Here is a 60948-nt window from a genome sequence, read left to right on the forward strand (position 1 = left end):
CGGAGGTATCAGGAAGACCCTCAGGGGCTGGTGGAACAAGATAAGGCGGAAGGTAAGCAGAAAGGATGCTCTAGAGGGAGGGAGTGTTTGGGTACATGAAAGGGAGCGAGAGAGAGAGAGAGAGAAGGAGCACCCGGAAGGGTGGTCGAACCACCGCTGTGTAACGTGTGAGCTCGGGAAACCAGGCTGTTCTATGTCCACAGAACGGATGGGGTCAAAGCTAGAGACGGGAGAGGCACGCTGCACCCTGAAAGTTGTCTGTGAACATTGGGGACTCGGCTGTACAAAGTGGGGAGCAGCCCCGAGACCCACAGGGCAGCGGGAGGCTAGGGCTGGGCAGAAGGCGCTGAGGGAAGGAGACACACAAAATGGGGAACTCCGTGGCCACCGTTCTCGCACACGGAGAGAGTTGAGAAGCCAGACATCCTGGCTTTGCTAACTTAGTGCCTAACCAAAATGGTGGGAAAGGCTGCCCACCAGGGGATCTGTCTGGCCGGCAGCCTCCTTCTGCCCTTACCCATATGGGAAGTGATGGGGGAGGGTGCTGGGCAAATCCCTTCCTGCAGATTGGAGGGGACACCTGCCAGTCCAGGAAGACTGGCTTCCTTCTTTCCTGTTGCAAAGACAATTCTCTGAAGGTTTCTCCATGCCTTTTGGGCTTCATCCAAAGCAGCCTTGGGGGGAGGGGGCCTCTTTCCAGCCCGTTTGATAAGCTCCAGCCCTGAACCAGACTTCACTCCAGATGGGGTCCGGACGGGCCCAAAAGTGCTCTAATTCATTTGGGCTTAAACAGGTTTGGGGGGCACAAAAAACAGAGGCACTGGGTTGGTCTGGACATTGGAAAGATCCAGCTGTTTGAACTCACATTTCTCCTTCCTTCACTCGCAGGGGATAGCAAAATACAAAAAATTCAAAAAATTGGGGGCAGAAATACTAGAAGACATTTTGAAGAAAGCGACAGATTATATGGATGAAAAAGAGCAAACGCGCAGCATTGAGAAGCGGGCACCGTGAGGGAGAAACAGCAAGAGCTTCACATCTGGCCAGCCTGGATTTGCTTCGCCCACACCCCTCAACCTCCAGACCTGGACGACAGATGTTCAGCCAGACCTACAGACCCCTCTTCGGCCACATGGGAATTCTCACCCTCTCAAGCGGCCTTTCCCAAAATGGGTTTCCCCAGATGTTGTTAGACAACCGTCCCCATCATCCCCAATAAAGGGCTGGGGTTGATGGGGATGATAACCCAACAACACCTGGTGAACTCCAGATTGGTGCGAGGCATGCCAGAAGGACCTCCCGGTGCTTTGACCCTGTCACTTATGGAGCAATTCGTTCTCAGGTTATTTCCGGTAGGGATGATGTGGTTGGTTCTTCTTAACCTTTTAGATGTTACTCTGTCTGGGGATGATGGGAGCTGTAGCTAGACAACACCACTAAACAATCCTATCCCACCACCCCTCTTCAAACTATATTTTCTCGTTCTATTCTTAAATGCTTTCGTTTGGTTCAATGGGGCTGCGTAGTTTTGCATCTAAAGAATACCCAAAAATTGGAAAACCGATTCGGAGGTGGAGAAAATTACTTGTCAATGTGAGGATGATTGTGATAACGGTGGTGAGATAAGCAGGAGCTTCTGATGAGTTTTTTTTTCTCAATGTGCTAAACACACCTGCATGATCATATAAAGAGTTCTATTAATGCACATCAATCTTGCTTGAGGAGTCTGTTTTAAACGTTTCTTTAAGAGAATCAGCATGATTCACACTTCCTGGAACAATACGAGGACTGGCACATAAGAAGCACAGATGTAGGGATACATTTTCCCGCTCAAGCACACGTTGCAAGACCCCAGAAAGAACGGCACATTTAGGTTAAAATGTAAACAAAAACATGCAGTTTGTGATCAAACTCATTCAAAAACAGAGCTAGTTTTCACACTTAAAAAAAAAAAAGGATTTGTTAGTATGGAAACAGGCTTAAGAATGAATGTAGGTGAAACTGACATCACATTAAAATCTCCTGATTTCCAGTCTGATCATCACCATCATCTTAGAACTGCAGAGATGGAAGGGACCCTATGGATCATCGGGTCCAGCCCCTCTCAAGGACCTCCAGCCCAGGGTGGAATCGAACTCCCAAACTCTGGCTCCGTAGCCAGATGCCTCAACCGTTAAGCTATCCGGCAGTTATGTATCATCGGATAATCACACAAAGAGGATTGGGTCCAGATTTATTCTGTTGAATGTAGTCAAAGAAGACTTTGCTCATAACTTATTTACATAACAATCATATACTCAACTTCTTCTCTGCTTTCCTTTTGCTTACCTTATAATTTAAAACAAAGTTTACAAGGCAATTCAGAAAACAAAACAGGCCCTTTGCCAGTCGGGGGGGGGGGGAAATGAATGAATGAAAAACCTCAGACGTCAGCAGAAGAATTTAATTTCTTTGCCTCTTCCTGAAAAGAATCCGTTGTGGGTGCCATGTGAGGTTTCTCAGAGATGTTATCATGTCAGGACACAAGGGGCGTCCCTCTTAACACTCTGCCTAGAAGCCTCACCTTGTCCCATTCACTTCTATGGGATTCTAGTGAATAACCCGCTGATCTAGATCCCATCCATCAGGATGGGGGACTCAAGACTCCCATGCCATCCGTCCCGCTCATCCTTCCAGACTTTTATCAGGGCACGTGCAAAGTGAGAAAGGAGCTCCAAAATGGAAGAGTTGGGAGTCATCTTGTGGAATTGAAATCAATGGGGGGCTCACGCAGGACTAACTTGATCTGAAGGGGGCCTTAACAGCGTCTGCTCTGAGCCATCCCATCAGGGCATTTCCAACAGCAGCCGAGCAGCTGCGGAAGCCTCCCCCCCCAAGAAGAGGTTGACCAAAAAGCTACCCCAGCTACATCCCAGCCCCCTTGCTCCATCTAGTTTCAGTGGCGGAAAGAGCCAAGTGTCATCGTGTGTACATAAAATTGTGTGTGCAGGTAAACATTTATGGAAGTTATATTTTTGCACACTGGTCCCAAGATTCCAAGATCATGTTGGATTAAATTTTCTGGAGTCCTAGTCCTCAACGGCAAATGTTTACTTGCTTTTATGTGTGTGTCTCAACACCTATATGTGCCTAATACATACATACACGGTCCTTTCACCCTCTTCTCTAGCAACAGTGGCTGAAAGCCAAAATCCTGTTGCTTAGCATAGCAAATTACTCTAGAGCAGCCCCATTGGATATGTAGCGATGGATATGTAGTGAGTCAACTCCTCCATATGTTCCATTGATTCAAATGGACCTACTCTAACTATGACTTACTAGGCTAAGAACTTACTAAATCCCCTTTGATTCAATGGGCTTATCCTAGTATGATTTACTACACTTAGTAACAGGATTTGGACAATCATGTCGGCCATATTCTCCACCCCAATCTAAACACTTCTTTTTATTCGCCTCTTCCCCCCCCCCCAATTTTACAAACAGGGTGCAATGATTTTGATGCCTTGGTACCAGTGTCAAGTTACTTATGGACCCCATTGTACGGCCGACATCCCTTCTGAGATGGCCACCAGGCCCCTGGGTTGTGTTGCATGGACACAGTTGCTTGGGTTCCTTGTGCAACAGTAGTTCCCTCAGCGCATGCACAGGAGTATGCTTTGCTGGGGCTTCAGTTCCCTAAATAACAAGCTACAGGCTTGAAGGAGGCCAAGATTTATTTGCAATCGGACACATCTGGAACTGATCCTGATGCCTTTGAAGTGGGGTCTTGCGGTCAGGGGTGGAGTGACCAGAAAATCTGAATTTAGGGATACAGGAATGAAAATATGGAATAGTCAGGCCACCAGGCAGTTAAATTGCAGGTCTTCCTTGGGTTCTGGTGAGCATCTCATTTGCTTTCAAGAAAATCTGGATTTTCAAGGTCTTCTCTCCCTCTAAGCTATTAGGGAAAAGAAGAAGAGAAGTAATGTACTGTACGCTGGAAAAATGAAGTTTTTCAAACACTATTCCTCTAGTGACCAGTTCTGGTAACGTTATCTTTAGAAATACGTATTTCTAGCATTTTTATTTTAATGTTTTAAATATTTTCAGGACATGGATCAGTGAATCAGTGGATACCGATCCCACAGATAAAGGGGTCCTACTGTAATTTCTCTCCAATTACCCATCCAGGATGATAAGGTCTTTCTATGAGTGGAGTCCCATCCATCCATCCATCCATCCATCCATCCATCCATCCATCCATCCATCCATCCATCCATCCATCCATCCATCCATCCATCCAACCAAACAACCAAGCAAGCAAGCAAGCAAGCAAGCAAGCAAGCAAGCAACCAACCAACCAACCAACCAACCAACCAACTAACTAACTAACTAACTAACTAACTAACTAAACTCCAGAAAAAGGAGGAAAGAGGGAAAACCATTCCAACCCTACCCAAATGATTGGGACAACATTCCACCCCAGATTTCAGATAAAGACTGATCTCACCACCCTTTTGTTGAAAGAGTAAACTGCAGTTCTGGGACTTTTAATGAAGCAGAGGCAAAGGGGTAACATTTCAGAGTAACTGGCCCCACAATTTGGTTTTATGGGAAGCTGTCATGAAAGGACCCTTCCCTCTCCGCCTCACACCCTCACAACTTAGAGTGGGCCCAATCTCTTTTAGCAGCCTCCGTCAGAACCTGCTGCCCTTCTTGACCGACCACCCAGGTCTTCCCCTCCTTCAGCCGTTGATCTGCGCATGGTGCCAAAAGGGCAACCCTGTAAGGAGAAAAAATAAAATCATAGAGTCTGTTCTCCTCGTTCACATTTCAGAACAGCTTTCATTCCTCTCCCCACCCACGAAATTGTAGAAATTTCACCTTGAATGGAGTCCCCACCACCACCACCATCTCTGTGTAGCTTCTCTGGCCCTTTACCAGCCTAGCTGGCCTCTCAATTCTTTCGGTCCGAGAAGGAGCGGGACTACATCTCCCATCATCCTTAACCACAGGCTATGCTGGGAAGAACAAGGGCCACAGACATCCATAGGGATCTGGAAGGCCACCCCTTCCCTATCCCAATTTTAGGGAAAGACACGATTGTTGAACTAGCAGCAAACCTATAAAGGTGAACAGTCAATAATCAGTCAATAATCTACGGATCCCTGGGACTGTGCAGCTGGCCCAAGGCCACCTAGGCTGGCTCTACTCACAGGCGGCACAGTGAGGAATTGAACTCCTAACCTCTGGCTCTGCATCCAGAGACCTAAACCACTCACACCAGTCTTCATATATCTTTCTTCTTTTATACCACTTCTGCTTCCACTGCTGCTATAATTGGACCTGGCCTATTGTCACTTGATGAGCTGACAATGACTCTTAGCCATTATTATAACAACAATCTTAGAATGGCAGAAGGGGATCCTATAGATCATCTAGTCCAGCCTCTCTCAAGGAGGCCCGGGGGGGGGAGGAATCAAACTCCCAACCTCTGGCTCTGCAGCCAGATGCCTAAACCACCGAGCTATCCAGCTGTTGCTGACACTGCTATTATTTTAGGGTGACTTCTGGAATATTGTGTGCCTACATTATCACCAGGGTTGTTCTTAATGGCTGTTGTGCCTATTATTGCTATCGTTAGCAGCACAAGTGGTATCTATGTCATTTGCCCGCCTTCCCACCTTCCATGCCTCTCTAGAAAAAGGAGTTCCCCAGCAAAGTCTCAAAAACTAGCTCTTTTTTCAGACTTACCTTTTGCACCTTCTTTAGAGTCACCTCTTGAGCAACGATAGTGCAAAGGAGTGGAAGCACAATAAGCAAGATCAACAACAGCTTCATGGTGGGTGGAAAGAACTCCAGCTTTGGATTGAAAGGGAAGGAAGGGTTAGAAAAATACACTTTTTTTCCCCTTGACACATCATCCTCTGTGGTGGCGCCACCAAGGCAGGAAAGTCCACGGCCCACTCAGCAGAATGAACCCAATCTGAAGCCAACCTGGGAGAGGTTGAACAAAGGACCCTCAAGATGCTAACGAGTGATGCCCAGTGTGATGCAGTGATAGAGTGATGGACTAGGACTCTGGAAGACCCAGGTTCGAATCTTCCCCTCCCCTCAGCCAGGAAAACTTGCAGGGGGAGTGGAACGGGAAAAACCCCTCCTTCAAGATCTCACTTCCCTTGAAAACCCTGTTAGGATAGGTATAGAGTAAGTCTGTTCTGACTTCAGGGCACCCACCATGAATAACAACAGATGCAAAGTCAGCCCTTCAGAAATTGGAAAACAGCAGAGGCTCAAAGCATGGCACTGCTAAGGGGGGAGAATTGATGAGCTTTTGTGGCCAGGGGGTGCCTCTGTGTTTAGGAGCGGAGCACCATTCACGGTACAATCATAAATGATGGGATCCCTAAGTCTCTCTTCTCCAGGTGGTTCTTCACTCTATGGCTGCAGAAAGAATCGCAGACCCCCTTCCATCTACCCCTGCCAAGGTGGAAGAGCCAGGATCCTTACCAAGTGCCCCTCTCGGTCTCCTGTCTCAGCCGGTGAGGAGGCGAAGCCAACACGGACTGCCCAACCGCCCCTGGCTTTTTATGGCCTCCTCTATCACTTCAGGAAATCAAACCCACAGTGGCCTTTGGCAGAGCGGGGAAGAGGAAAAAGCTGGCGTGTCTCAACCCGCACACACACACACACATCTATCTGCGCACGCGCGCACACACACACACACAAAAAATAACTCATCGCTTCTCTGCCCCGAGGGGCTGCAGGAGTAACAACATGTGCCCATGTATCGGTAGGAAACGGACACACTGTTTTTGGCGTGCACAGATGAAATGGTCTAATCCCCCCCCCGAGAGGCTTTCAAGAAAAACCAAACAGAAAAAAAAACCCAGTCATCCTCCCCCCCCCCCCTTAAGCCATTACGGACTGAATTATATCACAAAAAAACCTCCAAGCACATTTGAACAAAAATAAGATGTTCGTCCCAGAAGCTTAAAGGTCAGGTCAGATGCCTCTGAAACTGTTGGAATGAACAGCAAATTGTCGAGAATTCCTGCCTTCTGCTTACTGTAGACCTCATCCCAAAAGGTCAGAGGGCTGTCCCATCTTTTTCTTGAAAACCTCTGTGCGTTCCGTTGTCATACTGCTCTAACATTTATCATTCCCTGTGTCCAAATCAACAAGTTGGATGATATTGGCAAATGCTGACCAATCTGATTTCTTTTTTTAAAAAAATGAATTGAAATTAAATTCTCACCACCTGTGTTATTGACTAGGGATCATCGTATGCATCTGGGCCATTTCCTCTATTTCATCCCTTTATCCCCTAAACTGAGATCCATCACATATTCTGACCTTGTTCAGCCACTGGAAACATCCTCCTGCTCCTCCTCCTTCTCCTTCATCATCTCAATGCTGACTTGATTTTGCTTCACCCGTCGAATCTATGTTTTAGGATTGTATTGTTTTCTTTTGCTTTTGTTATGCCCTGTTGGGTTTTATACTGTTAACCGGCCAGAAACAGTGCTCTGCACTAATGGGGTGTATACAAATAAAATAAAATGAAATAAAATAAGGAAGGTTGGGAGTCCTCTTGTCCCATTACTAGGACTTCAATTTCTTTACTTTTTTGCATCGCTACCAGATAGGGTTGCATGCGACCTATATATATATATAAGGAATTTATATTAGGAATAATCTCTGTAGTTTTCAGTTCTGTCTGCTCATGTGTTGCTGCACTGAGATCTCGGATCTCTCCTTGGCGAGATATACAGAGATATTAAACGGCTTACCAAGCTTATCTGGAAGGCATGCTTACCAATGACAGCAGCACACCATCCCCCTGATGTTTACTCAAATGATAAGCTGATTCTGAGCCTGGCACTTAATTAAATATGCAAATTAACCAGCCGCCCTCGGCCCCACGCTTAGAAGAGGATCGTGCTGTGCCGTGCGGAGCAAAACGGCTGAGCCAAAATATTCTGCCAGTTTGGTCTTGGGAGATCTCTACTAGCAGTAACCCGGGTCGTTGTAGGATGGCCAAATGGGCTGTGGCTTAAGTCAACATTTTCATGACGGCTCTGACCAGGAAGGAAAGCTAGAGGACACCTGACTAGATTCCCCCCCCCCCTCAAAGAGAGAAGGAATCTGTTCGGGGGTTTATGGGTCAAATCACACCTTAAGGAGAAGGTCTTTTAGCTTCTCCCTCTGGGCACCCAGATCTTCCCAGCTCCACGACTAAGAAACCAGGATTGCAAATGAAGCCTGTGTTTGCCTCCCGATAACCAATGGTTACAAGATCCAGACCGAAGCAAGCTTATGCCAGCAGAAAGAGAGGCCTTTTGACTGGGAATGCGGCTGACAGGTTTGTGTGGGTCCATGCGGCCTATGGCTGCCCCTCTCCTGCTCTAGGAATTCAACCGGCACCCCGTGCAGGCTTCCGCTTTGTAATGAGTGGTCAGGGCAGTAGCCAAGCCAGTGGATGATCTGTCCTGGACGGGACCCACATTATGCCCCCCCATAAACCTGTCCCACACAACAGAGACAAGAAAGAGGTTCCTATTCTCCTTCTCTCCTGAAATAATTTAAAATTCCTCTCTTGTGCTCTGCAGAGACTCTTACATAACTTAATCTCCTTTCAAGGCCCCCCGGTTACGGATTGCTTATGATTTCAACACGAGGAACAATATTAGTTAACAACGCTATTTCCAGACAAGCATAATCTGCCTTGTGGTTTGAATGGCAATTAAAAACGACAACAACCAACTCTCAAACTCAACCTGATGGTCCGGTTTATCAATTTAACAATATTCAGAATGGGGAAACCAGGAACAGTTTAAAAAAGATGCCACCCTGGTTCCAGATATAATTTGTCACCATATAAAGTGTCTGCTCCCAAAATTACTCAATCCAAAGGGAATAATACAGGAAGTCACAAAGCCTTGCTTGCTTTTTAAAAGAAAGATGGAATCTAGGGAGGGATGTAAAACCTGCCACTCTGTAGATTAATCAACTTAAACCTTAACCTAAGTTGATTAACCTAGAAAAGTTTTTGTGATAAAGCTGAGAGTAGTGGATGCTCTTGTGAACTTCCTAGAACATAACATATATATTCAACCTTAAATTCCACATTTTCCTTCCAGAAGACTGCCAATGTCCTTTTCTTGTTCATTAATTTAAAAAAAACACCCTAAGATTTCTTCTATCAAACTTAGAAAGAACAGTCCCTGATCAAACGACAAAACAAATGAAATTCCCAGTAACAAATTCTGGGGGGAAAAAAACACTCATCACAAGAGTCTCCTGAGCCACATCACGTCCCCTGCAGAGAATCTCCCTCAAAAATGCAGCCAGCATTAGTGATCAACAAACTGGGAATCATCATTTTCATCACCCCGGGAGCAGGTCTTTTGCAAGCATGACAGATCTGAATCGCCAGCTCACAACTCAAGGACCAGGTACTTGGCATTATCAACAGTACCACAAGGCTACTGCTGCTGGAAAAATCTGTATTGGCCTGCAGTTAGTGTGGGAATTGCAGCTCACCACTAGGGGGAAAGGAAGCCTGGTTGTGACCTCCCTCTGCCACCAATTTGAAGTTTAGCCTTGGTTTTGTCTCTTTCTTGAATCCTTCATTTCCTCCCACTCCCCCCAAAACAGGCTGGTGTTTACCCTCCCCTGAAATGCCATTGGCTCCTCTACCAGATTTTTCTTGCTTGCATCACCGGGTGGCTCAAGGAAGGAGGGGGGGTTATTTTAAAAAAGGATGCTCCAGCCCCCCCCCCGCCCACTTCTCCTTTTAAGACAAGGATCCAAGGACACCCTAGAAGCTTTCTGCCTCTTAGCCTCATCCAAGGAGTTCCTCGTTCCCTCGAAACATGCAGCTGATGGCTCGGCTCGTAGCACTGCTGTTGCTGCTGTGGACTGTCAGAGCCTCAGTTCTGCCGGGAGAGGAGAAGTTTTCGGTACAGAGCAGCCGGGTAAGTCCACCAGGATGATCTTCTTTGGGGATTTGGGACTTTTAAAGTCTCTTTTTCCTCCTCTCCCCCCCCCCAGTTTTTTCCTATGTCTCTCTCTCTCTCTCTCTCTCTCTCTCTCTCTTAATACATTCGGAGCTGCTAGTTCTGGGGACAAAGGTTTGGTGGTGGCGGCTGTTATTCCAAAACGAAAAATACATGGAAGAGAAGAGATTAGACACGAGGCATCCACAGCATCTATGGATCAAAAAAGAAGTTAAACAAAGAAAGGGGGGGGGAGGTTCTTTTCCTGAATGGGGTTTGAGAGAGTGAATATTGATGGGGAGTACTGGGCGGGGGGGGGTGGTAGGGAGAAAATCAGGGACCCAAAGATCAATGGTGTAAACCTCTGTTTTATTGCCCAGAAGTGAGAGGGAAGCATGAGGATTATTCAGTTCTCAGGTCGGTGGAAAATTTATTGCAGCCTCAGAAAAAGAAGGAGAAGGGGAGAGAGGGAATTTAGGAAGGGATGAAAGGAAAAAAATAGAAGAGGCTCAGGTTGTTAAAAAGAGAGAATTCTTTTCTTAAAAGGATGTCCTTAATTTTGGAAACAATGCACCTTGTTTCAGCATCCATTCCTTAATTTCGGAATGGTTGCTGCTCCCAGGTATTTTTTCTGCTCCCGGGTATTTTTCGTATGGAAGGGTTTGATCTGGAAACTAAACGGTGTTTGTACTTCTTAGTTTGGGTTTTTATCAAAATCTGCTCCTGGAGTTTGAATTCTGGATGCCGAGGGTCCTTCTCTTGATGACTGTCTTTCTGCCCAGACGAATAGGGAATAATTTTAGCCTACCCCCTTGATAGCAGTTCAGAATAATTACCCCTAAAGGTGTTTGTTTGTTTTTTAAAGTAGCAGGTCTTGCGTGCCCCTTTGGTGTTAACAGGCAGAAATCAGTCAGGTCATGCTTCCCCATCAAAGTATCTGGTGTTATCAGAGCTGTACCTGTTGAGTCTTTCTTTCTTACTTACTTATATTACACCACCCTCTTTCTCTCGTATTTTCTCCTTGAATGCAGGAGCAAACCAAAGCCCGCAAAGGCCTGATCCTGAAAATGCTGGCAGATCTACTAGATGGGGCAGAGGCTGGTCAGGATGCGACACCTTTCTCAGACTCAGAAGACCTTCCCGAAAGCAAGCTGGAAGAGGAGCCGTCGGCGCTGGGGCGGTTCTCCCAGATCACCCAGCGAGATCGCAAGGCCCCGTGTAAAAACTTCTTCTGGAAGACCTTCACCGCCTGCTAACAGCCCCCTATGCCCCCCACCTCCTCCTCCTCCACCAACAACCCCCAGCCCCCTTTTGCCTCTGGGTCTGGGGCTCCTCTCACCCCCATCCCACTATGTAACATGGGTCAAGAAGGGAAACATATCCACAGAGCAGATCCCCCTCCCTTCCTTTAACCTAGAGTTCACCCTCCAGGAACCAGTACCTTGTTTCCCCGAAAATCAGACCTAACCTGAAAACAAGCCCTAGTCGGATTTTTCAGGATGCTCGTCATTTAAATCCTTCCCCAATAATAAGCCCTAGTTAAGTAAAACTCTGCCCTCCACCCTTGTGCAGCAACCAGAAACAGATGACGTGATTGTATTTGAATCAATGTAGTTTGTTGTATTGGGGGAGGGGAATCCCCTGAAAATAAGCCCTAATGCTTTTTTTAAAAAGCAAAAAATTAGTATAAGACCCTGTCTTATTTTCGTGGAAACAGGGTCGATGAGGCTTTTCATGGCACAGAGCAGAAAAAAAAATAAAGGATCGTGCACTGCCGGGAAGAACTGGTTGATGTGTTGGAAGCTCTTCTCATTCCTGCTCTCATGCCCATGTCAGGAGCTATTCCCGCCCCTATAAAATAGCACTCGCCCCTCCGGAGTTCTGCATTTGTCTCTTCTCTTGTTAGTCCTCTTGCCAAACGGTACAAACTTCGGCTCTTACGGTGGTTCCATCCGCAAATAAAGCATGGCCTCAGGAGATTTGGGACTCAGCAGTGTATTCCTTGTTGTCTTCTTTCCTCTTGGTGGCTCTTTTCGGGGCTGAGTGATGGAGAGGGGGTGCTGAGGACGTCCGGGCTTTCATCTGGGGCAGAAGGAGGTGGAAACAGAATTCAAGGTTGCAGAAAGACAGCTGCTGGCCATCTCAGTGGTTCCCCACCTTGGGTCTCCGGAGGTTTTTGGACTGCAGAAACTCCCAGAAATCCTGCCCAGCACAGCTCTTGCTGAAGTCTTTTGGGAGTTGCAGTTCAAGAACCTCCAGAGACCCAAGGTGGGGAACCCTTGATGTAGACGTTGCTGGATGCCAGCTCTGACAAGCCCCGGCCGGTGGGGTCAAAAAAAGCAGGGATGACGGGAGATGAGGTCCGGAGACATTTGGAGTAGAACCCCACTGACCCAGGCTTGGAAAAGTGGCCGTGGTGGCTGGATCCTGGAAGACGTGGCTGGAGAAGACAGATAATTTGGGGAGCTCTGCACCCAACAGAAGAAGAGCATTGGCCACAGATTTTTGGGGGAGGAAGTCCCAATGGAAGATGTTCTTCCCAGGCAACCTTTGCTAAAATTCCTTGCTTCCCCCCAATTCTTTCTCACCCTTTTTCTCCCACTGATTAGCCACTTGGCGAGTTCATCTGCAGCCCCAGACCGTGGTGCCTCCCAGGGAAAAAGAGGGAAGGCCAAACAAAGAGCCGGGACTACTCGTTAAGAGGAAGCATCTGTGCTGCAAGTGAAGGAAAACCCACCAAGTTCATTTTGGAAAAGGGACGGCAGCCCCATGAAATTGACCTCTGCCCTACCGGCTCTTTTCGAAGGTCCTGTCGTTCTTGATTAAATTCCTGCAGATCGCCACAGGTGGGATCCCAGTAGCTTAAGGACAGACAAAAATAATCACACAAGCCAGAGTCTGGCCTTACCTTCAAAATCAAAAAGGGGGGGGGGGGACAACAAGCAAACTGCAAAGGAGGAGTGTTTGGGGGGGGGGGACACACACGCCGGCCAGGTTAGGGGAAGCGATCATGTTTGCAGGATTGCTCTTGAAACCGGGTGGAAGGAGGGCGGGAGGGAGCCAGGAGGCGATGTGCGAGGCCAGCCCATGGATTTCCTGCTAGGTGGAACGGCTCTGGTGGCCGTAGAAGCCTTCCTGTTCATCCCCAACACCTCCCATCACACAGGGGCATGTTGGCTTTTGCACAGTTTGACAGAAAGATAAGACGCCGGAGAAATTTTTGCGGGGGTGGCCCAGGGCACGGAGGGTCTGTTTGTTTACCGATAGGCAGCTGAAGAACAGATTCTCAGGGCACAGCAGCTCAGACGCAGGCAGCGCTCGCTGGAGGGCAGAATCAACACCGGCGTCTGACTCAGTCAATTTTTAAAGCACTTCGGGATGTTTCCTCTGCTTTGCTCCAAAGACGCCGGGATTCGGTGCCAATGTGCAGATTAGAGATTAAGAAGGAGAACCTCCACCGGTATGGTCAGCACAGACGTGTCTGCCTGCAGAGGATCCTGCCCCAAGATCCCATGCAAAGATTTTCCTGTCCCAGTAGCCAAACTGAACTTTCAGTTGCTTCACTTAGGCTGCTCAGGAAGAGAGGATTTGGGAGAAGACACCTCTCTCCTTGAACAGTTGGGATGTTGACTGACATTCCGTGACACCACGTTGGAGGGCAGAGACCGGCAAGCAAGCAACCAGCAGCCGATTGACCTATTGTTGTTGTTGCCTTGTACAAGACTACCCCTTTTAAATATAAATAAATGCCCATATAGAGATGCATAGTTGCACCTAAAGCAGGGGTTGGCAATTAATTTCTATAGGGGGGGGGCCACATGAAAAATCTGAACTGTGTTTGGGGGCCGAACCAACTTTACTTAAAAATAAAATGAAACAGTGATGTTATGATTGTTTTTATTTTAAACTTGTTAATCCTCACAAATACTAAAGAGTTTTTTTGCGGTATGTTAAAGATAAGCAACTGATCAACTTTAGACAAAAAGCTATAAATAGTTTTGATGTTCAAAACTGTCCGCGGGCCGGACAGGAGCTGCTCGCGGGCCGCACTTTGCCCAGGTCTGACCTCAAGGCATGGCTTTACTCTGATTGTCAACATTCCTGCCACTTTTAACACATCCGGTCTCATCTAATCATGAAAGTGACACAGAGATGGACTGGTGGGACTACCAAGGATTTCCACCTAGGATTAGAAAAAACCCTAGCTGGAAAAAAAGGACAGGCATTGTTACCACTTGCCAGTCTGGGCGAGAAGCTAAGCTACTTCCTGTGTTCCCAGTTTCCCAAATCTAATTACAGGGCCAGGTGAGCAAATTAATTACCAAGCACTCCAGGGCTGAGACTCCACTCTGAAATCAGCTGAAGGCCTGTGAGGAGAGGATCCGGCCCATCATGGTGAGTGGGAGATGCAGCGCCTGCACCTGGCCTATGCTGCCAGAATGGGAGACCCCAGCCAAAGGATCTGAGCCGGGGTGGGGGGGGTGGAGTGAGGGGCTGGCCCTGTCGGTTCTTGTTGCCGGTGCTCAAGGAGGAGCCGCGCGTTAGAAACCCCAGGTGTGGGGCTCGCACCAGAGGGAGGCATTGGAAGGGGGCATCTCTGACTCATTGTGTCAGGCTCTGTGGCTGATGAGCCCAGCAGGGTAGAGAGTGGGAGGGAGGGGGTGGGCGGAATGGCGCCCCCTTAATTTTCTCCAGTCACATCCAGCCAAGAATGAAGAGGCGGAAGAGCAAAGAAGAACGGTCCTTAAAAATCAGGAAGAGAGAGAGCAACAGAGAGAGGAGCGATGCCACACACAGGGGGAGGGGGGGGAAAAGAATCTGGCTCCCTTCCGTATCCAGAACATGGCCTCATCCGGTCCTTCTGTGAAATAATTCATTACTGTTCCAACACCTACCAGCTTTCTCCCTCGCCACTGGAAAAAAATAGTTACCATTGTATTTAAAATCTATAAATGAACTACTTGAGCTTCCATTTTTCAAAGGCAACAACATTAGTTACCTTTAGTTACTTTGAGGATGGGAATTCTGGATACTAGATATGGGATGAAAAAGGGAACAAGGGTTTTATGTCTCTGATAGTTGGTTAATACAAGAAATTTCAACAGATGCATCTTACATTATAATTAGATCAAATCATCCTAGAACGGCAGAGCTGGAAGGGGATCCTCTAGATCCGTGGTCCCCAACCTTGGACCTCCAGATGTTCATGGACTTCAACTCCCAGAAACTCTGGCCAGCAGAGGTGGTGGTGAAGGCTTCTGGGAGTTGTAGTCCAAGAACATCTGGAGGCCCAAGGTTGGAGACCACTGCTCTAGATCATCCAGTCCAGCCTCCATCTGGAGGGAATCAGACTCCCAACCTCTGGCTCCGCAGCCAGAGACTGAAACCACTGAGCTATCCAGTCATTCTATAATAACAATCATCTTAGAACTGCAGAGCTAGAAGGGATCCTATGGATCATCCGGTCCAGCCCCTGTCAAGGAGGCCCAGCAACATGAATTCTGGACAGTTTCACAGCCCAAGGTTTAAACCAGTGAGCTATCCAGAAGTTCCCCAAGCTCTGGGCAATTCATGAAAAGGACAGGACCCCCTGACCTCTTTTTCATTTGAACACCCAAGTCCCAGAGGACCAAAGGTGTTCCTTGGCCCCCTCAATGAAGTCAGTCTCTGCTGCAGATGAATGGGAGAACCCATCCAGATGTGCTGGTACTCCATCTCCCTTTGCCATCAGCTATGGCTCAGGGGAGCTACCACTCAACCACATCTGGAAGACACTGCATTCTTCTCCTCCACTGCTCTGGAGTAACAACAACAACAACAACAACAACAAAACAGAACAAAAAACGGGAGCAAGGGGGGAGTAGGCGGGTGGGATATATTCCATTTGCTTCCAGAGATGAGAGGAAGGGAAGATGGAGAAGCCGAGATAAGAAGGGAGAAGCCAGGCCATCGCTCTTGTTGACGTCGGATTAATCTCCCCCACTTTTCTGCTGGGTTCTACTTAACAGCCTCATAATGACCTGAAATTGCCTCTGATAAATCGCAGCTGAAGTTTGCTTCATCGCGGCTGCCATGCTGAGGGACAAGCCATTCTTCTTCCAATTTAGGGCTCTGATGCCTGTTAACATGGATTAGGGCTCTCCATATGGTGCTCCTTAGCCCAGCGTGCCCAGGTCTGGCCCCCCTCCGCCCACGCCCTGGAGGTCTGCCTAACGAGGACGGATGGGGAGCCCTTTTCTCAGCAAATGGGACGCAGATGGTCCGAGACAGTTTTTGCTTGCTCGCTCTGAAACCTAATTTCGTTCTAGATATTGCTTATCATATCCCCCTTCAGCACAGAAATGGGAGAGGATTTGTCTACAAAGATCCTGACCAGCTGAAGTCTTTGGGAGAGAAGAAATTTTGGAGGGAGACGCAAGACGATGGTCTAGAACTGGAATCTGGTTTTGGAAAGCCGGGGTAAGGGGTGACATTTTTGGATTTCTTGGACTATAACAGCCCCAGGGATCCCACCCCTCCACCCCCCGCAAGAGAAGGGGAAGGGTAACACACTTCCGAGTACTCTCTATCTGGGAAACCCTGAAAATAGGGTCACAGTGAGTCAGAATGGACTTGATGCACATGGCAATTATTTGTTTGAGATAGAATGGGGGGGGGAGAGAAGAAAAACACACACATAATAAACAAATGGATACCCTTCCCGAAATCTAACCCTTATGATATGGAAAGCCCCAGGGCAGGGGATCAGACCCATTCTTCTGAGAATTCACAGATTTGCTCAGGCAGCACCCATCTGCTCTCTGATGCTTCAAAGGGCCCACCAATTCCACCGGCTTTGACAGTGTGGGATTCCCACTTCATGGCTGGATGCACCAGTTTTACTTGGCGCTTGCCCATGAAATGCCATCCACCCACTTGGCCCCGAGATCTTTTGTCCTGGATGTGTGAAATTGCCATTATACACTTCAGAGATTGTTCTGAGGAACAAGAGCGGCGGAGCGTATGTGGGGTGGAGGGAAAAGAAGCAAAGGTTCTCCATCTTTCTGAGTCTATGACAGCCCTGTACTTTGGTGAAAAGATGTCAAGTTCTTTTACTGGGCTGCCACTCACATGCCAGGCCTCCGCTTCAGGAGAAAAAAACGTGAGAAGGAGGGAAGAAAACTGGAATGTGCAAAGCATGGGCAAATAATACACTTTTCTCCTTCAATCTGCCCAGATTTTCTCAACCTTCTAAGCTGGAGGGTTGGGTGAAATGTCTCTGGAAGGATGCTCACAAATATTTTCCACGATGGGCTCTACTTCCACGATGCTGTAACCCAGGGATGGCCTTCTGAATGTCTTGAATCTTTGACACTCTGGATGTCTGGAACTTCTAATCCCAGAATCCCCAGCCTATGTGGCCAGTGATGAAGGATCGTGGGAGTGGTAGTCCAAAACATCTGGACTAAGCCAACCACCTGCTGTAAGCCAACACTGGATAAGCTATGGCCTCCAGAAGTTGAACTATTTACATTCCAGGACCCTGGACAGCTCCCTTTGGGCTTGTTCCGGATATTTCAGCAAAAGGGGAATGTGGAACATGGGGTTGCCCAGATGTTACTAATGCTTCTCATACTTCATCAACAGCTAAGCTGGCTGCACTGATGGGAGGTTAGCTCAATAACATCTGGACAGCTGTATGATTCCCAACCTTGTGTGACAAATGTAGCAGAACATTTCATACATCCTTGGTATCCCATGATAGTCTCCCATCCAACCATTAACCAGGCCTAATCCTGCTTAACCTCTGAAATCAGCATGTGTCCAGGGTAGCACTGTTGATATAGCTCGTGCACTGCAGTGTGCCAACACTGGCTCCCACACAGCATGGACTGAGCATCAAGCATGGATGTACCATCAACATCTCAGGCCCCCTTCCAAATTCCTAAGGACCGGTCTTTGCTGTTGGGACTGTCCAGCTGTTGAAGATCAGGATGTGGGAGCCAACACATCCCTTGCCAGCATGCTTCATTTGGTCCCAATCCAAGCTGGCCTTGGGCTCGGCTAGATTTCACAACAGCAAGCGTGGTTCAAATGCTAGCCAAGTTGGATGTCACCTCTTTTTGATAAGGTTAGGGTTTTTCTAATCCATTTTTTCATCAGCTCAGCCCTGGAAGGGAAAGGAATCCATCCAGCTCCTCTCTGTTCTCATGGCATGCTACAAGGGCCATCATCCACATAATGTCCAATCCATGCTTGGAGATGGTATTTGTTCTTCTCAAAATTCAGTGTGGGTGTGTTTGATTTTCACGGGCAATATAGTTAGGGATTAAAGATTTAAATCACCTTTCCCTCCACCTCCCTCCCTCCCTCCCCTGCACATGAAAAGTTAGACGAGTCCTACACTCGGATCTGGCCAAAGGTCTGCTATTCTATAAACACAGGTCCTGATGGGATGGCCGCCACCATACCAGGATAGCAAACTCTGCTGTTTGCCAGCCAATGGAAATGGAAGGCAGGCAGCTTCAAGCACAGGTATTAGCATTTGGCTTTCATACTTTTTTCCTCCATGGATTTATCCTAATTCTCTTTTATATCCATTCAAATGGGTGACCAGCCTGTGACAGTAAGTTCCACAGTTTAACACAACATTAAAGAAGGACGCTGAGTCAGACTCTTGGTCTATTTAGCTCTGTAGGATCAGTTGAGTGCAGCTGATTATAATGCCAATGGCTCTTCCCATTTTGAGGTGGGATTACCTCCCTCCTCCCAAGTCTGGAGAAGCCGAGGGTTTCACCTGAATACCTGCACAGAAAGCAGGTGCTTAATCTTGAATGGCCCATCAAGAGCTGCTGCTTTTACAAAAGATCTGTTCCTGGAATGTTTTTAATTCCTCCGGGTCAATGAAACGAGCTGTGTTTTTGCACTCATCTCAGTTTCCTGGCTAGGAGGACAATCGTGATTACAGCCTAGCACTGCACTAGTGACTAGAGCTATTTAAAAGAGAGACGGAGAAAGAGAAAGCTGTTTCCTTTCCAAGTGACCAGAGTCCCTCCAGGTTTAAAAGCCACCCGTATCTTCTACCCACCCCTTCTAGGGAACAACAGCCACACTCTCCTCCATCAGAGAAGAAAACATGACCTGGCTTCCATCAACAGAGACCCCATTAAGAGGCATGGTGCATCTCTGGGTGCCCTCTTTGACTTAAAAGTGTTCGCTCACCCTCTTTTGCTGTGTCGTTTAGCACAAAGTCATTCCACCCGCCACCGCCCCCCCAGCACCACCACGTTACAGCTTATTTTCTCATCTCTCAACAACCTGACCTCCTGACACCTCCCACTTCTCTGGCTCACATATAAAAAACCCAGCAGTTCGGTTGCTTGCTCTGAGTGGCTGTCTCGCCCATGTCAGAAAATCCTTTTGATTTGAAACCATGCCTTCCTCTTCCTTTGCCCTCTTCTCCTTTTTCACCACCTCTTCTGAGTTGAAAGCAAAATATCTCTCTCTCTCTCTCTCTCTCTCTCTCTCTCTCTCTCTCTCTCTCTCACACACACACACACACACACACACACACACACACACACACAGAGGGAGCACTAAATTGCCTTGCTGAGATACCCATAGAGGCTCCTGGCTTTGAGCTTCTCCCCAGATGTCTTTTCATCACCATTCAGGCAGACCTTTGTTCCATAAATGGGACTATGGAGAAAGGGGATTTCTAGCTCCCCATTTTTGGAGAGAGGGGGCTTCTCCTTGGGGCCATTGTGGGAACAGGACGTTGGACCAGATGGGGCTTTGCTTTGAGCTTGCTGGACTCTTCCAAGTCCCCAGTGTACATCATCTTGTTTTTAAATCCTATCCTTAGAGTCCCTTTCCAGAAGGAAAAGGTGGCAGAGTCCGCCCTCCTTAGCAGATGGGTGGACCAAGGACGAAGAGGAAAAAGTCAAGTCTGCTAGCCAGATTCCTGGAACGGGAAGGCAGAGGTGGCCAGCTCAAAGTTATGGTCAACTAACAAGGCAAACCGATTGGGCTTTCAGGACCCTGGACAGATTCCACAGCCCTTCTCCCCTCTGTTCCTTCCTTCTTCACCATCCACCGTAAAATATGATTTTTAGGCTCACCCACCCACTCCTTTGCTACACAACAGTGAGGAGAGCAAATTCTCTTTGGAAATATAGAAATTCCCTGAAGTGGAGAGTGTCGCCTCTGGATGGTGCACATGGGGGTAGGAGCTGCTGAATGTGCCAAGCATCGCCCAAGTACAAGTGTAAGAAGGGGAGAGACACTCCACTGAACATATTTCACAGACCTGAGAAAGAGGATGTTTCAGAGGCTATATAGACATGCAGAGCAATCCTGTGGTTGGCGTAAGGATCTCCCAAACTTGGGTCCCTATTGCTGTTGAACTACAGCCCCCATCATCCCTGGCCAGTAAGCACTGAGATACATCAGCCACACTGTTGGGAAGAACGAGACTAGGAGGGGGGAGACTTGAATTCAGATCTTTGTTCTGCCATGTGGTTTTGTCAACGACAGGCAGCTTCTGCTGCCTCATCAGAAAGACACCTCCGATAACGCAGGCTGACTGTGATAAGCTGGCAGGGTAATTACATGATCGTTTGATAAAGTTCATCTCCTGAGTAAGAGACCAGGAGCTGGCAGCCGTCACAGGTTGGAATTCCTTCTTCCATTAGATTTCCTGGACATGGGGGAGTAAGGATCATGGTATATATTTAAACTGCTGTCTGTCAAAAAAATCTGGGAACCTCTGTAGCATTTGAATCAGACAGGAGTCTGTCTGTCTGTCTGTCTGTCCATCCGTCCATCCATCCTTATATTTATATTTATTTAAAATTAAAAGGACCTAAGGCAGCTTACAACAATTAAAAGACAATATTTAAAAGCTAAAAACAGTAAGGATACAAATATTTTAAAAAGGAATTAAAGAAGTATTATATTTTATATTTATATATAACTATGTTGGCAAGTGCTGGTTTATGCCTCTCAGTAAAACCCAGTGCATGACCTCGGTGGCCCTCATATACCCTCTGCCTGTCCTACCTCACAGGATTATTGTGAGGATAATGTCAAGAGGAAAAGAGGCGGATATCTCCCTTGGAGCTGACCAGCAGAAAGGCCCAACACAAATACAGTGAATACATAAATAAATGGAAAAGTGGCAATGACTGCAAGAAGATGACATTGACATCCCCAACGTTGACGGAACTGAGTAATATTGAGGCCTCGGTCCCATTGGGAGTCCCCAAAAGAGAAGACCCATTGAATCAAAAGGACTTACACATAAGTGTTGGGCCAGCCTTCAGCTACCGCTTCAATAGATCTGCTCTAGTGTTGATTAAATTCAGGCGCCATTGATTTATTTAGATACAGGCACCATTCATAATTGCTAGCATGATGCATATTTTGGAACAGAAGTGGGAATTGCCTGCCTGCCTGCCTTCCGCAAAACCGGGGAGGCTGGGAGGCTGTCCTCGTGTTTACTTACCCACATTGCACAAGAACGGGAAAGGCCCAACTGACAAAACAGACCTGACGTTGCCAAATACCTCTCCAGCCCCTCGCCTGCCTCGTCTTCCAGAAAAAGAGAGAAATCCTGTGCTTCCCGGTACCTCCCCCACCCCTTTTATCTCCCTGACTCTGATTTCGATGCCAACACAAACACAGAGTCAGTTGCTCAACCCGGCCTTTCTGTGAAGGTTTCAGAATTCAATGCAACAGACAGCAAAGGTGTGTTTTTCCCGTCTCCCTCGGCCCTCGCTTTCTTTCTCGGGAACAAGAGAGTAAGAAACAGAGGGTGACAGAAAAGGAAGGAAGGAAGGAATGGACTGAAGGGAGAACCACACGCTCGCTCCTGCTGATCCGTTGGGTTTCTCACAAAACGGTTTCGGCTTTCCTGGACCCAGAGGGACAGAACAAGATTAAACTTGGGAGATCAAAATTTGGACACACACTCGCACACCTCGACAAACCAACAGGAGGACAGCTTTTCCTGGTTGCCTTCCTATGCTAAGGACAGCGATGGGTCACAGAAACGTGGTGAAAAATGGCAAGGATGTTTTCTCAGGAATGAGGTAGGTTGAATTCAGAGATGTTCTTGGACTACAACTCCCAGCAGCCCTGACCAGCACAGCTCATGGGGAAGGCTTCTGGGAGTTGCAGTCATCTGAAACCTATGGGGACCCAACGTTGGGAGCCACTGGTCTACAGGGCTGGGTGTTGGGGTTGCTGCCAATTTTCTGGAGTGGAAAGATCGGCCATGATTTGCCCCGAGGGTGCCCCGAGTGTTCCCATGCTCCGTCCCCATGTTGTTGTCTTTTGTGAACTTGGAGAAGAACAAGGCAATACCATAACTATGTCAGGGCACATGGGAAGAATGACCACTGCAGCCACTCTAATGCTGGCTGGTGTGGTTTCCCCCCCCCCCCAGTAAAAAATAAGTAACGTTTCCAAGCTCTGCCCTGAAGTGTGGCTTGCATGGGCTGCTCAGGCAAGGTGAGAGGTTGGCTTTAACCATTTCAAGAAAGGGAGGGGGTCTATGGAATCAATGGCTCCCAACCTTGGGTCCCTGGAGGTTCTCGGACGACCAGTCCTGGAAATCCTGGCCAGCCCAGCTCGTGGGGGAAGGCTTCCAGGAGTGGTCATCCAAGAACTTCCGGGGACCCCAAGGTTGGGGATCACTGGCTCCGATGGCGCATTGCTTTGCCACTCCAAGATGCCTGACGGCTCCTTCTGCTGAGGGCAGCCTTAAGCCTTTGCCCCCCCAAACCATGCACGGTTGTGGGGGCCCCACAGGGCTGGTCTATGGGGCACTGTCAGTCAGTTTGCCCAAGCCTAGAGAGAAGAGCTCAGTCCGCTGGGTTTCTGCTTCTATCGGAGCTCTTATCGGCCACTGTTAATCATTGCTGGACACAGAATCTGTACGTTTGGAGGGGCGATTGGCTTCTATCGTGAAAGGCAGAGCACAGCCCATATCTGCCAAGAACTTTTAAGCAGACCTTGCCCCTTCCTGTTTCCATTCAGAGATGAAGGTGGGAGGGATAACTTCCCAGCATGGGGCCCTTTTCGAAAGGGCTGACCTGTTTACAGAAAGCAAAGGCTTCTGGGAGTTTCAGTCCAAGAACATGTAGGTTATCCAAGGTTGGGGACCACAGTCATAGGGAGAAGATCAAGCATGCTCTTTGCTACTTTCCCCCACTTTTTTTCTTCCCACAGACTTTGCTGCTTCTTCATCATCCTCTTTTGCAACGGGGTGCTTGGAGATGTTCTTCAGCTAGAAAGACTGTATGGGAGAATTGCATCCCCTGATTTCCCGAACGTCTATCCCAACAGCAAAGAGAGGACATGGAATATTACAGTGACCCCTGGCTATGCCATCCGGATATACTTCACACATTTCAACATGGAGCTCTCCCACCAGTGCGAATACGACTACGTGAAAGTATGTGGAACGGCAGGCGCAGCAAGCAATTTGACCTTGTTCCATAATTAGGTTTAGGGTTTGGTTGCCTTTTGGGGAGGGGGCATTTCTGCAGCAACTGTGAAAAATAATTTTTTAAAAAAACTCTGCTAAAACAAGGTGCTCAGTGAGTACACAGCTTGTTTTAAAGAAGGATCGTGTTCCTGGAGGCTTTAAAACAAGGCGTGTATTCCTCGTGCAGCTTGTTTTAAAGTGGAAGTGTGGCTACCAAGATGTGAATGAAATGACCTTCCAGAAGTTGCTGATTTCAGAGCAGGCCACACTGAACAAGATGGGCGAAAAGTCATGTTTTGAGGAGCTGGGGAAGGTGATAATTCCAGAGTTTGCAATAGATATCCCAGGCCATTCTGCCCATCCTCTAAATGCATGCCTCACTTTGAGGGAAGCAGAAATAAAACACAGATCTCCAGAGGATTGAGGGCAGCTAAAGATGCCATTTTTTATAGACAGATCAGTCTCTTTAGGTATAATCTGGGGCTCACTCTGGCAGCAGTGCGGAGTCCACTGAAAATGAGGGAAGACCTCCACCAGCTCCTGATACCTTTTTTTCTTTTCCGCCGGCCACTTCCTCCACAGCTGCGCTCAGGTGGGAAAATCCTGGCTACCCTGTGTGGGCATCAGAGCACCGATACTGAGGAAGCCCCAGGGGACAAGACGTACTATTCGGTCGACAACAATTTAGCGGTGACCTTCCGATCCGATTACTCCAACGAGAAAGAGTTCACTGGCTTTGAAGCCTTCTTCGCTGCTGAAGGTGAGGGGTGGTGGGGGGTGGAAGGTGGCTTTCCTTGCTCACATCCAGTGAGAGACCATGATGTTCTGTAAGAGGCACCGAATGTCTGCAACAAGCCAGTCTCCCCACAGCAATGACTTTATCAAAACGTACACAAGAGAGATGGACACCCAGTCAGACATCAAGAGGTTTAGTCTTACAGGGACCTGGTTGAATAGATCACTGGTTTAGGTCTCTGGCTGCAGAGGTTGTGAGTTCGATTCCCTGCTGAGGCTCCCAGAAGAGCCAGCCTGAACAGCCTTGGGCAAGCTGCACTGTCCCAGGGATCCCCCTCTCCAGAAGAAGGGAATGGGAAACCATTTTGGGACATTGGCTACCTAGAAAACCCTTAAAAGGGTCGCTGTCTGAACTGACTTTGACGGCACTTGATGTATCTTACTCGTACATAAAGCCCATCTGATAAATCAGGGGCTTGTAAATAGCCAAGACCATTATTAAGAACAGGGTCTTCTGAATACCATCGTCGGCACTTCTGCTTATGCCTCTCGTTCTATGGAAAATTTAATTAGACTTCACAGTGCATTTCAGATTCCAGGTTCCAAGATTTTCCGGCCAGGGTTTGCAGGCTTCTACGTGTCACTGAATAGGAGATAAAGGGCTGAACCTGCCACTGGGATACTTAAGCAGACACACTGGTACGTCACAACAGTGACTGCTATGGGTGCGAATTATTCCTTCATCCACCCATGCTCAATGAGTGGGGAGCAGCCTGGCTGCAGATCCAAGGTCCATCAGTTTGATTCTTCTCTGTGTCTTCTGAGATAGGGGCTAGCCAAGATCCTGTGAAGCACGCACACACGCTGCAGATGGAGGTTTTGTGTGCCCTGTCTCCTGTGCAGCCTTGCGCAAGTGGCAGGGTGGTTCCAGAGCGACCCCAGGAGGAGGAACTGGTAAAATAATCCTCCAAATACTTTAGAGGTGGAAAACCCTGGCAGGGTTTTGGGATGGACTTGATAGTACAGGAGGAACCCTCTTATCTGCACGATTAGTAGCCAGGTCTGAAAATATTGTAAGAAAAATCCTCGAAATATATATTTCTACAGATGAGCTTACCAGAACTGGCCACTGGAGTATGCCAGAGAACATTTTATGTATACCGTTCACTACTATCCGCCTTCTACAGCATCCACAGAAGGGCTTGGAATTCATCCCATGCGGATACGAGGGTCCTACTGTACACCATTATGATTTTGCATCTTTGTCCCCAAGTTTGAGCAAAGGTTTTTCTTTTTCTTTTCTTTTCCTTCCTTCCCTCTGCATCAGACATCAACGAATGTGAACAGGAGGTCGACGGGGAGCCGCTCTGTGACCATCGCTGCCATAATTACCTGGGCGGGTATTACTGCAGCTGCCAGATCGGTTACCAGCTGCACAAGGACAAGAGAACGTGCACAGGTGAGTGGGGGCAGAAGGTAGGGAGACCCGTATGCCTTCCAGAGCCCAGGGGTCTGACTTTGGAAGAGGCGCTTAGCTTAGCCCACAGCGGGGAGACCAGCCGGGAAAACCCAGGGGCCTCCAGGCAAGGAAAGAATCAGTGAAGAATAACTGCTACCAGTGCGGTACCGAACGGAGCAAAAGTCTGACTCAATTTCCTAAGACAGTTTCCAAGTATCAGAGAGCACAAAACTTGAAAGGAGCAGATTTGGAAGAATCAGCCGTTCTGTCCATTTCACTTTCTCCTGATGTCTATAGTTTTGCCCCCAAACCTCCTATTCTTTCCACATTCTGGGTGGCGGCGGGGGGTCAAATTGTATAGGTATAGCTCTTCTCAGCAATGACTGTGTTCTACATGGATTGAATACACAGAGGTTCATCTGCAGAGTGCAGCATTCAAAGCCACAGGCCTAGATAAGAATCCGTCAGTTTTGCTTTCTCCCCAAAAATTAAAAACAAAAAGCAAAACTCAAATTCTTTCCACACCACTTGCGAAGATTTCGCTAAATTCTTTGGGAAAACAAATGGAAACAAAACCCTCCCTCTTCTTAGTTATGGGTTCCCCTTCTTGCCAAATAATTACCTGCCCTATATTATAATTAAGGCTGCATGATCTTTAGGTCATTTACTACTTAAATTAGATTAGATTGATTAGATGCAAGACACTTGCCACTCTTCATTGATATTTCTGGGGGCATTTTATAAAAGCAAGATTTAAAAATTAATAAGTAAAATATAAGAACAATAAATAAAAAAGAGAAAAAACATTAAAAACACTTTCTGCTTCAAGCCTATAAATTTTATTCACCAGCTTCTTTTCGCTCTCTTTTCTTTTCTTTTCTGCCCCCTCCTTTATCCCTCCTTTATTTTGCAGCACGAACTAAATAAATTCGCTTCTTCGTGACTTAAGCAGAGATGGAGACAGACGTATCAGCTCCCCCATCCTAGCTTGACACCACCATGCCAAGGAGCTTTATGCTCATTAATTCATGCTTGTAGGTCTTCTTTTTCCCTTCTCACCTCGGTCTGCCTCCGGCAGTCAATAAAAATGGCTTTCCCTATGCTCCCCAAGCTTTCTGCAACCCTTAACTTTGCACACACACATATACTGTAAATATATAAAGCAGTACACGCCATTCTATTTTATGGATCCTGGTGTTGGAAATGAACTCATTTTCTAGTCTGGCTGAGAGATCTTGGACATTGGCCATTAGCCATTTTGGCTGAGGTTTATAGGAACTCCAGTCCAAAACATCTGGAGGGTCCATCAGATAGGCTGGTCTAAAGTCTCAAGTCCACTGGTCTGGACTATCTTGTCCTGGACTGGGAAAAAGGTGGGATATACCCACCCGCCAATGCTGGGTTCTCCAAAGGGCTTGGTGATGTCAGGAATTGAACCATGGGACATCTAAGGCAACCGTTTGAACTCCAAGCTATGGCTTTTTCCTCCTTCTTGCCATTTAGTCAGAATGGACTAAACCCATCAAGCTCAACCCCAATGTTGTCCGTGCTCAAGTAATTAATGGAGGAACATGTGATTGGCAGGGCAGGGAACTCATCCTCCCTGGTGACGTGGACCGTATTCTTGAATTGGGACAAATATACCTGATCCCAAGGATGGGGAACGGGTGGCCCTCCAGATGTCACTGGGATACCATTAACTGTTGCCCACGCGGGCCGGAGCTCATGGGAGCCAGAGTCCAATCATTTCTGAAGGATTATTCTTCCCCCACCCCTGCCTGTATCAGGTGAACAGGATAACATGGCTCTTGCTGAATGGGGAAAGATCACAAGGTTGGGGTTCTCTCTTTAAATGCTGTCTGACAAAGGAACCCACTTCAAAGAAACTCACTATGAACAGAATGTTAATGAGTCGTGGAGAAGGGTTCTCAGTACACTAGCTTTCTGCATGCAAGGCACGTAGGCTGTATAATATCTGGATGTACAGTATGTTTTTCTTTGATCTGCCATCTGAAACACTCTAGGCGAGGAATAAGGTCATCATGTGATGTCCACACACAAACACACACATACCCACAGGTCATTCCCACAACCTGTCCACCCCCTCCTTTCTTTTCCTCTTGGAGATATCCTTATCGAGGTGTGCCGTAACAGTTTACGACCCGCTGTTAATCTCAGACCTAATGATCCAGTCTTCATAAGTTCACAAGTTGAGACAGGCTCATTTCTCAGAGTTCAAGTCCCTAGTGGGCTGTGTGGCATATCTCTAATAAAAATATAGGCCTAAGTATAATTGAACGCTCTCTTGACACTCCTAAAACCCAGCTGGAGTTTATGGGCAAAGGCTGCATAAAAAATGGCACCATTCTTTCTTTCTTTTTCATTTTTTGCAAGCCTTCATATGGATGGAGACAGATAGATGTTTTTACCATTGCAGATCTGTGAAATAATAAAAATACAGCCTTTAATAAAGGCAGTTCCCTGCAGTCACATATAAGGAAGGATAAAACCCAAATGGAGAATCCGTTCTAAAAATGTCCATGGTCAAGATGTTCCCTGGAAGATATCTGATCTATTTAAAAGACAATTCTTCCCTCTTTGTCCAACTAAATTGTGAAGGGTTGAGTATAGGACAGGCAGGAATTTGCCAAGGTTTGCGGTAAACTGTCACAGATACATAATGGGATAACAGTACCACTGATGCTGACTGAATTGTGTCTGTGACACTACTGGCCTTAATCAGATAATGCCTATGCTGTCTTCTTGATGGACTAATATTTGCAATGCCGTTGGTGCTGAGTGGCTAATGCCGGTAACACCATCAACCCTGACTGGTGTCCTTTTCTTCCTTATCCTATTTTTCAAAAAGGGTTCTTTCTGTGCCTTGTAAAAGTTGTAGACTTCTCCTGCCTCCTCAAAACTGTTCTCTCAAAATTTAGACAGGAGTGGAAAATAGAGAGAAGGAAAGGGGGAGGCTTGAGAAATCAAATGTTTTTCTGATGCTGCGTCATCTTGAGAGCTTCACCACTGTGCAGGCGACGACAAGCCAAGTGTACATGTCAAGCCTGGCTCCATCCATCCACCTCCATAAATCAGTTAGCAGGGAAGCCTCGCCAGCGGTTAAGCATTGCCCGACCCCTGGAAGCACCGAGCACTGCTCACAAGCAGAGTTCCTTCGGGCGCTTGCTAACTCATCGGCCCTGCCTCCCCTAGCCAGCAGGAGACATGGTGGCTCAGAGCATGCCAGCATGGGTTACTGCTGGCTTTTTCCCAGCTGCAATGATCTCTGCTCGTACATGCCTGGCAACAGAGAGCAGCCAAAAGGTGGCTTTTAGTTTCGTATTCCTGGAGAAGGGGAGGGAGAGTGAATCAGCCGACAGCTGCAATCCAAAGTGGGTCACAGCATATATGTGTGAACACTTGTTTTACTGGGAGCAAGCGGAGCAGAGAAGAAGCCAGTGGTGGGTGGAAAGTGGACAGAACCTGCTTCTTCTTTCTCTCTTCCTTTCTCTAATTTGACCATCCTTTCGCTCCCCACCTATGCCCCCTTTTCTTTCCCCCCTTTTTCTCCTTCTGCTTTCTCGTTCCACCACTCCTCTCTTTTCTTGCTCCTGATCGGTCTTCCTTTTTCTGCCATCCCATTTTCAATGTCTCTCTGTGTCATCCTTCTTCCTGTCCTTCTCTCTCCCTCCCCTTGTTTCCACCAGACTGTGATTCTCTTGTCTCCAAAAATAAACAAGCAAAAAGGAGGTAATGGAGCCCACCCCGCAAAAAAGACAGGAGTGGTCAAGGATCTACCTGTGCTACTTTAGACATATAGGTGGACTTTTAGGAATATAGACTATAATTTTAAAAAGAAATACAGCACGGGAGATCATAGAGTACAAAAGACCATGGCTAGGTGACCCAGGTGGTTGCCAGCTCATCTGGCCAAGACTTCTTCAGATAAAGGTGCAGAAAAGAGCAATTAAACTGACTGAAGGAATCAGAGAACCTTCCTCACAAGGAAGCATGACAGAGATTAAGCAAAAGTCAATAGTTCTCTGCCCAAGACCCTGGAGAATAGTGACCAATCAATGCAGACGGATGTAAGCAAGAGAGACCAACGATCTAGCATGATATAACACGGTCTCCATTCTTCCTACATGCAAAAAAAAAAAAAACTATGGCAGCTCAAGGGCGGAACACACGCTTTAAATGCACAAGGTCCCAAGGTCAATGAGGAGATTACAAAGATTTCTCCTTGCGTGAGAGCCTAGGAAACCAGAGTGCATGATATTGAATTACAGAAGAAAACGACTCTGACTTGGTGAAAGCAACTTCTGATGTTAAAACGATGGCTGGTCCCTCTTTGAAAAATGGAAACAACAGGTTCGCCACTGCCCCTCTCCATTGCTACCACCCTCACCATGAACAACCGGAAAGATTTCTATTTGGCCCTTCTTTCTCTTCAAGATCTCCTTTTGGCTTAGAACAAACTGGAACTCTCTGGATAGGGGAAATGTCTAATTCCCCCTAGAAATGACGATTTCTCCTTTACAAAAAGATCATGCGCACAGATATTTGATCCCATGAGGAAAACTTTGTTCTCCTGTTCTCTTTCTTTCAGCTTACTGTCCCAAAACGGTGCTGACAGCAAGATCTGGAGAAATCACCAGTCCGAATTATCCCAACCCATACCCCAAGCTTTCCCAGTGCAATTATGGCATCCAGGTAGAAGAGGGATTTATGGTCATCCTAGAATTCGTGGAGTCCTTTGATGTAGAAACCCACCCAGACGTCCCATGCCCTTATGACATCCTTAAGGTCAGTTGGGCGTCCTCTCTGTGTTCTCAAAGCATCACTACTCTTTGGTAAGCTTATTCCTCTCTGCATTTGTTTAAAATTGCTTTCAGGCTGCAAATGCTCATGCTGAACGTTTCAACGATTTGTAGGTGACGCAGGGTGCAATCAGAGGCAGATGGGGATGACTTGTCGCATAGTTCAGAATCAGCTATTTCCCAAGTGGTCATGGCAAACCAGCCCAGTCTTGATCCATGCTCATGCTGGATTTTTCTGGTCAATGAAGGGGCAGGGCTATATTCTTTCTGAGGACTGGGCTAGAGCAATTTCCATACAGATGGAAGAGTCGCTTTAAAGGAGATCACTTGCCATGAAGTGATCCCCTCCAGAGCAAATGGATGAGATTCTTTCTCTGTCTGAGTGCACCACCAACTTTTCTCTCTCCCTAAAGTTTTTCTGTTCTAAAGAGGTGACTATGAAGTTAGTAAGAGAGAGTCCTAGGAAACTGATAATGTTCCCCCCCATCACCTCCACCACCTTTCTGAATATTTTCAGGTGGCGCATAACCTTGAATACATTACCCTGATGAAGATCTTTATGGATATTCATCAGAATACGGTTGCTATGGCACACTGATCTATGGCTTCATACCAATGGCAAAGCTCTGTCTTGCACAATTCACATTTAAAATCAATTTTTATTTATTTTCATTTTTTTTAATTAAAAAAATCCACATGGAAGCAAAATTAAGTGGACAAGGACCGAGGGAGAAGGAAGAGACAGCGTCTTCATCATGCAGACACAGACACACGGGCTGTAACTACGAATGTCAAGATTTTCCTTTCTTTGTTCCAGATTAAAACACCCAAGCAAGAGTTCGGCCCGTTCTGTGGGAACACCCTTCCTCCCAAAATTGAGACACGCAGCCATAACGTGGAAATCCAGTTCACCACCGACCCCTCCGGCATTCACACCGGATGGAAGCTCAGATACAACACAACAGGTAGAGGGTCTGTCTGAGAAAAGAGTGGGCAACCATGGCATATGTTGGCCATTGTCTACGTTGCCATGTCCCGTCTGTGAGCATCTGGTTGGCCACGGTGGGGAACGAGGATGCTGGGTGAGGTGGGCCTCAGGTCTCATCCGGCAGGGCTCTTCTGAACATTCTGATGAGACTTAGGGAGGCCTTCCAGATGGACGGCTCCTAGCGCTACCAGTCAAAAGGCATTATGCAGCCGTTCTGTCTTTCTCTCCTTAATGGGTTATCTGTGGCAAGAAGAAGAAAAAAAGGTGGAAGTGGTAGGGGGGAAAACATGGGTGGGTTACAAATGGAAGATGTAGAAAGGGGGCAAGACAGAAACAAGGTCGCAAGAGTGAGAAACCAGAACTGACCTCCATCCTGGGGGGGCCAATGTTGAGAACCCCCACCCAATCCACGGATCTTTCCATGCAGGAGCAGCAAAGCCAGGTCAGCCTGATGGGATGGGCCTCATCAAACATCTGGCAAGGCCCACAGAACCCAACTGGAGGCCTGCGGTCAAATGCCCCACCCTGCCTCCCTCCGTCCCCAACTCTTCTCTGCTCTTCTTCCGTGGCTCGGTCCACCTGCACCCTCCAAATGACCATGCAGTTCCTGAAATGAAAACAATTAGGCCTAGGGGGACACGACCACTGAGCAACAGCTGGCAGAGGTTCCATCTCAGAGGGCAGTTTCCTCATGGGCTAGGAACTAAGGAAGCCTAAGAGCATCAGTCCGTCTACCCTGGTTGCCAAGTGGATCTCTGTGGCTTCAGATGCTTCCAAGGCCCAGCTGGAGATGCTGCCAGGGACTGAATATGGGCCGTTCTGCAGGGAATGTGTCCTACCACCATGCTAGAGCTTTTCCTTTAGGAAGAGGAACCCAATGAGTAACTGCAGGATCTTCTATATCATATGTGTGCTCCATCATTGAGCAATAGCTTTTCTCAGGACCTAAAACACCTAAATCAATACACTGAGCAGGCTGCATGTTTATGGAACAAATTCTGGATAGGATGGTAGGAGGCGGCAAATAAAAGGCCCAATAGCTTACTGAGCTTCTGCTGAGCACCAAGTCCCACCAACATAACAGTGTGGGACTGAATGGCTTGGAGAAGTGACAATCTCCAAGAAGCGAACCCACTCTATGCATGGCCAAGTGATGCAATCTCATGCTACTACCCCAGCTGGATTTGCTGTTCAGGAGGAGCTCAACAGGATACTGGTCAAAAGCTCAGAAACAAGGAGGGAATTCTGAATCGTAGAGACAAGCCGTCTTCAGAAAGGACTTCCTAAACCAGTTTTCTCCAGAGCTGGTCACGGTGATCCCCCTCCATCTGAGCCATCTGGAGAAAGGCCCAACTTCACATGATTTGAACATTAAGGGGCCCTCAGCTCAGTGTCAAGCATCTCCCGGTACAGATGAGAAAGACGGGTCTTGCTCTGGAGGGCTGCCTCCTGTCAGTACGGGTGCGATCATGCCTTCCAGATGTTTTAGACAGCAGCCATCATCCTATGCAAGACTAAGGCTTATGGGGTTTACAGTCCAAAATCTCTAGAGGGCCCAAAGTTGAATATCCCTTGAATACTGAGCTAGATGGATCCATGTTCTGAACGAAAGTCAAAGGACATTTCCTTTGGTGCTGTTAGTAGCCCAAAGAAGATAAAAGCATGTCACTGTGTGCATTAATAGGTTAGTAAGGGGACCAAGACAAGATAACCAGATCCCAGGTTCTGATGTTCATATGGAATTCTGATTTGCTGGGAATGTTAAGTTTCGATTTAATGATTTCTACTCCCTTGCCAACTTTATGCAGCTCTGCCATGCCCTAATCCCAAAGCACCACCTCATGGTCGGATCGCTCCAGTGCAAGCGAAGTATATTATGAAAGAGTCCTATCATCTCTCCTGCGATGTTGGCTATGTACTTTTGGAAGTAGGTAAAAGTATTACATGGCTTCTGTTTTCTTCTTCTAGTGTTCCTGTGCATGTACTTTGGTATTTGGAACTGAGGTGTGGGTGCTGCAGCAGTCACTCGACTGCATCTGTCTCTCACACAAATCACCCAACAGTAAATTCACTGTCTGTTTCCAATCTGGTGAAAGGAACAGCATTTCAGGTTCAAGAAAAGGGGCAGCTACACTCATAGCAACATCAAAAACAGCCTGTTGAGACATCATCAGTGGTGCTGGGGGACGGTGTGGCTTTTGGTTTACAGTTAACAAAGTGATCCCTCTAGATACGAACCCCTGAGAAACAACTGCATGTCGACTAGAAGGAAGGAGGGAGGACATTCCCCTCTTGCTCTCCCTCAGTACAAGGGCAGCTCTCGACGAGCATGAAAGGAAAGAGGAGTGTTAAGTGCCCCAGCATCATTCCTCCAGTTCTTTTGCTCTCCAGAAATAACTGTTCCACTCCACCCTGCTCTTTGAAAACTCACAATGTTCCAGCTATCTCTTCCTGGCCTCTACAGATCCCCTGCTTTTTTTAAAAAACGATCTTAACCCCCAGTTTTCCTGCTCTCTCTCTCTCATGTTTGGAACTGCTGCCACAAAAACCCACCCGTCAGAAAAGCTTACACGTTCCAAGGCTGCGCATTTTTTGCTTCAAACTAGTAAAAACTTTAAAGCATGGAACTTCCCCACCACCACCCCAAAAGTTCCAAGTTTTCTCTGACGGCTTTTCACAAGGGGAGGTGTTAAGGAAGTCAGTTGATTCAAGATTATATTCAAGATTATATGGTAAATCTAACATATAAAATGTGTCAATCCCAGTATGTTCACACTTGGGATTTTATCTTCTCTTATTAACAGAATTAATTCACAATAGGGGACCAAGGAAAACACTCAGTCATTCTAGTATTTATTACTATTAGTTTATGAAGAAAAATATATGCAGAAGCATGCGAGATTGTGCCCCAATGGTCAGACCCAGCCTTCCCTGCCTTCAGTATATAACACACACATTCACTGTTTGGATTACATTTTTGATCACCAATGGCAAGTAGAGTCTCAGATTGTAGTAAAAGTGCTTCCCTAAAAGAGACCCTCCTTTTAAACTGTTAGAGCTAGGATGATCTTAACCGGGGGGTGGGGGCAAATTAATGGATGTGTTTTTTCTTCTTCTTTCTCTACCCAGAATGAGCTCATCATAGAATCCTTCACAGCCGTATGTCAAAAGGATGGCACATGGAACAGGCCTATGGCTCAATGCACCAGTAGGTTAAACTCTGGCTTTGGAAGGGGGTACAGTGGTCTCTGGATTCACAGCAGCTGAGCAGATTACTCTTTAAATTATTTCTTGCATGGCTCCTATAGTCCGTCTGCCAGCACAAAACTCTCTCATAAGATAAAATAAAAATAGAGTGTGGGAGGCAAATGATGCCTGAACCAGAGTGAAATAAAATTTGCTTTCATTGGAATATTCTCAGCTGGAAGACAAATCAGCAGCCACCTCAGTTTTAAGCTGCACTGTTGTTACAAAAACATTAAAATTCCCCCCTACTGTTTTCCTCTCAAAGTCTTCCTAGGACCTCTGGTCAGCCATGTCTTTGCTCTTATTAGTCTTAGCTATCTTTTTCAAACAACAACAAAAACGATGTTTCCGCGCATGCTTTTTCTTTCCATTCCCAATGTATTGCCCACAAGCCATCCAAAGCAGGGGTTCACAGGCAAGACAGGTAATCCTCCTCACCATTTTTAAATAAGCCATCCGTTTTCAGCACACCTCACACCCGTTTTATAACTATTTCAACGAAATACAAGTGCCTTTGGGGGAGATGGGCAAGCACCTTTGGCCTTTCAGGTATTTTTCGGACTCCCATCTCCCATCAGGGTGTTGAGGGGATGATGGGGTTTCCCTAGAAAAACACACAAAAAGCCACAAACTGCCCCATCCTGTTTTGGGAACCCCTGCCCTCCAAAGGAGCACACTGGATTCCCAGGAAATACTTGGAAATGTGTCTGTAGTGAAGTCTCCTTTGCAGGTTGGATCCTCTTTTGTTCTGAAGTCTTTCTAAAGCTGATCTTTGCTTTGCAGTTGTTGACTGCGGCCCGGCCGAGGAAGTTGCCAACGGGACCCTGGTCTATGTTACGAGACCCAGCGTTACCACGTACCAAGCTGAGATCAAATATAACTGTGAAGCACCCTTCTATGCTCTGAAAGCAGGGCTTTCTGGTAAGAACCATAAATGAAAGACACCATGCCTTGGTTCCACCCCACCCCCAGCAGTGTATATGCATATATTCTGATAAGAAAAATCAGAGACCGAAACCAGGAGTGGCCTGCTGTACAAAAGGCCTAACGACATGACAGTTTTACAGAGGAGAACCGCTTTCTTACAACTTAAGGCAAGAAAGCTTTACTCCTCTGGCCTTGCAATTATAACTTCTACAGCGACAGGGATGCGGCCAACCCTAAACGGTGGAAGGACGTGAATATTTTAGAACGAAAGTTAAGTCTGCTGTCAGCACCTACAGTCAATCAGGCAACCAAATGTTAGCCAGAGCGATAAAAGAGAACTATATTGATGGAAACCTGGAATTTCCAGCTGTTTGGAGGGAGAATGGGATTCACAGGGAGCTTTTACACAGAGGTGACTAACAGCAGGAACGGCACTGACTAGAAGTAGCCAGCTGCTTCTTGAAGGACGGATACCTACACTTCTAACTGAGTGTTTTAACCTTCATGCAGGGAGCTATCACTGTGCCCCCGATGGCTACTGGAGAAATTCCAAGGGAAAGAAAGCGCCTCCCACCTGTGAACCAGGTAACGTGCGAAACTGCCATCTAATACATGGGCAGGATGTCTTCCTGGGACCGCCTCACTAGTGTGTGGTTTTCTTTGTTCTGACAGTTTGTTCTATAGGGGTTTATGAAGCAGCTTCATAAGTTGTGAAGAAGTGAATGTTCTTATCCCACTTTCTGCCACCCAATTATCCCACTTTAAACCCCCTTTTTAAAATTAATTAATTAACCCCTTTAAAAGAAACATGTATTGAAGTCACTGCAATAAAAAAAGCAGATGAAACATTTAAGGGCAGAAACTCAAAAGAAAGCCAGAGAATCTGTTAACAGCTCAATTTAAAGTGTACAGAAATCTGTACAGAACTGAGACCTTTATGTATAGGGCAGGATACAAACATATTAATATATAAAGTAAAATAAAGCACTACGTACTTCTGATACATTGGTCATTGGCCTTGTTGCATAGCTCCGCCTGTACAACCGGAGTAACATTGCCCAGCAGCAACAAACTATTGTTAATTAAAGAATTACTTCTTCAGTTTTGGAGTACACGTGTCACAACACTGCTCAGCAGTTGCACATAGCATGGAATAAAAAAGAGCTCTTTAATAAGTAAAGAGTTGATGACATGACTCCCACTGCATAAGGGAACTTATGCGACAGGATACTGACCATTTTTTATTATGAATAAACTATATTCACTGAAATCAACCTGCCCCTCAAAGGCAGGGATAAGCAGCTTATAAAAGAAGACAAACCAACTTTGCAAAAATACTATCACCATTTTGACCCAACAATGCTGACGGTTGTAACTCTTGATAGAAACTAGAAGGGATTTCTGAAAACTAAGACATATAAAACAGCCAAGTTTTTGTTTTAAAACCTATTACACGGCAGCTGTGATGATAGATTTCATCTCTTGTTTAGAGGGGAGAAAAGGGAGCAGTTAACACGCTCGGCTTGCCAGTGCTCCATCATAAAGTTATGGGTCTTGAATATTTCATCAGTCGCAAGATGGATTAGAATATATGTACTGGAACTTTCCTTTTTATTTCCAAAATTCAGTCACTGGAACAGTAAGTCTTACATATTATGGCAGGACAAAGATCCACTGAGGCAGGGGTGAGCCATCTCCTGGCTTCACCCCAACTTCACCCTCAAAACCTGGCATGTCAACATCTGCCTTATATTCAAGAGGCCGCCCACTCCCTATTCTTCAGGGGTCAGCACATCCCAACACTGGTTTTGGTTCCCCAAAGTCAGACTTTCCCCACCCATTATCTTATACAGGTAGTTGTCTGAAACAGTTCAGAGGATCAAATGCTTCCCTTGCCTTGGTTTACAGCTCTCTGGTTTTAGACAGGCTCTTCCCATGAATTACAGCAGTCTTGAGACATGCAGTGAAAACTAACCTGTTGTACTTGAGTTTTTGCAGACCGTAACGCATTTTGTCAGATTCGGCTGTGGGCCACAGCTCACCAAAACTTGGGCCATGCACAACCCGTCAGTACTGAAAATGCCACAAGATCCTGCCTGGCCTCACTGCAATAAATAACACAGTCTTCCCGAGTCTGTAGGATTCTGCATACAAAGCAAGCCTCCCACCACATCTATCGCAAGGGACTGAACAGCCGTGGCTTCGTACTGCTGTCTTCTGTTAGGGCCTGTGCCCCTTTGAACTGAAGGGGAAGAAAATTCCTAAAATGCTCCTTCCAAAGGAAGCCATCTTCCCTTTAAACCATTCCAAGACAGTGGCCAGGGTCCCTGGCAAACTGTACCTGAAGATGGTCTTTAAAAACAGCTACACTAATTCTTGAAGAAAATATTTCTTCGGTCCTTTTTGCTAATGGTGAACGTTTCCAAGGAAGTATACACACTTTATCTCCCGTTTGTCCCTTATTGTTCCCTAGATTTTTAAGTGGCTAGAACAGTCTCAGGGAAGCAGCCCCTTTTCCATCAGTACCTGCCATCTGCCATATCGACCTGAATTTATAAGAGTTGTAGTCCAAAAATCTGGGTATCCCCTAATTCCCATTCTCTAGCTTGAGGAATCTATAAAGACCTCCTTTCTGACCCCAAATACTAGCAGGCGAGACAATCATATTAGTGAAAGAAACAGTACGTCACATTCACACATTACTGGAGTACTCTCTTAAATACCACAAAATATTTTCTTAAACGCTCGTCAAATGAACAAGCTGATAATGGCTTAATTTTCATATGACACAATACATGTTTTTGCTTTTTCAGGCTTCAAGATGTTGGGGGAGGGGGTTACATTCCAAAAACGACAGCACAAGTACACCACTTAAAATTCTCATATTCAGAGTCACTTAAAAACACAGAAGCCACTTTTTTTACACAGAAAGCCCAAGTTCAGTCCCCAGCCTCTTCAGTCTCCTCTCTGCACCTCCCCAAATTTTCAGCTAACTGGACTAACAAACAGTGTGGCTTGCAGTAAAACAGCTTATTCAATCCAGCCTTTTCAATTGTTTTAATTTTTACTGGTTGTCATCATGGTTTTAAGGCTTTTAGGCTTTCTGGAGCGGTCAGTTGCTTTGAATGCTTTTTTAGACAAATTAAACAAGGCAGGATGAATACATAACCAGTTAAAAAAACTATTCCTATGAGCAAATATCTAATCCGCCGATGGCACGGCTACCCTATGAACCGTGCTAGAGTAGGACCATGGCATCCACGGGGATCAGTTCTAAGCTAGATGCCAGGAAATAGAGAAAAATCAAACACTATAATTGCATGGTCTCTGGTTTCCTCTAGTGACCTGTTCTGGTAATTACACTATGGAAATAAGTATACATATGTATTTCTAGGGGTTTTAATTTAATATTTTCAGGCAGTGATTAAGTGAATCCATAGATACTGATCCCATGGATGGGGGGAAGGGGTTCCTTACTGTAAATGTGTGTGATGGGAGATAACTAGTGTTTCCAAATTCCCAGCACTTAGTGAACTACAGGTATCTTCCTAAGGGCAGAGAACTTGATGGGGAACAGTGGTTACTCCAGACACGCACCCCATTCTGAAAGCAGAGGGCTCAAGATGCTGTCCAACCATCTCTACCTCAAACAATGGAGTATTACCCTGTTTCTCTGAAAATAAGACCTAGTATGATTTTTCAGGATGCTTGTAATTTATTTATTTGTTCAATTTATATCCCGCCCATCTGGTATATTCTACCCTACCCCCAAAATAAGCCCCAGTTAAGTGAAACCCCACCCTCCACCATTGTGCAGCATTCAGAAGATGATATGACTGCATTTTAGTAAATGTAGATTGTTGTACATGATAAAACCTCCCCTGAAAATAAGCCCTAATGCATTTTGGAGCAAAAATTAATATAAGACCCTGTCTTATTTTCAGGGGAACAAGGTATTTAGGAAGCCTATACAGTGGTGCCCCGCATAGCGACGTTAATCCGTTCCGGATTAATTGTCGCTATCCGGAAACATCGCTATACGGATAGGAAAACCCCATAGGAACGCATTAAACTCCGTTTAATGCGTTCCTATGGGGCGAAACCTCACCATTGAGCGAAGATCCTCCATAGCGCCGCCATTTTTGCCGCCTCGGTAAGCGAGGGCAGCGCGTGAAAATGCTTGCAGCGGCCATTTTGGTTACCCGGTGGCCATTTTGGAACTGCCGATCAGCTTTCTAAAAACATCGCAATGCGAAGATCGATAAGTGAAACGCTTACCGATCACCGCAATGCGATGTTTTCCCTATCTAAACATCGCAATGCAATCGCATTAGTGATCGCAAAAAATAGATCGCTATGCGGATTCGTCGTTAAACAGTGCGCTCGTTATGCGAGGCACTACTGTATGCAAATATATGCCAGAAATTGGGAATCTTTGCCGCTCTATGCTGCTAAAATATCTCTGTTCAGCAAAAGTTTGCTCTGCTAACTCCTGGTATACCTGCCGCTAAGAAACATTCTGACATCCCAAGTCTTGGTTAAGACTTGGTTTAGACATCCCAAACCTAACGTTAAGAATTTTCTTCCTTGACAGTTTGTGGCGTCCAGTACTCAAACGTCTTGAGGCGCATCTTTGGTGGGGCGAAGGCATTGCCTGGCCAGTTCCCGTGGCAAGTTCTGATCACCAATGCCGATGGAACCATGGGGGGTGGAGCTCTTTTGTACGATAACTGGGTCTTAACTGCCGCTCATGTGATTGCCAACCTGGTAGACGTTTCGTCCCTGAACCTGAAAATGGGGCTACTAAACAAACGAGCTGCTCATTACCATCAGGCATGGGCAGAATCTGTGTTCATTCACACGGGCTTCACCAATGACGGGATCAACTTCGACAACGACATAGCTCTGATCAAACTGAAATACCGAGTCCCCATCCATGCGAACATCACCCCCATTTGCCTGCCTGAGGAAAGCAGCAGATTCCACGTGAATGTGAGTGACGTCGGCGCCGTCGCCGGCTGGGGAAGAACAGAGAAAAGGAGGCAGTCCCCTTTCCTCTTGTACACTGAGCTAGATGTTGTGGATCCAGAGAGGTGCAAAGCAGCCTTTGCAAACCGGATGATAGAGGGAAAGCCGCTGGTGCTGACAGAAAACATGTTCTGTGCCGGACATGAGCAAGGGGGCAAGGATTCTTGCAGTGGAGATAGTGGAGGTCCGTTAGTCTTTCTGGATTCTCAGACAGGAAAGCGGTTTATTGGCGGCATTGTGTCCTGGGGACTAGACTGTGGTGCTGCAGAGGTCTTTGGCGTTTACACCAAAGTCACGAATTATATCTCGTGGATCAAAGACATCATGGCACAAAATGCGTAACAGATCATTAACATTTGATCTCAACAAAATAAAACTCAAGTTGTCTTCTTTGTTCCATAACTTTCTAGAGCTGCAATGCTATGTACATCTCCTTGTCTCTGTCAAACTAACTGGGTCTTACGTATGAGTACACACACATAACTGTGCCCTTATATTTGGCATGTTACTTGATCTACTGCTCCGTCAGAACACTTTTCAATAAAACAAAAAACAGGCAATCACACAGTTAGAAGCAAGACCAGCCTTGTGTTAAGTACTTTTTATAAGCAGGCCAGAGAGTGGTCTTAATAGTTAGCTTCTCACACTCTTTTCTCCTTTCTGTCCCAGTGCCATGATACACATAAACAGCTACAGGCTGAATACAACAAGAACACCTTGGAGGTTCCCTGTCCCAAATTTATATTATCAGAAGGGCTGGCCACGTGCTCTTCCCTCTTGTGGTGAATCTTCTACCAGGCCATAAAATCCATAAATGAGCGATTTTATTCTTCATCTTGAGTGAGCTGAGCTGAGCTGGAGTAGCAGACTGAATAATTTATTTGCCAACTTCTTTTCTACACCTCCCTGCATAAAGTAATGTGGAAACCGCTGTATTAGAGAAGCTGTCCATTTTGAGCCAAACTGAAATGTGAGCTCCTCCCTTAAACTCAACACTGAGATGTTAAAATATTCTCCAAAAGCAAAGGTTGAATTAGTTGAATATGCTAGTTGCCACTGACAGATTTACAGCCTAAGTATTCTCCCAAACTCAAGATACTGGATCTAAATACATTAAACCTGTGTCAGTTCCTTTCTGCAGCTCATTGAGGAGGCCTAATCTTGAACATCTGCTGGAGCTAATTTGCTTGATTTAAACTCAGCACCTTCTAAATTTATACCCGGCAACAAGCATTAAGGTTGACAACCACTGTAGCAGTGATAAAACTTCCCAATGAGTGACAAGCCCCCAAATATTTCAGACAACTTCATATAAATAGGTAATACCACCAGCCAGAAACAAACACACATTTAAAAAAAGATGTATGTAGCTCAGAGGGAAAGCGCAAGACCCCTAGAGGTGCTGTTCAATCGGCTGCAACATTACATTTGCAACTGCTGAGACCAAAGTGCTCCGAGACTCAATTCACACCCACACAAATTTGAACCGCAAGAGAAAATTGTCAACATCACATCTATTTCAGCTGCAAAGCCTCAGTAATTAAGAGATGCTCAGCAGGTGACTGAAACAAGTAGTACATTTGCTCACACAGGGCCTTTGTTAAATTACTATGCTGTTTATTACTAAATGAAGCTCATTAGCAAGATTATCCTTTTAGCAGTGTTAAACTGACTGTGTTCCTTATTTCCCCACTTTAAATCACATTAGTGCAATAGATGCAGGTCTATGGAAAGCTAAAGCAAAACAAGACTCCAGACAATCAAGTTATGAGAATACCTTTTATTAGCTCACTTTAAACACTAATGGAAAAAAAAAACTGAAGATACGAATAATGTTTGCAAACATTTCTAATATACTTGAGCATTTGGGGAGGGCATGATTAGAGCCCTTAAGTGATCTAGCAGCATTAAAACATCACAACATGGGTTTTCCCCTTCTGTTTTATAAGCTGAGCCTAAACTTTTGTTTTCTAAAAATAAAAATAAAAAAAAACACAAGCTGAAACAGATTACTGAAACCATGCTAGCGATGTATATAGAACTTACCCCTCAGGATCCTTCCTGGGATGAGTTTAGCCTTTGGAGATCCGAGATTACCATATTAACGTTTTACTCAGCAGCCGTAGCTGGTATTAGTGCAAGGGCTAAAATGCAAAATTCAGATGGTACAGAGTTTGGCAATGGATCTGATTTAGATGCAGAAAAGGTCAAGCAATTTATCAAAGAATATTTCTCCTCTTGAATATTCACAGACTTGCCTTACATAGAGAACCACTGCAGCGGAGGTCTTGAGTGAATGTTCACCTTTACTAGTAACACCAGCATAAGCACTAAACAACAAATTTAGCTAGCTTCCCAAGGAACAAGGACAAACTCAAGAGTGAAGCAGGACTGTATCAGTTTAAGGAGGTCCATTTATTGCTTCCACAGGGTGCAAAAGGAAAATGGCAAGTTTATGTCATAGATGAAGCAGTAAGATTTTGATAGTGTAACACTTATTTAAGACTATGGAGTCCATAATGCTGGTAGTTCTGATTCTGGACACTGGAAAACCTAACACTTCCTTCTAATGTTTAAGCTCTGGTCCTTGATACTAAAAACTGCGGAGTCTTGCTTAATACTGTATCATATTCTACACCATCTAAATGGAAGGCACTGGAGTGTATTTATGCCACAGGAATCTTGAAAGACAGGTCGGCGGGCTCCTAACTGTCACATCAAGTACTTTAGAGGGAACTGCTCACCAGGGGTGGGGTACCTCATTTGGCTGAACTGGATTTCAGATGTATATGTCACAGAAAGGTAACGAAGATGGGACTGGAGCTGAGCTATAGGATACCAACTACATCAATGAAAAAGGCAAGCTTAAAAACAGAAAAGAAATTTTACAACAGTTTCACCCAATTTAGGATACATGGGTTTTTTAAAAAAAAACACACACAAATAAATATGTTAATGCTTATGAACTCTTTTGCACTGGGGGCTGTCAAACACACACACATATTACTTAAATCAGTTTTATTTAAGAATTTCCTACATTGACAAATCTTATAAAAAGCATCCAAACACAGAACTGCAGCAAACAGCATTCATATGGATATCTTACAGACAGAGAAACTTCCACCCACAGGAGAACCTCTGAGCTCAGGATCATGCTTTGTTTTGGAGGGGGGGGGGACAAAAATCCACAAAGCACGCCATGAGCCTGAGGTTCCCATTCAAAAGCCCCCACCTTCAGTTCACATTACCACACTTACAGGATCATTGAACAGAAAAGAACACACACCATACAGCATTCACAGCAGAGTTGACATAAAGAAGAAAAAATACAGATATTCATTTCACTTAACACATTCAACTAATTGGTTAACTAAGTAAAAAGCCCTCCCCCCCACTTAAAGTTCTTCCAGATTGGGATGTCCTTCTGAATGCCAAGGGGGGGAAAAAAAACAGCACTCGTACGTCTGCTCCCACTGCTCTCCGCACACTCTCTCACCAAAGCCACAGGATCGAGGGACATCGTGCCAAGAAAAAAACACTTTTTTTTCTAAAAAATAAAAATAAAAAAATCCCATAATGCACCACCAAGTCTCTCTCTGCATGCGTCTCCTCCTTTTTCTCGCACATACCAAGCCCTCTCTCATGCCTCGGCACCACCAATCCAAGCCCACACAAGGTTTTCAAAAGTTCAATCAAGCCTTCCGGTTTCCATCTCACAGCCTTGCGTTCATAGCGTTGAATACGACTCTCCATGAAACAAAAGAGTAGTGGATAAAAATGGAACACCCACCGTCTTAAGACGCAGCATGTGCAGCAGGATGAAGGGAGTCTTGGATGAGGAAAGCATGGAGACGGGAATATTCCTAAGGTAGGTTTTTGTTTTGTTTTGTTTTGTTCTGTTTTACTGCACTGCTTTTTTTTCAATGAAGTGCTTCTTCCAAACACATTTTGAAATGAGATGAACTGCAAGGATTAAATGAGGTCTTCATACCGTACTTTAGTATGAGGAGGGGAGACAGTGTTAAAAGGAAAAAAAGCCGACACCAACATTGCATTCTCCACACAGGACATTTGGGGGGAGGGGGAGGGAGAGAAAGAGAGAGAGAAATTCTTATGGCGGGGGATCAAAATAAATTTTAAAAAGAAAAAAAAGCTAAATAGGATAGGATGCAGTTTCTGAAAAATGGCTTCCATTTTTGAAACATGCAAAGGTCTCAGCTGACTAGGAAATGAGGAATTCTTTTTTTCTCTCCTTTAAATGAATTCCTATCAAATTGCAGCGCGTTCGTTTACCACTCAGGCAAACAGCAGTTCACTTCCAACCACTCAATACCCCAACTCATTGTAACAAAACCTATAAAACTCCATTTAATCTTTTGCTTTGCTTTTTCCCCTTATAAAAGAAAAAAAGTGTCAAAAATACTGTTGAAATATACTACACGCTGAACAAATTGATTTGAATTTTTTTTCCTTTTTAGTATATGCATCTTACAATATACTTACCGGGAGCTCTAGGTTTTTTTTGGGGGGGGGGGAGGTGTGAGGGGAAATCTCATTTCCCCACCACTGAATCAGTATTAGGTTGTCTACATTCCCCAGCCAGATGACTTAGAATCCATGCTTGAGCCGAAACCGCCATTAAACCCACTGTTAGAGCCTGTGTTTGATGAGCCCCATCCTATTGCTGCGCCGGAGTTCGAGCTTCCGTAGGAATTGCTTCCTGAACTGAACCCCTGGCTCGGCTCCCTCTGCATGTTGCCCTGTGACTGGCTGCTACCTGATGGCCCAGACTGATTTTGCTGGCTGGCTAGCATGCCCATCATTCCCCAGCTGCTCTGGAGTGCTGCCTGAGCTGCTGCCATCATGGCGGGGTTGATGCTAAAGGCGCCAAAGTTCATTCCTCCCCCCATATTACTACCCTGGTTGTTTCCCAACCCTCCACCTCCGCCACCTCCCCCCCGGTTAGGAAATCCACCCTGATTCCCAAAGCCTCCTGGATTACCACCAAATCTTCCACCTCTTTCTAGTTGTCTACTGCTATTATGCTTAGGTTCAGCATTGGATATATGGACGCTGATTCCTTTTATGATCAAGTCCTCGCCACAAAGAGACTGGGCAACCTATAAGAAATAAGGGATGGAGACTGAGTAAACAGCGACAAAACCAAAATCACAAACGTTTAAGAAACATTGTCCAACGTTCCCAAAGAGCACTGTTCTCTTCAATGTAACTGAGGAACCCAGTAAACAGTTACGAGATAACTCCAAATTCCATTTTTTAATCGAACTGTATTCATACTCTTCCTGCTTAATATGAGCAACTATTTAGTCCCTTTCTTCACATGAACACATTAAACGTCTAGACGAAAGGCCATCTAGTGCTGTGTCTCTCCCAATTACGATTTATACAGTTCACTGCCCAACTAGGCTACTGGCTTGTTCAAGTTTATAAGCAGCTAGTTAGCAGACTGCTTGTGAAATACAGAAAGCTTTGCAGGAACCCAGCAAATTGTTCCAAACTAGGAGAGCTAGTTTCCTCCAGTTCTCTTCCCCCCACAACCTGACTTCCTTTCAAACAGTTGATATGGAAAAAAAGTATTATCAGGAAACTAAACCTAGTATATACTTATGAGCTAATAACACAACTTATGATCAAATCTTGGTCTGTGATTCAGCTTTGTTTATGCAACAACAACGAAGTGCTGCTATCTGGCATACAAAGATTTTTTTTTTCAGGATTAAGTCCTTCTGGAAGAAAACCAGATTTTAAAGTGAATTTGCCCAATGGGAACTGTACCAAGAGGGTTGCAATCTGTCTTTCTATATATAGACTGCTTGCACTTAGGTTTATACAAAATGAATGTAGATGAGCATTTAAAGGAACACAAGAATATGCCAGACAAGGCTGAAGGCCCATCTAGTCCGGTATTGTGGTCTCAGACTGGGTAAGTACTTCAGCCCAAACTGAAGACACAAGCAGGACCAAAACTTCCCAGTGCCCTGTCACTACTGCTGAAAGGCTATCATCTCTGTTATCCGTTGCAGTGGTCAAATAAAACCAATATTACACGGCGGGGGAACCTTCTCCCAACCAACACCACGTTAGGCATGCCTAAGAAGTAGTAGCCCACACACGGGAGAGCAAGGGCGCTTTGGATGGATACCTGATCATCGGCAAATGTAACAAAGGCAAAAGCTCTGAAGGGTTTGGGGATGAAGACGTCAACCACTTCTCCATACTGCGAAAAAAACTGACGGAGCTCGTCGGCAGTCATGTCTTCGGTGCAACGCCCAACAAAGACCTTCCTGCTACGCAAAGGTTCATCTGGACTTTGCTGGCACCAAGGCAGAACAAAAAGCTTACGTTAATGAACAATTCCTTTTCTATCTAACTGTTGTAATCACCGACATCCCAAGGGCACAGAGGAACAAGACTACAAAAGAACCAATACAGGGTTGTTGGGGTTTTGTTTTGTTTTTTTGAACCAAAGCAAGCAGTAACCAGCCATGGAAATCATTCTCAGATTTGGAACTGTGCCTTCTGAAGCTTGTATGTGCACAGAATTCGCCACACACACAATAAGGGACAACCCTAGAATGGAAGCCCTGGACAGACACTTTTCTAGGTCTACGAGGTAACCGTATTTATTTAATGTATTCTCAAAGGCTTTCAGTATTTATTGACTTATTCCACTTAACTTCTATCCCACTTCAAGGAACCACTGGAGGCAACTGTCCTTCCGCAAGCAGGTGAAAACCTTTCTCTTCAGGCAAGCATTCCCTGAGTGAAGGACTTCTGAGTGGAGTGGAGTTTTTATAATGGATGGTTGTACCTTAACGACACTAAATGTGTTTTGGTGTTGCTTTTGCTTTTGGGTATTTTATTCATTAGTCCTTTTAGTATTTGTATGCTCCCTGTTTATTAGCTTAAATGCTGTCTTTTCATTATTGCAAGCCACCTTGGGTCTTTTTTTTAAGAAGAAAAAAGGTGGGATTAAAAATATTTTAGATAAATAATCAATGAGTTTAAATTCCTAGGTCGAAAAGTCGGAATAATATTGTGTTTACAATGAATCCCTTTTATCTTTCAAGGTTTTATATAAAATAAACAATGTGTGCGATGAACCAGGACCTAAAGAACTGCTTCAGTCATGACTAGATGCCTAAGGAATAACCCACGAGGGGCAGCTATGGGGCATTAGTCTCTGTCATGTTCCCTTCAGACTTTGGATACCAGCCACTGTGTTTAGGACTTCACAGGATCCCATTTTCTGGAATGATTTTTGGATGCCTACACAACAGGAGTTCTTGTTTTTACAGAGCCTATAGTAATCCACATGAAATACCTTAGAATTGGGGAGTTTGCAGTCGCACCATCTTCCATCTATCATGTGACGCTGAGACATGACTTTCACCTGAGTTTCATAGTCCGTAAACCTTACAAAACCAAACCCCTTTGAGTGACCAGTTTTTATGTCCTTCTTAACCTGCAAGTGAGGGAGAATAACACAGATAGAACCGTAATACATTTGAATCTATATATCAACTCTATTTTGTAGGGCTATTAAAAACAACAAATACTAGTATTTGTTTGATTGATTGATTTACTGTATATACTGTCCCTTTAGTGGAAACACTACTCTAGGATGTTTACAAATTAAAACTGGGAACCCCAAACATTTATCTGATACAGGCTCAGCTGAAACTTGTAAATGTGGCTTCTCTTCCCTTCAACAGAACCCAAAGTAAGCTGTCAAGTATTTTATTAGAGAGACACCACACGGCAGATGATAGAACTCTTAACTCACAATCCAACCACATCACTGCTTGTGGAAAAGAAAACTAAGTACCTGCACCATAAGAACTTCTCCAAATGTGCTGAAATATTCCTTTAGGTCTTGTTCTGTCGTTTTCCATGGAAGACCCAATACTATGAGATCAGAAGTCTTCTGCACTGCTCGTTTCACTTTAACAGCTGAGGAGGCATCGGTTTCATCCATCTTTCTCTTGTTGTCTAAAAAAGAGGCAGGACAATAAGCACCCAAGGGCCAAAGAACAACCAAAGACTCCCATCGGGCACAACAGAAGACTTCAATGGATAGTTTCCATTTACAGTGATGCACAGCCCAAATCCATATTGACTGAGATCTGTTTCTAGGCACGGAGGGATGGAGATTACAACCTCACAAAAAACCCAACACAGACTCAACTGTTGTGGTCCATAGGCTTTTCTTCTCAGCAACTGCACTAAGACTTGCAGCATTCAAATTCTATTTGCTATGATGCTAATTAGACTGTCACCAATAAACAGAAATCTGCTGTTAAAAATCCTACATATGAAAATGTGCTTCATCTGAATGCCACTCAAAATGAAGTATTTAGTATATCACCTCAGATTCTGTGGAATTCCCCACCAGATACTATCAGACACAAGCTAGCATGCTTCCAGTGTCTATGCAATAAGTTTTTAATTCAATCTAGCCTTCTCTGACAGAATGATCACCTACTGCTTCAGAGACATTTCCAGGAGAAGCTCAACCGGGTTAGTGTCTGCTAACAAAAACAAGACAACGGCAGCTAAAACTGGCTAAGCTAGCCAGTTTTATCTGGTATAAACATCTACAGACTGCAGGCCACTTCATCAGATGGAACAGCCTGGTATTTTCAACAGGTACCTCCATCTAATACAGTCAAATGGGATGGCTACTGGAAGATGTTCCATTCATTTCCCTGCTGCTAGGGAATATACAGATATAATGAAACAATTCCAACAATTACATCGATTGACATAAAACTGAAAAAAACATTTTAAGTCACCTAACCGCTGTTTGACTTTGACTTCTAGAAGCCTGGAAATCCAACTACTGTTTACGGATTCACCAAACCAGAAGCCACAATTAATTTTAAAAAGAATGGGAAGGGAGAACTCTGAGTACACACCTTTCGGATAGTTCACAACATACACCAGATTTCCCCAGCCATTATCTGGTGCATGCAGAATTCCTTCCACCAGCCGGACTCCTCTCATACACTGAGACACAGGATTTCTGTAGCGCAGGCCGCATGCTCCTGGGAACTGAGCTGTAACTGTAGAGAGCAACACAGTCCCATCATCCTCTGAAGGGATCTCAATGGGTTCCTCGTTTTCGTCTTCGGTAACCCGGATGTATTCCGACATCTCCGTCGTGATGGCACTACATGACAAACACAGGACAACAGGGGAAGAAAATGAACCACGTGTGGCTTACTATTACAAGCGTGCATCTTGAAGTGAAAAATATTCACCCCTCCATTATGTTAATGAAGCAATGCCAGTTCTTTGACTCTCACTGAATAATGTTGGTCTCTCACTGATTGACACTTGAACAAGGTCATCATATGCCAGAGCATACTTGCCTAAATAAGCAAATAGTTTGAGCTAGCAATAAGCCTTAAAAATATTACGGTTGTATTTTTTAAAAAACAATAATGTCTACTAAAGTAACTTACATTAATTGTATTTTTAAAATCTGTAGTTCTTGACCTCTGAGGGCAGAAAAAAAGAAATACAAGGAATACAAAGGAAGAGGACCGAAAGATCAGATGAACATTGTCAGTGTGATGTGGAACCTTTCTGTAAACCTTGTGTGTGTGTGTGTTCCATGTCATTTAACCAGAACCAACCTATAGAGACCCTAACATGGCTTTCAAGGCAAGGGAGATACAATGAGTAGTTTTACGAGTTTCACTCTCCCAGTGAATTTCCATAGCTGAGTGGGGATTCGAACACTGCTCTCCAGAATCCCAGTCTGTCACTCTATCCACTATGCCACATTGCAATGTGGTACAGTATGTTTCTTTAAACCTTATGTGTATGTTGAATATCGAGCTGATCTTTCACAGAAGAAATTCAACAATTTGATGGCCCTTTTACTCTGATCTTTGCCATCAACTAAATGAATAATTTGCCTTCATTCTGACATCTCAGGCCAACTAGCAGATGGAATAGATTTTTCTGAGACACTTTTGGAGCAGCTTCTTCTCTTGCCCCAACAGTTGGGGGAAGTCTTACCTCACCTACATCTTTTGGAGCTAACTACTCTCAATGGCCCTTTCACTACTAGGTCAATGGTGGAGGAAAAAGAAAGCTCTGCTCAGTTTTTCCACACATACTCTGAAACAAATAGAAGCTGAACCTATCTGTTGCTTGGTTACCAAGAGACACTTTTAAGAGCACCATACCCATAAGTATAGAAAGTGTTGCCAGGGATCAGAAACCAAAAAACATACCCACCAGGGAATGAAGCAATGAAGTGAGGCAAATCCTGCACTCAAACGTCTGCTGACCAATGCCCTAACTGAGTGATCCTGCAAAAGTCATGCTTTCTTAGTCTCTGCTTAATAAACAGATCATAAAATGAGAGGAGTAGGAGCAATCGACCTATAAGATGCTATGAAGACAATTGTTAATAGCGATTCTGGCTGGGCGAACCATGGGGCCAAGACATTCGAGTTTTAAAAGGGCGGGGGAATCCCAAACAAGAACTATTTGGAGGAAGAGACAGAATGGTGATTTTACACTGTTTATTTTAAGTTCATTTTTACCAATCTTGCAGATTTGTTTTACATCACTAAGCAGATTTTCAATTCCTTTCTTTTATTGTAATGTATCCTAGAGTTTAGATCACTCTTACAAAAAAAAGCAAAATATATAAAATAAAAATATGATAAGGAAGCATTAACTACTTACAAAAAACACTAAGTGGGGTTACTACTACTACTATTGAAGTGCAGGAAACAGTATACAAAAAGTACTTTGACATTCCCAGGCAAAAGCCTAGAAATGAGCAGAAAGACCCACAGGGTGATAAGTGTTAACTATGGTGTTTTTTTCACAGGCAGATACAGCATTAAACAAGTTAAACTTTCCCACTTGACCCCAGGTGACCCAAGGGAAAAATTCCTGAGGCCTGTCTACCCTCAGCTAGTATGCCTCTTTATGTAGAGGTTTTATTTAGCTATTACAACTTCCAAGCAGACGCTTCCAGAAATGCTGCAGATACTGAATGAACACAGAAGCTTTACCCTACTCTGACCTTAGCATTTGGCCTTCAGGCTCTGCACAGAAAAAGTCCATTTAGATGCCACCATCAATAACTATTGGTAAATGAGAACTTCCCTGGATCTAGCCTTTGCAGATTAAATCAAAGATCTGTTTATCCCAAGATCCCATTTCCAGACGGATCCATTCAAATGGCTCCCAGGAAGGCCATCATTTTATTCAAAGTATTCACACACACTGACTTTAAGGGCTGCACTGCCCTCTCAAGGCCATTAAATTCTAATAATTGATTTTGCCTATCTATCAACTGTTATCCAAGAGCCATTCCAGTAGAAGACAAAAAGTGACGAAGAAAGGCTACTCCATCCAACCATATCTGGCTCCTCCTTACTACAGTACAGTTTTCTACCCTAGCTAGTCCTCATAAGGCAACCATCATGTGCCTGCGCTACCAGGGTGCTTTACAAGAACCATACAACATTAGGAACCAGTGACTGGGTTTCCTCCACTTCTGTTTTCTCACCATGTAACTTCCCCCGTCTCCTCTGTACGTTTTTAAGATTTTAAGTCTCTTGACAAGGACGGTTTTGTTTCTATTAATCAACAAGCATCTCCAGGAGCCCTTAAACTGAATGGTGAAACTGTTTAACAAATGTTTGAAACAAGTAACTAAAGAAGCATATAAACATACAGTATTATAGAATTAAAAAAAACAGCAATCTAAGCCAGGCAAGAGAACGGGCAGCAACAATGCATTTTTCTTCTACAAATAATATTTCTTTGAAAACAGGCCAGGGAAACAATGAGCCCTGCCTCTGTCCTAAACATCCAATATACAGTATAGGGACATTCGGCTTCAGAAATTGGCAGCATCATATGACACACAGCCACTGAAAACCTAGTAACCTCAAGGAGGAACTATTATGCAAAACAATATTACTGGATTGGACCAAAGGCACATTTAGGCAGCCACTGGCCAGACCTCTTTCATGTACAAATGGGATCTGAACCTGTGTTTTCTCTATGCTAGACCATCACTCCAAAACCCACCAGCTTAATGTACTTGAATCAAAGCAGACTCACCACAAATAACTGTCCATTTTTCACTTTTAGCTTCATCCATATACATCTCTGCTCTCTCCTAAGCCACAAGCTATTTGGAGCAATGACCTGTCCCCTGCATCCTTTCCAAAATCCCATGTGCATTTTTACAACAGGAATAGCTGGCATCCCAATATAGGGATAAGAGACTTTCAGCCTTCCGCATGCTTTCAACCTCAATTCCCATAATCCTTTTACACTGTACAAGAGTGATGAGAACTACAGTGATCCTCAGCCTAGCCCGAGGGTAACTAAGCCTGAAAACTTCCATAAATGCATAGTCTTCCCATATACTCTTCCCTATCTTTCTCTGGGTTGTCCCTCCTGCATCCTTATTATAATCACAGAACCACAGAGCTGGACGGGACCCTATAAATCATCAAGTCCAGCTCTTGACAAGGAGACACAATGGAGAATCGAACTCACAACCTCTAGTTCCGCAGCCAGACATCAACCACTGAGCTAGCCAGCAGTTTAATCTAAATTATAAGCCCCCAGAAGCAGAGCCTTATCCTTCCATTTGAAAAATGCCCATACTGTATAAACAGGACCAGCACTTGCACTAGTATGATCAATATATATTCAATAATAATAATAATAATAATAATAAGAAGAAGAAGAAGAAGAAGAACAAGAAGAACAAGAACAAGAAGAACAAGAAGAACAAGAACAAGAACAAGAACAAGAAGAAGACGACGACGACGACGACATCAGGTTACTTCTGACTTATTGAAATCCTTTATTTCCAGGGTTTTCCCAGGTAGAGAAGACTCAGAAATGGTTTCCCATTCCCTTCTTCTGAGGGGAGGGATCCCTGGGACTGTGCAGCTTTTGTCCATGGCCTCCCAGGCAGGCTTTTCTCTTGAGAAACACAGTGGGGAATTAAACTCCCAACCTCTGGCTCCACAGTCAGAGACCTCAACCACTGAGCTCTAAAGCAGTTCTGTCCAGCTTGTAAACCCCGTGGGGCAGACCCTTATCATTAATTGAATTTTAATTGTTGTAAGCCGCCCAGAGACCTTTGGGTAGAGTGGGTGGCATATAAGTTAAATAAATAAATAAAATTTGAAAAAATTACCCATATAAATAGGTACAAAGATATAACACTCCAGGGCCAGTTGTGTATTCAATATTGGACTAGCAGAACCAATGTGTATTCAGACCTAATAATGATAATAATTAGGATGATAACAACGAGGAGGATGTGTGTCGTCAGGTCACTTCTGACTTATGCAGATCTTTTTTTCAGGGTTTTCCAGGTAGAGAAGCCTCATGAGTAGTTTCCCCGTTCAATATTTAGCAAACCACAAAGCGCCCACGACACAGACTATAACGAGGGCTGCCTTTGCCTTTTCAAACTGAAGAAAAGGGTGTTGACTCTTGGCCCCTCGAACCTCTCCAGCGGAGGAGCAAGGTTTTATTTACACACACACACACACACGTACGTCTGTAAAATATTTACGCGTATGTGTATACACACACATTTCAAATACGTATCACAAAAAGGGGGGTAGGGCCCCAAAAGTGGCTCCCAATCCACCCTTTCCTCCCCTACCGTGTCCTTTACGGAGCCATAAGCCTAGTGAGGGCAACGCGTCTGAGGAAAGGTGGACCCAACTCCACAATAAATATATTTGCAATTATGTTTGAAAAACCGAGTTAACACCTTGCCCGTCGTCGTCGTCGTCCAACCCCGCCACCTCCTCCCGCCGGGGAATAAATTTCAGCCTCACCCCGCCCCAGTTCCGCGGCCTCGCCACGACAGACCGAGGCCTCACTGAGGCCTACCAGGCTCGCGCTTCTCTCCCCGCGGCGGATCACGCCGAGCCGCCAGAAACCCTCCGAACCCCTCTCTCACCGGTTCAGCAAAACTTCAAGGGAACGATAAATAACCGACAAGGGCGGCTAAGGCCTTGGGAGGCGGTCCAGAGCGGTCCTGCGGTTCTTCTCGAGCCCCTGGGTTTTCCTCGCTGCCGACAAAATGGCGGCGCCCTCCTTCCCCTCAGAAGCGACGGGCTGAAGCTTCGGTCTGGGGACGGGCTACTTTGATGCCTCCAGAAGGGGTGTCTCGTCAGTCCTAGGTTTGAGTTATGGGTGTAATTCTGGGAAGACTCGCTCTAGAAACAAAACCTTTGAAAATAATGGTTTTTCTGTCTCCTTTGTTTTCCCTCGCGGTAGATTTTCCATGCCTCTCGTAGGAAGATCTTGAAACTTGTGACGCGGTCGTCCCCTCGAGAAAGGAAGGAGGGTGGTACAGCCCTCCGAACGCCAACCCGCGCGTGCGTATATAGGATTATGAGCTAAGACCGAGCGGGAAGAGGCGAGAAAGCCCCGAGCAAAGCTCGTTGGGTAGAGTTGGAGCTGGCGCGCAGGCTCAAAAGGAGGAGGGCGGGGGAAGCATGAGGTGGTGGCTCTGAGGTAAAAGAGCGGGAAAAGCTGTTGCGCTGTAAGCGAGGCAAGTTCTGTCGACGCGCATGCGCAGAACCAGAAGCACCTTTGTGAAAGAACTGAGGGAATGTTAGTTCGCTTGTTTTGCACTAAAGAGGTTATTAACTATTTTACTTCGTTTCCTTTCAGCAGTGAGCCCAGAAAACCGTTATTAAGGCTTAAAGGTGCATATAGAGGGAGTCAGAGCAAGACAAGAAGTTTGCTTTAAGTAGTTTTTTCCCCCTCACACATACGATAAAACTTTTATTTCCATGTGGAATTAGGGGCCGTATTTTGGCTGCAAGGCCACTTCCTGCATGAAGTAAACTGTATTAATGCTTTTCTCTGAGGAGACCTTTAATGTCCTCTACTGTTTAGCTGAATTGTTAATTGAAAGGGAGCATAAGATATTTGTTTGACTGAAATGGTGTCCTGAATTAAACCCAGGCTTTTAAAAAAGAACGAGTTAGGAAAATACAAGTGACTTATAAAAACAGCAGGGAGCAAGTCCCGTCTTATTTATTTCTAATTTTAAAAAAGTTTTTGTCACTTCTCACTGTCAACCTGAGGTACTCCAGCTGACTTACAATATTCTGAAACAGAACAAAAAAAACGGTTTTAATATTATACATTTAAAAAAAATATTAATAAAAGAAAATGTAGGCTAAATAATATATTTATTTAAAACTTGAATAGGAATGGAAAGAAACGTGAAATATTTGGGTCTTTTTCTCTCTCTCTCAAAGGGAATAGGCTTTCTAAGATGGTTTTGTATAAACCATGAAGCAAAATTTGTTGTTTTTGTTTCCTTTTAAACACTTTTTAAAAATTTATTTAAACATTTACCTCATACTTTCAACAAAAGTCTTGGTTCTCTGAGTAAGGCACAACAAAAAAGGGGAAATAGTAAAACAAGACAGGAAGGTTGATACAGTTAAATAAAACCAGCTGTCCTACGAGATAAAAAGTAACAAAACTGATGGGAAATATTTAAAGAGTTAACAATGAAGTATTTCCTTTAAAAGCAACCTTTTCCTTCCACCATTCAGTTTTTGATGTTCAGATTGGATGGGATTCAATCAAGCTATTTCTCACAGACAGAAAGAAAAGGCTTGAATTTATGGTTCTTCCAGTTGGCTCAGCAGCCTTAGGACAATTATCTTTCATTTCTTTCCTAATTTATTCAAATATTTTAGACCACCCTTCTTCAGGATCACGGGATGATCTACAAATAGAGTTAAAAGGTGCACTGGCTGAAAATATAAAGCACGACTTGCCTTGATGATCGTCCCAGTGCCATTAAGATCCTCCACGGTAGAATTGGGTGCTTCTTCAGAGGATTCAATGCTGGACCAAAAAGCTCCAAATGGAAACTCCCACTAGCAAGCCATGACGGGTGTTGTCACTGTGACAAACCCAGACCTACCGGGATATGTCACACAGTTACACTAAGCTGCCACCAACCATTCCCTATAAGAAGTCACACAGACCAGGGATGGATTTTTAAACAATAAAAAGAATAAGGTTTATTTTAAATACACACAGGGAAAAATAAACAATCAGGTAAATAAGATAAAGTAACGTGGCTTATTCTCACTCATACAAGCATACAGTTTGGTTCACCCAGAACCCTTAACTTGAAGCACAGACCCTGAACCTATCAGTTCTGGCTAACCAACAGACACCTGAACCTATCAGGTTGGTACTCTGACACACAGTAGTACCCTGTCTGACACACAGACTCCCACAACAGCTTCTTCTTCCCAGCTGCTGCTTCGTCTGCTTAGCTTCTCCACACACGCATCACATATTTATACAGTACAGCCCCTCCTCCTGATGTCCCGCCTTCCACTCCCCATAGGATGGAACTTTCCCTCCAAACCCATGACAGACAGGTAACATCAGTGCTGTATGTAACACCTCCCCTCTTTAAAAGTTGTTTTGTAGGGGGAAAGCTAAAAGTGCTTTTCACCAAAAAACAACCTGAATAAAATACACAACAACATTTATACATACCATATTATACTTACTCTTACTTACACTCCAAGTTAACCATAGCAAATATGCATTTAAACATTTTACCATATACAGTACATCAATTTACCTTTATTAATACAAACCAAATTCAAAACCAGGTACATTTTACTTTTTATCAGCATTATATACACATAGTCCATGTTCTTTCGCCGTCTTCATTCTTCAGGTCTTCTTGATAAGGCGTCAGCAACACAGTTCACTGACCCTCTGACCACCTTCACTTCAAAGTCATAGTCCTGTAGGTTTAAAGCCCACCTCATAAGTTTGCTATTGTGGCTTTTCATTGTCTTTAACCATTGCAATGGTGAATGGTCAGTACACAGAATAAAATGTCTTCCCCAGATGTAAGGCTTGGCCTTCTGGATCGCGTAGACTATGGCCAAACACTCCTTCTCCACGGTTGCCAAATGTCTCTCACCTTTTTGAAGTTTCCTACTCAGGTAGGACACTGGATGTTGGTCACCATTCTCATCCTCCTGGCACAGAACTGCTCCTACCCCGCTGTTAGACGCATCGGTGTAGATGATGAACTCCCGGTCGAAGTCTGGAGCACGCAGGACAGGATAGTTGATTAACGCCTCCTTCAACCTCTGGAACGCCGCCTCACAGTCGCTGGTCCACGGGATGCGGTCATCAGCCCTCTTCCTCGTCAGATCGGTCAGCGGAGCCGCAATCTCGCTAAACCTCGGGATGAACTTTCTGTAGTAGCCCACCAACCCAAGAAATGATTTGACCTTTTTCTTGGTGTTGGGTCTAGGCCAATCACGAACAGCTTCTATTTTGGCCTCCAGGGGTTTTATCATTCCTCCCCCTACCATGTGACCCAAATATTTTATTTCTGGGCTACCCAGCTGACACTTGCTGGCCTTTACTGTTAGCCCTGCTGCACTTAACCTCTGCAGCACTAACTCCAGGTGTATCAGGTGATCTTCCCAGGTATTACTGAAGATCCCTATGTCGTCAATGTAGGCCACTGTAAAGTCACTGAGCCCTGCCAAGGTCTGGTCCATCAGCCTTTGGAATGTGGCTGGTGCATTTCTGAGACCAAAGCTCAGGACTCGAAACTCATAGAGACCAAAAGGGCTGCAAAAGGCAGTCTTTTCTTGATCCCTGGGATCAATTCTTAATTGCCAATATCCCTTTACCAGGTCCAATGATGAGATGAACCGACAACCCCCTATGGTTTCAATCAGGTTGTCTAGCCTGGGCATTGGGTAGGCATCAGGAGTGGTTACACGGTTTAATTTCCTGTAATCGACACAAAACCTAATGCTCCCATCAGGCTTGTCCACAAGGACTATCGGAGAGGACCAAGGACTAGAAGAGGGGACGATTATGTTCTCCCTCAGCATTTCGTCCAGCTCCTTCTGCACCTTGTCCCTATAGGGTCCCGTTACTCGGTATGGGGATACTGCCTGCGGGGGTGCATCCCCTGTGTGGATCCGATGCATCACTCCCTTCACTATCCCCGGCTTGTTGGAAAACACCTGTTGATATTTACTAAGCAGCATTTTTAGTTCTTGCTGCTGGTCTTGGGTGAGTGCAGGACTGATCTTTACCTCCTCTGGGTTGTATTTTACTTCCCCTCTACCCTCCCAGAAGGGTAATTCCGCTTCCTCACTCTCAGCTGCTTTTATCGCGAATAAAACCCTCTGTTCCCCTCTGTAGTAGGGTTTTAGGGCATTCACATGAACCACCCTCCTTGCTTGGTTCTCCTCCTGCTCTATAAGGTAGTTCAGGTCTGACATCTTGGAAATGACCCTATATGGTCCTGCCCATTTGAGCTGCAGTTTATTCTCTCTGCAGGGCCTAAGCCAAAGCACTTCCTCCCCTGGGTCAGAGTGCCTCTCTCTAGCTTTGTGGTCATACCATGTTTTCTGTCTGACCTTCTGAGCTTGCAGGTTTTCTGCTGCCAGCTCTAGATTTCTCCTTAGGTCATTCATCAAGGTGTCTATGTAAGTCACAACGTCTTGTGGGTCATCCTGGGTGATCTGCTCCCAATTTTGCTTGATCAAATCAAGGGGCCCTTTCACCCTTCTCCCAAATAAAAGTTCAAATGGACTAAACCCGGTGCTGGCTTGTGGCACTGATCGATAAGCAAACAAAAGGGATTGCAGCTTCTGGTCCCAATTGTTTGGATTCTCTGCCAAGTAAGCCCTAATCATGCGCATTAGAGTCCCATTGAACTTCTCAGTTAACCCATTACTTTCCGGATGATAAGCAGTGGTTTCCTTGTGCTTAATTCCACAGATTTGCCATAAGCGTTTCATGAGCTTTGATGTGAACGATGCGCCCAAATCTGTGATTATCTCTGAGGCAAATCCCATCCTGGACATATACCCCACCAAAGCATCGGCCACTGTGTTAGTTTCAATGTTAGTCAAGGGTATAGCTTCAGGATACCTTGTGGCATGGTCCACAATTGTTAGAATGAACCTGTTCCCCCTCTTTGTGGCCTTGGGCAAAGGTCCCACAATATCCACCCCTATGCATTTGAACGGAGTGTCAATCACAGGCAAAGGGCACAACTTTGCTTTGGTCCTGTCGCGGTTATTCCCCTGCCTTTGACACACATCACATTGCTTACAGAACTCCCTGATCTGCTTCCCTATGTCAGGCCAGTAGAAATTCTGTGTGATTCTCTGCTGTGTTTTGTTCACTCCTAAGTGTGCAGCAAACATGTCAGAGTGACCCCTTTGTAAAATCATGGGGCGATACTTTTCAGGTATCACCAGCTGACTTCTGATCCCATCTCCCCCTTTTGAGATATTCCTCAGGGTTTCTCTATATAAAATCCCCTTTTTCTCCAGAAATCTCACTGGGGTTTCAGGTGTTAGCTGGGCGTCAGTCACCTGTTCAAAACACTTTTGGAGAGTGGCGTCTGCCTTTTGCTCCTGTCCAAATCTGCTGTCTGTGGTTAAGGTTTCCACCACAGCTTCTGAACTTCCCTCTGCTTCCGTCTCTGGCTCATCATTACCCCCCTGAACTGTCCCTGTGGTGGCTTGTGAGCGTGTAATCACTAGCACCCGTTTCACATGTTCAGCCAGGTCATTTCCCACGAGCACGGCTGCTGGCAGAGTCGATGAAATCGCTATCCGCCAATCTCCCCTCCAGCCTTGAAAGTTGACAGGTACCTCTGCTACTGGCAGAGAGATTACCTGCCCCTCAATCCCTGCCACCTTCATGCTCTCATTTGGGAGTATAAACTCCCGGGGAATAATATCTGGATGGCACAGGGTTACCTGGGAACAAGTGTCCCGCAGCCCCCTATACTGACGGTCAAGTATTCCTACGTCCACCCCTGCTGTCTCAAACAACTGAGAATCTGTTTTTATCAGCAAGCAGCGCTTTACCTCCACAAGAGGACCATTTTCCTCAGCCTGCTCAGCATAGGTAGCTGTTCCAGACTGAGTAGCCATGGCAACAGGCTCCCTCAGTGACACTGAGCTTTGCTCTTTCTGGACACAGAACACAGCTTTTGGCTTGGTCCCACTAGAATTCTGAGGCACCATTCCTTTTAGCTGCTTTAATTTCTCACACTCTGAGATTAGATGACCCTTTCCCTGACAGAAATAGCATTTTCTGGTGTATTTTGATTCTCTCTCATCTTGTTTTGGTTTTCCCTCCAAATTCTGAGGTCTTGGTTTCATGTCTGAGGGCTTCCCTTCACCATGGGCCCCTCCCCCTTG

At 45.3% G+C, this 60948-nt stretch overlaps 3 protein-coding genes and 2 long non-coding RNA genes across 12 annotated transcripts; 2 read left to right on the top strand and 3 right to left on the bottom strand.

Moving 5' to 3' along the window:
* Window positions 1-4494: 4494 nt before the first annotated feature.
* LOC144584042 (uncharacterized) lies at window positions 4495-11983 on the bottom strand. 2 transcript variants are annotated; one of them, XR_013538047.1, is made up of 3 exons: window positions 11850-11983; window positions 5734-5841; window positions 4495-4762 (listed from the first exon to the last, which is right to left on the bottom strand). It is a non-coding gene; the product is annotated as an uncharacterized LOC144584042 (long non-coding RNA). The 2 variants fall into 2 exon arrangements; XR_013538048.1 differs by lacking the exon at window positions 11850-11983 and adding an exon at window positions 7336-7752.
* Window positions 9582-11959, top strand: LOC110073234 (somatostatin-2). The gene is made up of 2 exons (XM_020782188.3): window positions 9582-9959; window positions 11012-11959. The coding sequence occupies exons 1-2, from the start codon at window positions 9858-9860 to the stop codon at window positions 11234-11236; spliced, it is 327 nt and encodes a 108-aa protein (XP_020637847.3). The 5' UTR covers window positions 9582-9857; the 3' UTR covers window positions 11237-11959.
* An 8741-nt stretch (window positions 11984-20724) lies between the features above and the next one.
* Window positions 20725-41056, top strand: MASP2 (MBL associated serine protease 2). Of its 2 annotated transcripts, XM_072977528.2 has the most exons (11): window positions 20725-22051; window positions 23193-23418; window positions 24034-24211; window positions 25514-25645; window positions 30255-30451; window positions 31283-31430; window positions 33262-33380; window positions 34583-34661; window positions 35483-35620; window positions 36137-36211; window positions 40221-41056. In XM_072977528.2, exons 1-11 carry the CDS (start codon window positions 21984-21986, stop codon window positions 40994-40996), a joined length of 2136 nt encoding a protein of 711 aa, XP_072833629.2. In that variant the 5' UTR covers window positions 20725-21983; the 3' UTR covers window positions 40997-41056. The 2 variants fall into 2 exon arrangements, with proteins under 2 accessions (XP_072833629.2, XP_072833630.2); XM_072977529.2 differs by lacking the exons at window positions 30255-30451; window positions 31283-31430; window positions 33262-33380; ... (2 more) ...; window positions 36137-36211; window positions 40221-41056 and adding an exon at window positions 26559-26750.
* Window positions 31105-54819, bottom strand: TARDBP (TAR DNA binding protein). 6 transcript variants are annotated; one of them, XM_020782184.3, is made up of 7 exons: window positions 54654-54819; window positions 49594-49847; window positions 48504-48667; window positions 48000-48140; window positions 46818-46988; window positions 45672-45774; window positions 31105-31693 (listed from the first exon to the last, which is right to left on the bottom strand). In XM_020782184.3, the coding sequence occupies exons 2-7, from the start codon at window positions 49829-49831 to the stop codon at window positions 31638-31640; spliced, it is 873 nt and encodes a 290-aa protein (XP_020637843.1). In that variant the 5' UTR covers window positions 49832-49847; window positions 54654-54819; the 3' UTR covers window positions 31105-31637. The 6 variants fall into 6 exon arrangements, with proteins under 6 accessions (XP_020637843.1, XP_020637842.1, XP_072833635.1 ...); XM_020782183.3 differs by having other exon boundaries at window positions 45657-45774; XM_072977534.2 differs by lacking the exon at window positions 31105-31693 and adding an exon at window positions 43658-44649.
* LOC144584043 (uncharacterized) lies at window positions 41393-42840 on the bottom strand. The gene is made up of 2 exons (XR_013538049.1): window positions 42701-42840; window positions 41393-41560 (listed from the first exon to the last, which is right to left on the bottom strand). It is a non-coding gene; the product is annotated as an uncharacterized LOC144584043 (long non-coding RNA).
* Window positions 54820-60948: the final 6129 nt, after the last annotated feature.

This window comes from Pogona vitticeps, chromosome 7, assembly GCF_051106095.1.
Source record: "Pogona vitticeps strain Pit_001003342236 chromosome 7, PviZW2.1, whole genome shotgun sequence".
In the NCBI taxonomy this organism is placed as follows: domain Eukaryota; kingdom Metazoa; phylum Chordata; class Lepidosauria; order Squamata; family Agamidae; genus Pogona; species Pogona vitticeps.

Coding starts and splice junctions, on each gene's coding strand:
- MASP2 (XM_072977528.2), top strand. CDS start 21,984: ATGCTAAGGACAGCGATGGGTCACAGAAACGTGGTGAAAAATGGCAAG. Junction 30,452..31,282: donor GCCCTTATGACATCCTTAAG/GTCAGTTGGGCG, acceptor TCTTTGTTCCAG/ATTAAAACACCCAAGCAAGA. Junction 34,662..35,482: donor GCCTATGGCTCAATGCACCA/GTAGGTTAAACT, acceptor TTTGCTTTGCAG/TTGTTGACTGCGGCCCGGCC.
- TARDBP (XM_020782182.3), bottom strand. CDS start 49,831: ATGTCGGAATACATCCGGGTTACCGAAGACGAAAACGAGGAACCCATT. Junction 48,668..49,593: donor TGTTGTGAACTATCCGAAAG/GTGTGTACTCAG, acceptor CCTCTTTTTTAG/ACAACAAGAGAAAGATGGAT. Junction 45,775..46,817: donor TTACATTTGCCGATGATCAG/GTATCCATCCAA, acceptor TATTTCTTATAG/GTTGCCCAGTCTCTTTGTGG.
- LOC110073234 (XM_020782188.3), top strand. CDS start 9,858: ATGCAGCTGATGGCTCGGCTCGTAGCACTGCTGTTGCTGCTGTGGACT. Junction 9,960..11,011: donor TTTCGGTACAGAGCAGCCGG/GTAAGTCCACCA, acceptor CCTTGAATGCAG/GAGCAAACCAAAGCCCGCAA.